Here is a 72,089-nt window from a genome sequence, read left to right as displayed (position 1 = left end):
TCCCTGTGGGTCATGGGACTGGAAACCTGGGAATTAATACGAAGAATTAGAGAGCAGAAACAAAAGCTTATTCATTAAAGCACAGTACGTCAAGTAAAAAGTGTTGATTAAGGTAGAAAAAATCTTGGATTTATTTAACACATTTCTCATCCACTGACATCCCAAATGAGTTAAGAATAGATGGCAATGTAATGGTCCGCACTTTGAACATGCTGAATAGTTGGCTGTCCCCCAGTATAAAGAGCTGGAAAGCCCAAGCTGAGCCTTTTCAATGTTTCAACATTCTTATTTTCAGCATGAGTGATTCGGATGCAGAAATCTATTTCCTCAAGTAAGTAAATGAGATCAGTCCAGAATTCTGATGTGCCTCCCAAATATTTTATAGGGTAATTCACAGGTTATTTTTTGTTAAGGTGAGAGAATAAACTGATGTATTAATAGATTGTTAAAGCATCCGAAACTAATTAAATAATTGAAAAAATCACAAGAAATGGATGTTAAAAATAACATTACAAAAGTAATCATGCAACATTTACAAAAGAAAAGCATGGAATGAGAAAAGGCCACTTGGCCCTCAGATGATAGGTGATCCTTGTTTATAGGAGGAGTCAGTCACAGAGTCCCTTGAACATCTGTTGCTATTTAATAAGATCATGGATGATCTGACTGTAAGTGATCTGACCTCCACTCTCCTGTAATCTGGGGTAAGTTCGGAAGAGACGTGAGGGTAAGTTTTTACTGAGAGAGTGGTGGATGCCTGGAATGCGTTGCCTGATAGGGTGGTGGAGGCAAATTCATTGGGGGCTTTTAAGAGGGCTTGGATGGGCACGTGAATGAGAGGAAAATGGAAGGATATGAACATTCTGTAGGTAGGAGGGATTAGCTACTCTGAGTTTGGCCTCACCAATGTCTTATACAACTCCAACATACCATCCCAACTCCTGTACTCAATGCCCTGATTTATGAAGGCCAATGTGCCAAAAGCTTTCTTTATGACTCTATCTACCTGCGATTACACTTTCAAGGAATTATGGATCTGTATTCCCAGGTCCCTCTGTTCTACCACACACCTCAGTGCCCTACCATTCACTGTGTAAGTCTTACCCTGGTTTGTCCTCCCAAAGTGTAACACCTCACACTTGTCTGTATTAAATTCCATCAGCCATTTTTCAGCCCATTTTCCCAGCTGGTCCAGATCTTTTTACAAGCTTTGATAGCCTTCCTCCCTGTGCACTACACCCCCAATCTTGGTGTCATCTGCAAAATTTTCTGATCCAGTTTACCACATTATCATCTAAATCATTAATATAGATGATAAACAACAACGGACCCAACACCAATCCCTGCGGCAAAACACTAGTCTCAGGCCTCCAATCAGAGAGACAACCATCTACTACCACTCTATGGCTTCTCCTGCTAAGCCAGCATTGAATCCAATTGTCAATCATCCTGATTGCCAAGTGACTTGACCTACTGGAGCAGCCTCCCAGCGGGACTTTGGCAAGGTCCACGTAGACAACGTCCACCGCTGTCCTGGATCAACCTTCCTGATAACCTACTAGAAAAGCTCTATAAGAGTGGTTAGACATGACCTGCCATGCACAAAGCCATGTTGGCTATCTCTGAATAGGCCTGCCTATCCAAAACTTATACATGCTCCTCCATGATGGCATGCTTTCCACAGTCATGGTCAGCAACAGTAACTGTGAGCTTTTTCAAGTCAAATCAGGAGTAAAACAGGGATGCGTGATTGCCCCAACTTTGTTCACCATCTTCATTGCGACAATCATCCACATCATCAAGGACGATCTACCCCCAGGAATCGAAATTCTCTACAGAACAGATGGCAGACTTTTCAATCTTGCGCGTCTCAAGTCCAAAAGCAAGACATCCACGAGTTCCCTCATCGAGTTCCAATATGCAGATGACAACAGTGCTGCTGCTCTCTCAGAAAACCACCTACAACAGATTCTGACTGCCTTCAACCGTACGTACACAAAACTTGGACTTACCATCAATTCCAAGAAGACTCAGATCATCTACCAACCGTCACCAACTGAGACAAATTGGATAGAACCATCAGTTCAACTTGGCGAAACAACCCCGGAAAGTGTGGACCACTTTCCATATCTTGGAAGTTACCTCTCCTCCAATGTTGACCTTAATGACGAGATCCAACATCGTCTTAAATGTGCTGGAACAGCCTTTGGACGTCTCTGAACAAGAGTCTTTCATGATCGTGACATCCGAACAGACACTAAGATGTTAGTGTACAGAGCAGTGGTGATCCCAACACTCCTGTATGCATCAGAAATCTGGACAACATACCAACGACATCTGAAGGTACTTGAAAAGTTCCATCAACGCTATCTTCGAAACTCTTAAATATCAGCTGGGAAGATAGAAGAACTAACATCAACGTGCTAAATGAAGCAAAAACAAGCATTGAAACCTACGATATCAAGCACCAACTAAGGGAGTGGTCAAGTTGTTCGGATGAAAGATGAACGTCTGCCGAAACAAATCTTCTACTCCCAGCTTAAAGTAGGCAAACATAAAAGAGGTGGACAACAGAAGAGATTCAAAGACATCTTAAAAGCCAACATGAAGAAATGTAACATTGACATCAACAATTGGGAAACCAATGCCAAGGACAGGAAACTCTGGCAAACCGTCACCTGAGAAGGAACAGCAACCTTTGAAACCGACAGATGTGCAGAATTAGAGGAAAAGAGAAGAAAATGGAAAGAGAAGCAGCAACACCCAAAGCCCGATCTGCCATCTGGAACTACCTGTCCTGAATGCGGAAAAACTTTCAGAGCCAAGATTGGACTCATAAGCCACTTGAGAGCCCATAAGTAGATCAACGGAACGAAGACCATCATCCTCGACCTCGAGGGATAGCCACGACGACGACATTGTCCCTCAGAATACCTTCCTATAATTTACCCACGACTGACATCAGGCTCACCGGCCTGTAAATTCCCGGCTTATTCTTACAGCCTTTCTTAAACAACGGAACAACATTAGCTATCCTCCAGTCCATCTGTGCAGTTAGCTCTCACACCATGAGTGTATATCTTCTGTGATGATCTTTGATGTTGCACCTAATCAAATGCCTTCTGAAAGCCTTATTAAATCCATTAATTCCCCTTCATCCGCAGCACATTACTTCTTCAAAGTATCCAATAAATTGGTCAAACATGATTTCCCTTTCACAAAATCATGTTGACTTTGCCTGATTACCTTGTTTTTTTTCCCTAAGTGCACTGCAGTAACTTATTCAACAACAGCTTCTAACATTTACCCTTTGACAGATATTAAGCTAACTGGTCTGCAATTTCCTGCAGTCTCCCAAATCTTTTGAATCAAGGAGTTAAAACATCATAAATACTGCTTTGTCACAAGTTTTTAATTACAAGGTTAATACAATAACCAGTCAACTGACTGATCTTGATAAGTGTTTAATCCTGTTTTAATTGTTAACTGGTAATTGCAAGTCACCCGATAGTGTGCTTCAAGATGTGCAAGTGCACAGCTATCAGTTTGGTTGCTGAGTGACAATGTTTTCCAAGCTGCAGCTTCGTTCTGTGAGGCTACAGGATGAGCTAAGTGCAATATGTAAATTGACTAAGTGACAAAGATGCCATTTAACAGTGGCACATTTATTCACAGCTCCAGCGGCCCAGGTTCAGTTCCAACCTAGGATGCTATCTGCGTGGAGTTTGCCTGATCTCCCCATAACAATGTCTGCTTCCCCGGGGTGCTCTGTTTTCCTCCCATATGCCAAAGACATGCTCGTCGGTAGGTTAATTGGCTGCTATCAATTACCTCTGGTGTAGGTGGGGGCAGGTGAATCGAGTGGAGTTGTTGGGAATATGTTACAGGAAAATGTGGGAGAACAGCCTTGATAGAATTGCTCTGAGAGCTGAGATAAATATGATGGGCCAAATAGCCTCCTACTATGGTGTATGAAAACATGAGGAATGCCAGTTGATTTAAAGCGCCACATACTGGAAGACAAGATAGATGGAGTGGTAACTCCATGAATTGTATTGGAATAGGTAAAGATGAAACGAAAGGCGTAGAACTTTTAGTGAATTATGTTAGAACATTTCCAGACAGTGCAAGGTAGCAACACACCAAGCCTATAGGCTTCTAACCCGAATAATATGAATGGCAGGCAACGATCAGATTGTGATGCACTCCGGCCTGCTTGTAAGTGAATGTTCACGTTTAGTACTGGGAGCCAAGAAAAGGCAGAAACATTTGAACACTACTGACAACAGCGAAAGAAGTCACAAAGCTGATCAGCAGTGTCACGAGTCTGAAGCTGAAGGAAAAAGTTGGAAAAGGTTGTGCGTGGAAATGCGCTGCTGGAAACGGTGGTGGAGGCTGAGGTCTTTCAAGAGACTGTTGGATAGGTACATGGAGCTGAGTAAAATAGAGGGCTATGGGTAAGCCTAGTAATTTCTAGGGTAGGGACATGTTCAGCACAGCTTTGTGGGCCGAAGGGCCTGAATTGTGCTGTAATTGTTCTATGTTCCAGCCAGAGACCTCATCATTTGGAGACAGTTCGAATGCAAGGTTATTGAATGATAGGAAATGCTAACCTGGAATATTTCTTCAAATTACTACTGTTATAGAGACAGGGCATTATTAAGCCTTTGTTTTGCTGAAAAGCCTTTATACAAAGTATCAACATATGGAACAAACCTACGTGGAGGCAAGAATTCATGAACAGAACAGCTGCACGATATAGCAAAGGGTCCATGGGATCCCTCTGGATGGATGACTGGGCCAGGATTTAGTGATTTTATGATAAAGGCAATTCCTCAGACAATTCCAGTGAAGGAACAGAAATCATTGGCGGAAAGAACAGCCGTCATGAACTCAATCGGACTTGCCTCCAATGGAAAGTTTCAACAGATAAGCTACTTCACATCTGAAAAATTACTAATGCAGAAAGTGCTGTTTGCTGAGGTTATTAACAATTCGCCACCTTGTCTAAACTTCCTCTGCTTTTATTTTCCAAAGGACATTATCTAGTAAATTATGGTCCAATTATTCACAAATAATTCAATCAAACATGGTAAAACAACAAAGTAGAGGAATTCTGACTCACGTCTAGAGCCATCAAGTAGATAGGGTCACGACCACTGTTGTCATTACAATGTCTCCGCACTTTATTATACAGGTATAGGGAAATGATCACCTTGTTCCATTTTAATTTACTAAGGAATTCCACAAATCAATAGTCCACCAGGCCAAAAAGGCAGTCAGGAGGGAATTAGGCAATTTGGATTGATAAGTGATCACCACATTTAAACATGCAGTTAAAACCTGAGTAAAGTGTGCCTACAATTTATGCTGTATGAGTGATGCTTGGCATAATTGGTCCAATCTCCAAATAAAAAAAGCCCAGTTTATTAGTTTGTCGTCATATACACCAGGGTGCAATGAAATTTGTTTGCATGAAGCTCACAGAGTAAACGATACACATGGTAACAATAAATACAGCGACAAGTACAAAAACAGCAGAATGGTGCAAGGTTGTAGTGCAATTTCCAGGATGGATAGTGTTTCTGTCTGTTCTGATTGGGTGGCTGGTTGCTTAAGTACCAAGGGAAGGTGCTGTGCAAATAATGGTCTTGAACCCCAGAGACCTGGACTTGATCCTGACCTCAGGTATTGTCCATGTGGAGTTTGCATGTTCTCCGTGACTACATGGGTTTCCCTTGGGTGCTCCAGTTCCTTCCACGTACTAAGGACATGCTGGTTGGTTAAAGGTCACATGGTGATGCAGTGGTTATTGATGGTGCCTTACAACTCCAGAAATCTAGCCCTATTCCTGACCTCCAATGCTTCTGTGCAGAGTTTGCATGTTCTCCTGTTACCCAGTGGGTTTTCCCTGGCTGTTGTTTCCTCCCACTGTGACATACCAGTTGGTTAATTGGCCACTAAATTACCACTTCATGCCAGCACCTCACGGGTGGCAGTCAGATGAAGGCCTATTCCACACGGAAGGTGTCCAACCATCATGAATATTGCACAGGAATGTTGTACCACAGTAGTGCAGCGGTTACCATAACACTATTATAGCACCATCGACCCAGGTTCAATTCCGGCCGCTGTCTGTAAGGAGTTTGTGCATTCTCCCTCTGTCTGCAAGGAGTTTGTGCATTCTCCCTCTGTCTGCATGGGTTTCCTCCGGGTGCTCCGGTTTCCTCCCACATTCCAAAGATGTACGGGTTAGGAAGTTATGGGCATGCTATGTTGGCGCCAGAAGCATGGTGACACTTGCGGGCTGCCCCCAGAACACTCTACGCAAAGGATGTGTTCCACTGTGTTTCAACGTACACGTGACTAATAAAGAGATCTTATCTTTCCTTGCCCATCAGTGCTACGTATCTGTAAAAGCTGGTCTAAGCTTTCTGCCTGTTTCAGGCAGGTGAGAACTAACTCACCTCTCAAACACCCTTCCAGTGCCTTCAATTCACCTGTTACTTCAATCCTCATGCTTGATAACGCTTGAATTTTTAACTGCAGCAGCAAGCTCAAGAATGTCAATGGGTTTATCAGGAGATATAGCTACCTTATTTTAGTTCAGTGTGCTCGGTTGCAATTTTCACAAGCCAAATATTTAAAACAAACACTTAAAAACTGATTACAAGGTGCAATGAAAACTAAGTCAAGATAACTTGAAAAGCAATTAAAGGTTACAATCTAAGAGTTAATTCTCATAAATGCAGCCCATCTCGTCAAGACAAAACGAGCACCTTCATGTAAAACAGCGGTGCCTCTCCATTTTGTGATTTAGAACATAAAACAGTTGAACACAGAAACAGGCCCTTCAGCCCACGTTGTCTATGCTGAACATGATGCCAATTTAAACTCATCCCATCTGTCTGCACATGGTGTTTATCCCTCCATTCTCTGCTTGCTCATGTTCCTGTCTAATGCCTTTTAAACGTTGCTACATTTAAGATTCACATAGAACATAGCACAGGAACAGGCCCTTCAGCCCACAATGTGTGCTGAACCAATTACATTAGTAATAAAATGCCCAACTAAACTCATCCCTTCTGTCTACACAATGTCCATATCCTACCATTTCCCTCACATCCATGTGCTTATCTAAGAGCTTCTTGAGCACCCCTATCGTATTTGCCTTCACTACCACCCCAGGCAGCATATTCCAGGCACCCACCACTCTCTGTGTAACAAACTTACCCCCCTCACCTTAAATGCATGCCCTCTGGTATTAAACCTTTCAACCCTGAGGAAAGGATACTGGCTGTCTACTCTATCTATGCCTCTCATAATCTTATAAACCTCTATCAGAACTCCCCTCAGCCTCCGCTGCTCCAGAGAGAACAACCTAAGTTTATCCAACCTCTCCTCATAGCACATGCCCTCTAATCCAGGCAGCATCCCAGTAAACCACTTCTGCACCTTCTCCAAAGCCTCAACATCCTTCCTATAATGGGGCGACCAGAACTGAATGCGATACCCCAGATGCGACCTAACTAAAGTTTTATAAAGCTGCAGCATAACTTCCTGATTCTTGAACTCGATGCCTCGACTAATGAGGGCAAGCATGCCATATGCCTTCTTTACCACCTTATCAACCTGTGTAGCCATTTTCAGGGAGCGATGAACTTGGACCCCAAGATCGCTCTGCTCATCAACACTGATAAGGGTCTTGCCATTAACAGTGTACTGTCTCTTTACATTTGATCTTCCAAGGTGCAACACTTCACATTCGGCCGGGTTGAACTCCATCTGCCATTTCTCTGCCCATATCTGCAATTGATCTATGTCCCAGTGTATCCTTTGCCCTATATCCCAGTCTTCTATGCTATCTACAACACCACCAATCTTCATATCATCTGCAATTTGTTCTCCATTTGATTCAAATATGAAAGCTCATTGTCAGCTTTAAGACTCACTAATGAGAACTTTGCACCCTCACTTCTGAGTTTGGCAGGCGGTCTTTATTGCCAGTCAACTGGTAAATGATGCAGACAAGGCCACAAGGTCTACCTCTGGGTGTCCTCATACATCCACAGAAGAACTTTTAAACTTACAAAGTGAATGTGCTAACATGCACGGAGTATTTTCATTTGACTGTTGTGTTGTTCCAGATCAGAAAATTGACCATTAACACAAGTTAATTAAGAAAATCCAGAGGAATGCCGAGTCAGTTGGCAGGGAGCAGGATATCAGAAATTAGCTTTAGGCTTATTGCAGCAATCCACAGATGAGAATAATTGAATTTACCCCCAACTCTCCTCTTTAACACGTGTAAACTTACCCCACTATATCCATCTTGGTACAAACTCAGTTTTGTAAAAGGCAGGCATTTTACCCGTCCTCCACTCACCTCCAAGTCCCACTCACCTCCAGCAGTTCAGTTCTTGCTCCAGATCTATCTCCTACAGTCTCTTGCGTCCCCACTCACCTTCTGACTTGCATTGATTCTAGGCTACCAACAGCTCAGTTACAATTCCATCTCTCATTCCACTCCTTTCACAATCTGTCCCACCCTTTTCTCTGTTACTAAGTCCCCTCCATAAACTCTCTACATACTTCCATGTTCTTCCAGTCCTGGCCTTACACATTCTATCCTCCCTGTCCTGACCATCAACTTCACTGGCAAGGCCCAAGGTTCTGACTTATCCCCCTCCCATCCCCACCAATTACCTCAAACTTTCCTTAAACTGCACAAACCCACCTCATTATGAGGGCTTGTTATCAATAAGGCAAGAGAATGCAAAATAAACAGTTGGATATTGAATGATCTGAAGGATTAAAAAGATCCTGGGGATGAATGCCCACAGAGATAGGACAGATCAATACGCTGGTTAAAAATACAAATGGGATACTTTCCTTTACTAATGGAGGCATTGAATACATGGCAGAGTGGAATGCTAGATCTGTACACAAGACCAATTAGACTGCAGCTTGAATGCAGCATTTATTATGAAAAATGTGATGGGACAGGAGAGGAGGCAGAGCTATGACTCAAACATCAATAGTATGGGGAAAGATTGGATAGGCTGGCTTAACCAAAGTGCACAGAATTATGCGGGGCGGGGGGGGGGGGGGGGGGGGGGGGGGGGGGGGGGGGGGAGGGGGGGGGGGGGGGGGGGGGGGGGAGGGGGGGGGGGGGGGGGTGGGTGGGGGGGGGGGGGGGGGGGGGGGGGGGGGGGGGGGGGGGGGGGGGGGGGGGGGGGTGGGGGGGGGGGGGGGGGGGGGGGGGGGGGGCATAGAAGAGCCAGTAGGAAAGCCTGGTTTCCCTGAGTCGATACGTCAATAACTAGGGGGTATGGATTTAAAGCAATGAATAGGATGAGACGAAGATGTTTTTCACCCAGAGATTGGTAAAGGTTGGAGTTCAGAGCCTGAATAGGCAATGGAGGCAGAACCTTCGTGATATTAAAGTATTTGGGTGTGCACTCGAAGAGTTGTGTGTTGCAGGGCTGTGGCCCTGGTGCTGGAGGGAGGTGTTGGGTGTCTCTCATGCAGCATAGGCTCTCTGCATCATACATTTTCTACGATCCTGTGATAAACTCATCATATTGCACACTCAAGGCTAAGGGACAATTGCTTGGCAATCTCCAGCTATTTCAATACAATGACACTGTCAGAGCAATGGGGTTTGGCCAAGAGGATGCTTCTTGGTTCTGGAAGAGAATTATGTCAGCCATCAGCAAGGGCAGACGTTGATTGATATGAAAACCCTTTCACAGTCCTCAATGAAACTTTCTTGGACTTTCCATATGTCCATTATCCATAAATATAAAGGCTGGATTCAACTATGCCTGAAATGATAAAGAAAAATAGCAGTGTGTTCAGAATAGTGTTGTTGTGCATCGTGCTATTACAATCTAAATGTTAGAGATAAGCTAAGGATGAACTGGATGGATAACTTTATCTTGTGCATCTACAACTCGTTGTGGTGATCCCTAGTATATCCCCTCCACCCAAAGCTTTCCTCTTCAGAGCTGGACCAATTTCTCTAGACCACATTTAAGTAAAGATGTATTCTGAAAGCTGGCGCCTGCGACTTTTCACACACTGTGTTTGAAGTGCATGCAATGCAAACTTTGCTTTGTAAAGTTTTCTGAAAGTTGGTCAATACTCAAAAGTGCATAAGGAGCAGAGTCAACAATCACATGACGGAAATAGAGTGAACTTAATGTTGAACTACCAATGTGGTGAAACACATTATCAGCCTGTATCTTCTCTTATCTTCACCATATCATTCAGGATAATTTCAAACATTAGTTCCAATGGTTCTCTCAAGTCTGCCAGATAAATTTTCAGTTGTCATATCAAACAGTCCCAGTTAAGCATGTTTTAGGTTGTTCATCTGATAGGGCAGTTGGAATGGCACACCCATGGACTGAGACCTCACACATTGAAACTATACACGTCTGACCATTGCAGGATGCACACACCAGAGCTAGAAATGTAATCAATCCTGGGGAATGTTCACATTAAGCAAATTTGGAACTATATTGGCAATTCACTGGAATTTAAAACAAAAAGCACTGCATCAACACACAATTTTCAAATGTTTTCTTCAGCAGACTCCATGCTCTGGTGGGTGAGAGTGCATCATTAAATCTGATTGCTTTTAATCTCACTAAAGTATAATTGATCATTTTGGGTGCCACAAGTATGCCAGGGATACAGATTCCAGCTCACTTGGCAGTGATAGGAGATGGGAAACTGAAATGATAAAGTACAACCCTTGTCAGACTTAATAAAACATCCATTAATATGCTGCAGTCATCAAAAAGAAACTGGTTTTAAAGTGAAGACAAATACTCTGTACAGTAAATAGCTCTGAAAGGGCTGTTTTGCAAAAGTATGCCACAAAATGAAAGGAGGAAGTTAACTAAACATCACCCAATGATACTGATTTCCAAAATGACAGATGTACACATTACCATGCAACATATACAAAACAAGCTGAAAAATTAACCAGTCACTGGGCAGAAGTTACTGTGCTTTGGGCCACTGGGTCAATTGGGAGCAGTGATTACAAGAGAATGCAGTGGGGAAGTGTGCATAACCGTAACAGTGACCTCCCCTAATTCAAATCATGAATTTGAGAAGACTCAGCAGCTCTCTAAACAGCCAAGAGAATGTTTGGGACCTTTAGTGCTGTAAAAGCCATCAACAGCACCAACACCCACTGAGAGCCTGGAACTGGGGTGAACCCATCAGGGACTGAGATGTAATCAACACTTGCTGGAAGGAACACTTCAAGGACCTCCTCAACTGTAACTCTGACCTCGACACATCATCCTATAAGCACCCCAACCACCACTCCTGACTGACACAAGTCAGGAAGGTCCTATCCCTACTCAAAAATAAGGCCTCGGGAGCAGATGGAATACCTGCTGAAGTACTAAACCTTGGCAGTGAAGAGTTCATTCACAAATGCACAGTCTTCACATCTGGGAAAAGCAGCATGTACCAGTGACCCTTAGAGATGCTGTAATTGTGACCATCTTCAGGAAAGAGACAAGCCTGACTGTGATAACTACAGAGGGATCTTACAGATGCCAAGGAAATTCATGGCCAGGGTCCCACCCAACCAATTCCTACTGAAGGGCTGCTTCCCAAATCACAGGATGGATTACGTCCATCCAGAGGGTTAGTCCACCAAGCAATAACTTCAAGAAAAGTGCAGAGAGCAGCACCTGCCATTTATACATGGCCATTACGGCCTCACATGAGCCTTTGACTCAATCGGTCAGAGCACCTTTCTCAAATTCAGCTGCCCAGAGGAAATCAGTCTCTTTCTTACACTGGCTCCACAACAGCATGCACACACAATACCAAGCAATGGGTCTACAACAGAATCATTCTCAGTGAAGACCGGTGTCAATCAAAGCAGTATCACTGCAACCACATTTTCTGAATAGTTCTTGCCACTTTTCCTCTAACCTACAACAAACCTCCTGCGAGAGTGTTGCTGATCTTTAACCCACAGCGCCCACGCTCCAGAACCAAGGTTACCCAAACCTCCCTGGTCTAACTCCAACATGGAGACGACGTGCTTAGCCCTACTGAGCTCCAAACCAATTCAACTCTTTCCAGGACAGGGTTTACATTCAAAATCTGTAAGACAAATGTCTTCTATCAACCTCCCACTGCTGTGATCTGAGAAACCATGGACCACTGCCTAGTTTTTTGCTCAGCAAAAGTGGACATTGATGATGAAATTCACCACCACCTTCCATGCATCAGTACAGACTTTGGTCAATTGAGAAAGAGTATTTGAACATGAGGACCTCAGATATGGCACAAAACCACGATCTACTGGGCAGCAATGAAGCCCGTCTTTTTATACGCTTCTGAGGATTGGTCTACCTACAGCAGGCATCTCAAGGCAAAGGAAAATATCACCAATACTGTCTCCGCAAATTCTCTAATTTAACTGGAAGGACAAGCCAACCAAAGTCAGTGTCTTCTCCCAGGCTAACATCCTCAGTATTGAGGACGTACATACACTCAGTCAACCACATGAGGCAGGTCACATCATTCACGTGTGGACAACTGACTCCAAGAACAGATTCCCCGAGTTCCGTGATGAGAAGTGGGTACCAGGCAGACGAAGAAAAATTGCTATGAAGTGCTCAAAATTTCTTTGAAGTGCATCGTCCTCATTGACTCCTGGGAGTCTCAGACTCTGGATTGCTTAGTGGAAAAGGAACATTGAAAATCTCAAGTCCATTCATTAGGTGCATGGAGGAGACCTGTACATTCAGCGGAATGAGCAGGCCACCTTACAGACTACCTGCCGTATTGATGCCTTCTACCCCACCCATAGAAGGGTATGCAGTTCCCATATTGGATTCTTTGGTGGCTATGAACACCATAAAGCCGGAGTGGAAGTCAGCCAGCCTAGATCTGAGGGGCTGTCTAAGAATGAATTTTAAACAGACAGAAGATCAAGTCCAGCTCCCTTATGAGTGTGCACTCACCTATTTCAACTTCCACTCTGCCCAGGTGAGTCAGCAGAACCAGCACAGGAAAAGGAAAATCTGCCTCATTAAATTTGGATTAAAATCTAAATGTTACATTCAAAAACTACTGAGGTGAAAAGACAGGATTCACAGTCTGATGGAGAGAACGTCAACATAAATTACAAGCTATATTGAGTGTAGTTGCAGGATTAAGTCATTATCAGCATCCATACATTCACAGTCTAACCATAACTTTATATATTCCACGACACAAACGACAAAGTTGCATGCTATATTTTAGTGGTGGCTGAAATTAAAACACCTTTGAGTTTTAGTAGATTTACATTTGTCTCTGGATATTTATATGAATAGGGGGCTTTTTAATGTTTTCAAAATACAATTTGAGGCCACTCTCCAGTGAGTAAGGAAAATGCTCTCTCTTCCCTCACTAAATATAATAAAACATTCGACTGGAAACAAAGTAGTAGTGAGTAAGGATGCAATAGGCTTTTTTTTTAAAAATTGACAGTACAGCAGATACTTTTCAAAGTATGCTGCAGGCCAAGCAAGAGATGTTTCTGTGGAAAGTGGTCCATTCTGATGCATGGTCAACCAACAGGTTGCTTCAATCAGGAGTAAATCACATCACACGTTTTCTGCAAACCCAGCCCCATGGGCTACAGGGGTAAATACACAATGGGACACCACTTTTAATATGCCCAGCACCACGCTGAAGACATCTGGAGACCATCAAGAGTGTATAAAGCAGTTTGCTGCTTTATAATAAATATGGGCTCAAACAGCAATAATAAAAATCTTTAAAATAAAAATTTTAAGTATATCCCCATTTTTCCCAACCTCCTCCTCTCCCCATCCTCCATGTCATGCATTTTTGACTTTTCTTTGAAAACAATTGTTGTGTAAACTATAATCGGTAGGGATTAGGATATCTTGCACAGTGGCTGAGCAGCACTGCTTGGAACCCATCACGTGAGTTGTGGCAAATGGTTGGAGTCAACTGTCATCAAATGTCTCACTACAGGTTGAAACTCTGGTCCGGTACTCTGTGGTCTAGCTTGTTTTGAATTTGTAGTACAGATTCGTATTACTTAACCAATTCTATGATCTAATGAAGACCTAAAATTAACTGAGATCTGTACAGATCTGTGGCTAATTAACCCTCCAGTGCAACTTTTGTTACCTCAGCTGACATTTCTGACCCACGGAAACTTTGGATTACGGACTGTTCTTGGAACCCTTAGGTAGCCCAGGGAGTGTCTATACTTAAAAAGAACCGTTCTCCTGCTCAGAGGATGATATACTGGGGCAATCTCTGTGACCTGGCACCTGTCAGGTCCCAAGAGTGCCAGAACAGCAAATTTCAACCTGTATTTATCTAAAATTGCTCGTGTTGCAGTTACAACCCTCTTCCAGTGGTGTCGCCGCATTGCCACTATTGGCTAATTGCTCAAAGCAGGGTTCCACACATAACAGCAATTTTTTCTCTGCAATGTTAAGTGAGGAATGAATATTGGCAGGACACATTGGGGGGTGGCGGGTGGGGGGAGTAGGGATATATTCCTTACTTTCTTCAAAACAGATATGAGGTCTAGCTGAGAGGACATGAACCACAGAAAATCAGCCTTGGAATGGATCTGAAAAGAACTCTGGAACAGGAACCTTTTCCCCCCTGGAATAATGGACTCAAGAAATTGGGAATTGCACAGTCTGAGCCTGGCCAGTTTCGGAAGCACCAGTTATGTCACTGGTTACGGATTCATAGAATCCTACCTTTGACAGAGTCAAGGATTAACAGATTCTATTGGGAAGTGCTGGTTTTGAAGCTACCACAGCAACTATCTGCAATTTGATAACATTTTATTTTAAATTAAGGGTGGCGGTGGGAAAGAGGAGACAGCTGCCAAAAGGTAGCTTTCCTGGCTCAAAACATCTTAATCAATGTATACAATTCATTGGTATCCAATACTTTATTCAGTATAACTAGAATTAGTCTCCATCAGGTCTTCGATCAGTCTTCCTGTCAGAAACAACCGGAAGCTTTATTGTTAATTGTGCACACTGGATTGGTCATCGAGATCAGTTGTCCAAATTTCATCCTGTAAAAGGTTTTGAGGTGGGCTGGAGGGAGGGGGAAAATTCTGAAAGCAATGAGCCAGACAGAGATTTGGAAAGCTTCTCAAGGAAATACTGACTGGTTCCTGTAGAAGGCTGCATCACAAAAGCATCTGTTCATGTCAAGTATTTAACCGCCAAGACCATGATGATGCAGGTTACAACCATCCCACCGATCATGATGAACTTGTCCTGGAAGGCCCGTTTCTCAATCAGACGCATCACGGTATTTGACATTCCCAACATATTTGCCACATCTAGGACCTTCTTTTGTGCTCCCTGTAATGAAAGAACACAATTATTAGACGGCTTTTACAATTATTTTAATTCCTTAAATCAATAACTCAGGCGTATCTGGCATAGGGGAATTCTCCTGACATTCTTCTCAATATTTTTCTTCAAAACAGTCACAGATCCAGTTTATTTGTCTACCACAGAGTTATTTGCGGAACCTTCCCAAGAGTAATTGGCTGTCTGTGGCAGCAGTGGCCGAACAGTGCAACCACAACAAGAAGTTTTCATTATAAATGTGGATTTAATAATATATTTATGAAAAAGACCCAAGTCATGAACGTTAAACAGGAACAGGCCAACTTATTTATAGCCTAGTACCAGTTGACAACTATATTTGATCTTGACTTCTGAAATCAACTTCACAAAAGAGAGACTATTAACAAAGTAACACACACACACTGTACTTGCAGGGCTTCATTCTTTGAAAGACCAATCAACACCTAACACAGGAAAATCCACTGTCTGGGAAGATTCAGCTGCCCTGTCAGTCCTCTAGTGAAAAGCTGTTTAAGACAATATGAGGGTACATTAATAGCTAAGTTTGCACTTGTCAACGCACTGAACTGATTGCACTACAAGAATGTCTCTAGTGCAGTAGAGTGGTCCAGATAGTAAAACCCAGAGACCCAGGTTCAATCCTGAGCTCGGGTGCTGTCTGTTGGAGTCTGCATGTTCTCTTTGTGACCACATGGGTTTCCTTTGAGTGCTCTAGTTTCCTCCCACATCCCAAAGGTGAGCAAAATTAACTGGCCACTGCAAATTTCCCCTAGTGTGTAGGTGAATGGTTGAATCTGGGGGGAGTTGATAGAATGTAGGGAGAATGGGATTAATATAAATGGGTGGTTGATGGTTGGCATGGACTCGGTGAGCCAAAGGGTCTGTTTCTATGCCGTATCCATACCTCTATATAACGCAGTCAATAGAAAATCACATTGATGGCTAAAATCAATGAATGGCATTAAGAAATGATGCTGCAGAGATGATTCTGGAATGTGACTGGTTGAAAAGAAAGCTTTGGTATCTGATGGTTAGGGAGGTGATGAGATGGTGGGTTCTGGTGTGACTAGATTAGTCAAATGACATAGACAGGATGGTCTAAGCTTCATGATACCACAAGATGGAATTAAATCATGTTACACACAACTTGAAAAATAGATTTGCAATTATTTTTGAATGGACACCAACAATCAGACTGCCTGTTTAATCATTTCATACATTTGGAGTTTAGATTTGATGGTCATATTTCCTCATGCTACCAAAACAGCATTTAATTTGCTTCTATTAGTTTGTAAAGTCAAGATTCAATTTAGCGTACCAGTACATGAAATGCTTCAGTAATGCGGGTCCTTCACATCTGTTAGATTGCTTCAGTTATCAGCAGAATCACATTATATTATAAGGTCATTAAGTAAATCAATTTGTGGACTTCCTGCTGTTAAAACTAATTTTGGCAAATCTTCATTCGTTCTTGCTGAGGTTCAATTATGGAACTCTACATCCATCAAATAAAGTTATCTCCAAATCTACATTTATTTAAAGCAAACAAAACTGCCAATTTTTCCCACAGCAAAATGTACAATTGTGGGTTGGCATAAACTATAACCTGTAACACTCAGGATTCTATATGTGAATGGATACAATGCTGTACATAAAAGAACAGAAAAGATTATATAGCCAAAATGTGTTCAATGCTGGTCACTGTAGCCAGTGGGTTATCACTTGAAATTAGAAAACTGTTAAATGAATTTGTACTCTAGAATCATATCACACTATACTATGTATGTCCTACTGAAATTACTTACTCTCCTGATTATATCTAGTTGATATAAAGCAGTTGATATAAAGCAATGGCATTTGAAATTCTACATAGATCACAATTTTCCCGGATCCGCAACACCAAATTTTGCAATGCTAAATAGTCTGTATTAGTAAAAATGAACAAGCACAAACACCAAGTGAAACCATCCTTATTCACCAGCATACAAACTCGTATATACTGGGGTGACACAGAGGTGCAGCAAGTAGAGCCTCTGCTTCACAGCACCAGAGACCCAGGTTTAAGTCTGACCTTAGGTGCTATCTGTGTGGAGATAGCATTCTCCACGTGACTGCACGGGTTTCCTCCACGTGACTGCACGGGTTTCCTCCACGTGTTCCAGTTTCCTCCCACACCTCAAAGATAGGTTAAATGGCCACTGTAACTCTACCACTCACTTACACCCCCAGCGTACAGGTGAGTAGGAGGATTTAGAAGTTGAAGGGATTGTGGGTAAAATAAAAAATTGGATTACTGTAGGATTACTATAAATAGGTGGATTACTGTAGGATTACTATAAATAGGTGGATTACTGTAGGATTACTATAAATAGGTGGTTGATGGTCAGTGTGGACTCAGTGGGCAGAAGGGCCTGTTTCCGTGCTGTACCTCTCTACGTCTCTAACTCTTGTTTTGTACAAGAACCTACATAGGAGCCAGCATCCTTTACACAGGCCCCATCGTCACATAGATGTTCTTCTCTGCCCTGTAAAGCCTCCGTTTACAAACACTAGGCACAGTTTTATGCTGCTGTGTTCTCAATATTCTCATCTCTGTGCAACTCTACACAGCAGATGAAAACTGCAGCTACTGGAAATCAGAAATAAAAACAGAAAATGCTGGAAACCCTCAGCAGGTCAGGCAGCGTCTGAAGATAGAGAGACAAAGTTAACATTCAGGTCAATGGCCCTTCATCAGAATAGCGGATATTTAATTCCATTGTCTAAGCACCAATAGATGGCATGACGCACAAGGCACCTTGGGAAAGCATTTGAGTTTTATCAGCATAACTCACCAGGTTTTGAAAACTCTTCCTATTCAGTACATTAAGTCTATAATTATTTCAGTTACCCAATTTAAAGAGGAAGGATACCTCTTTAAATTGGGTAATTGAAATAATAATAAACTCATCTATTTTATAATATTAAATATTATAAAAGGGCAATGACTTATTTTGAAAATCTAAAAATAAGTGCAGATGCCAAGTAATCTGAAATAAACACAGAAAATGCTGGAAACACTTAGCAGGTTAGGCAGCATCTGTGGAAAGAGAAGTGTTAACGTTTCAGGCCCAGGACCTTTCAATAGAGACACAGCCACATTAAGTCATCTGGTCTCACTCATCAGAGATATTCTTTGTTTTGTCCATTCCTCCCCCACCTTCCCTGCTACCTAAATCTAACTTGTTTTCTTTCTTTCTCAGTTCTGATGAAGGGTCCCAGACCTGGAACAGATACTGCCTGACTTGCTGAGCGCTTGCAGCATTTTCCATTTCTATCAGTGACTCGTCACAATGACCTGCAGCTACCACCATCCCATGATTTTATACGACTGATATTTGCCAGGGAGTGGGACTAGCGGAATAATGTTTTGGCACAGACTAGAAGGGTCAAATGGCCTGTTTTCTGTGCTGTAGTGTTCTATGGTTCAATGGGAGGTGATACCATATCTGAAACTTCTTACTGACATCATTCAGGGACATTATGGGCAAGGTTCATTGAGCAGCACAATGTTATATATGGGCATGAACAACGGCTTCTCCCAAATTGTTTCCAACTAATGGTTTAAGATAATAATGAATAAACCCTAAGTTTTACAAACATCAATGAACACTCAAGGGGAAATGCAGTAATATGGGAGAGTACCAGAAGACTGGAAAACAGCCAACGTTACTCCCTTGTTCAAAAAAGGAAGGAATATGGAAGACAGGGAAATATAAGCCAGTTGTTTTAACATCTATTGTTGGCAAGATGCTAGAGTCAATAATAAAGGAGGAAATACCTAATCATTTAGGAAAGCTGATATAATTAAAACTAGTCACATGGAAGGGAAATCACGTTTGACAAGTTTGCTTGAATTGCTTGAGGATGTAACAAGGGGAGTTGATAGGAAGGGGAACCTGTTGATGTAGTGTATTTAGATTTCCAAAAGGCATTTGACAAGGTGCCACATAAGAGGCTGGTGCATAAATTAAGAGCCCAAGGTATTGGAGGAAGTGTGTCAGCAAGGACTGAAAAATGACCGTCACATGGAAAACAAAGCATCGGGACAAATGGATCTTTTTCCAGCTTGAGCAATGTAACCGGTGGATTATCCCCGGGATCGGTTCTTGGTGCTCAGTTGTTTACTATTTACATTAATGACCTGGTGGAGGGAAAGAAATGCAAGGTTTCCAAGTTTGCCGTCATATGAAAGTAGACGGAAGGGCGTGTTGTCAGGAGGGCATTGTAATTCTACAACAGCATGTAGACAGATTGAGTAATTGGGCCAAAACCTGGCAAATGTGGGGAAATGCAAAGTCATTCACTTTGGTAAGAGGAATCAGAAGGCAGATTATCTAACTGGAGAGAGATTGCAAATGACTGAAGTTCAGATGGATCTAGGTGTTCTAGTGTATGTATCTTAAAAAGTTAACAGGCAGGTCCAAGTAGTAGTTAAGAAAGCAAACAGCTTGTTGGTATTTATTGTGAAGGGTTTGGAGCTTAAGAATAGGGAAAATTTGTTACAGCTGTACAGGGTGTAGGTGAGGCCATACCTGGAATCCTGCACACGGCTTTGGTCCCCTTACCTAAAGAAAGGGAGATAGTAACATTGAAGGAAATCCAAAGGAAATTCACCAGGGTAATTCCTGGGATGAGAGGGCTGTCCTCTCAAGAGAGGCTGAACAGTTTGGTATTCCTTGGAGTTTAGAAGAATGAAGGGTAACCTTACTCAAACACACAAGATCCTAAGGGGGCCTGACAGGGGAGATGTTGCAATGTTTTCAGTAGTGGGAGAGTCACGGGCAAGGGAACATAACTGCAAAATAAGAGAGCGGTCATTTAACAATGAGGTATGTAGAGGTTTCTTCTCCCAGTGGGTACTGAATCTCTGGAATTCTCTGCCCTGAGACTGGTGGAGGCCAGATCATTAGATTTATTTAAGGTGGAGGTAGATCTGAAAAATCTAAAATTGACAGTTATGGGGAACTAGCACTGGAGGAGTCAATGCCAGCATAGATCAGCCGTGATCATACTGAATGGCCTGGCAGGCTCGTGGGGCCTGGTGGCCTATTTCTGCTCCTATTTTCTTGTGTTATTGTACCCTGTGTAGTAAATGTTGACAAGTTACCAGAAAGGACACAAGAACTAAAAGCAAGGCTTTGCACAAAAAAAAAGTTTCATAAAAACTAGGAGTAAAGGTTACAGATTCAGCAGTCAAAACAGGGCAAGACAAAGCCAAAGCTTTCTCAGCCCCACAAAGTTAATTAATGTTCATTCCACATAATAGAAGCACCATAAGTTGCATTCAGCAATATGCTTCCTAACAATCTGGTCTCCAAAACAGAGTACAATTCTATAGTGGTGCAAAATCACAATACAAATTAGGAAATGCTGAATTAAATCTAATGGGAATAATCCGTAGTATATAGGTTGTTCTATAAAACTAGAATGGGCGTAAAGAATAGGTAGGTTACTCTGTATCCAAAGGCAATAAATCATCTTCAATGTTTAAGCAGAAATCTGACATCTAGTAGGCTCACATTTCGTTAAAATACAGAAAATTGACATGCTGAACAGACGAAAAAAACTCCAATGATATGGGATTATAAGGCGTCAAAGCCATTACTGAGACAAAACTAGATGGTACATCAAGTAACTTGCCCAAAATCAGTAAATAATACTTTAACTGATATCAGAACCAGCAGCATTACACAGCGAGTGCAATGTATGCTGCACTTGAATTACCTCGGGACCAGGAATGCATCAGGTTTTACATACATGTGGAAAGAGGTTGACAAGATCACTAACACTGATTAGCTGGACAGCTTAGTAACTAGATGGTGCCAAAAAATATGCATCCTCGAGCAATGAAATTCTGAAGACTTTTTGGACCACCTCCAGCATTAAACCCTTCTGCTAGGTGACAAGGCAGACATTTCAGAATTGTCCACGTAACAATCTGCTCTATTCTACATGCTGATAATAGTGCAAACAGTGCTCCAGTTTCCTCCCACATCTCAAAGATATATGGGTTGGTAGGTTACTTGGCCACTGTAAATTGCCAGTAACATGCAGGTAAGTGGTAAAATCTGGTGGGGGGGAGGGGGGGGAAAAGAGTTGATGAGAATGTGGAGAGAATAAAAAATGGGATTAATGTAGCTTTAGTGTAAGTGGGTGGTTGATGGACAGCATGGACTCGGTGCGCTGAAGGGCCTGCTTTACTGCTGTATGTCTGTGATTCTACAATTCACAACTCTACAGCAGAAATGGATTCAGGTCACCTGAACAACACAATAGTCAACTCTGCATTTCAGCTGCCTGGAAATGAGAGCAACTTGATTATTACCCATGTAGCAATTTGCTTTGCAATAACTATTTCCAGTATGAAGTACAAAGCAAACTGCTACATGGGCAACAGTCAGGCTGTGCAGTTTCAGGCAGCTACGATGTAGGGCTGACTGTTGTGTTGTTTGGGTGACCAAATCCATTCCTTTTGTACACTGGCACTTCACCCGACAGGGAATCAATTATAACTGGCACTGGCTAAACAGTCTGTTACTTTACATCAATGTGGCATCAATCCTTAAGCATAGAGAAAGGTGTTTCGCAGAGATTCAGTCGTTGAATGGATTCATCGGAAATAAACAAACAGAACCAAGGTTTCAAGATGGAAGAGACTGTTGCAGCTTCTGTGTGTTTATCTACAATGCTGACAAACATGTCCGTGTGCATACTAATCAAATACTTTCCCCCAAAAAAACTTGGCTTTACTGACAGGCAAGAAAGGAGGTAAAATAAAGGTGGCAAATAATTGTTCGCATTCAGAAAAAAGACCAATTTTCAACTGAACACAAATGGGAATAAACGTCGGGAACACTTTCATGGCAAATACTAACCAACCAAGCAGAATGTAAAATGAACCATTTACATAAATTCAGCAAATATTGCGTCCATCCAATTGTCATTAAATGCTATCTGCTGCGTGTATAGTTCAGAGCTTAGATCATTTCTGAAGCTGTGTACACAGCCCAAGGACACAGATGTTTTCTATCTGGAGGAAGGCACTTCGGAATGGATGCTTAAACCATCGGTGTGAGAACCAAGCTCTGGTGATCAGTAGATAGCCTGGATCTGAACCATCCAATTATAAATTAGCACCAAATCCAAAACATCTTTTTTTGAAGAAGGGTGGGGTGAACACTAAGCATGCATTCTGGTTTTCATACTGTTGAGCTGAATAGTCAGGGCACATAAATTGGCAGGGATATCCTAACCAGCTGTGGAAGTTGCAGTGCAAGTAATTCTGATTTCACTTAATTCTCAATTCCCTGATAGAGGCGAGCAGGGCTTGTATTTCTTGCAGCTCCAGTCACTGCTCTTCAGTTCCCAGGGACCACACCTTAGATAAAGAGACTGACATGTTTTCCACTGGCAGCCAAAGCAGATAGAGAAAAGGGCAATGGCAGACAGGGAAATTAATTGAACTGAACGTTGAACAAACAAAATTTTCACAGAGCCACTTCTACAATTGCAAGGGCTTTTTTTTCCCATATACTTCAATAGAGGGGAAAAGAAAAGCAGACTTCAGGTAATCTATTGTCTTTATAATCTGAAAAATGCCTATAACACTAGTACAGTAATTGAGCAGTACACTGTTAAGAACCAATGGGAATGTCACACTGCTTGATAAGCATTACTGTAATCATTTCTAAATATGCGTAAAATGACCCTTATCACTGAGGTTGATAGAACAGGCGGAGCAGTCTTCTCAAAGTTTGATATTCAAGATTTATGTCAAGTCTGTCAAAACAGGTTCCAAAGTAACCATCACTCAAGTGACAATTTTTTCAGGAACTCTTAACCCTATAAATATTAACCCTTGAAAAACATACACTCAATTTTAAAAAATAATCTTGTTTGGGCATTGCTCCTAACAACAAATTCTGCCATAACATTAGTTCATTATATTGCCTTTAGCAAAGCAAATAATGCGGGTTCTGCTACAGAAAGTTTACTGAATGAACACTACCCCATGCATTGATGGACAGAGCATAATCTGAACTGTTACATATTATTTGTATTTGCTTTACTCAAATGCGCCACTAATTAAGGATTGTTGAGCAACCAACAATCTGCTGGAGGATCTCAGTGGGTCGAGCAGCGTCTGTGGGAGTAAAGGAATTTGACCCAAAACGTCAACAATTCCTTTCCTCCCACAGATGTTGCTCGACCCACTGAGTTCCTCCAGCAGATTGTTGGTTGCTCCAGATTCCAGTATCTGCAGTCTCGTGTCTCCATTAGGGATTGTTGTTGAGCTGACAAAGTCCAGTTAGCAGACAAACCCATTAACCAGACAGCTTGGAAATCATTACTAATTGTGAAGCCTTAACACTTCTCCCATTGTCATTGAGGGCTTCTGTCCCAACTCAATACAAAAAATTGGGGGAAAAGGAATAATGAATGCAACCGGGAACTGAAGGGAAATGGGGATAGCCAAATCAACAGTAGTCATGTAAGGTATAGCATAAATCAGCAATATAGAGATGCATGTAAGAAGTACAATAATCGTGGGGGGAGTCTAATCTACATGCAGATGGCACAGGCAATTTAGCAGTAGTGGTGGCCAGTTATCTGTGAAGTGATGGGGATTCCAAGAAAAGGATTAGCCAGAACATTTGGGAAAACTCTGCTCCTCTTCAAGGTACTGCCATGGAAATTTTTTAATGTCCACCTGAGAGAGCAAACAGTCCCCGAACTTTAACGTCTAAATGAAGGCACCTCCAACAATGCAGCACTCCCTCAGTCACACCCAGCAGCGTCAGCTTAAATTTGTGCGCTCATGGCTGAGTGGGACTTGAAATATACAGCTGGCGATAATCTACCAACCACTGCCACACAAGCCAAAAACTTATCACGCAATTCATTTGTCATCCATAACAGTTTGCAAGAATACATCTTAAGCAACTTCTAGCCATATCGCAGAGACCGTTAAAACAAGTGCCAAGGGTGAACACTGAACATCTTGTACATCTGTGCATCGATCCACTTCCACTGCATCAAATAGTTCACAAGTCTTCAAGTATATATCTAGGGCAGTGAAATTTAATGAGACAATAACTTCAGCTCCCAACTGACACGACACACCTTCGCTCTTGATTTCTAATAAAGAGAGATTGCATCTCAGCACTTTATAGAGCCCCGAGCTAAAACTGTATTCTACGTATTCAATGCATTTAATAACATACAGAAGTCTTGCTTTGTCTCAAGTCTCTCAACTCATATACCTTCCCTATTGTTTGTACGATGGAACAATTTATTAAAAAAAGTCCAGCAAACTCAACGTCCTTTATAATGACTGTGTCCCTCTTGTATCAGATCAGTTGACCTACATCCAAGGCAATTTCCATTTTTTTCCTTCAATTTCATTTTATTCAAGTTTCCTTAATTAGCCGGCTCAGCTTCTGTAGTAGAAATTGGATTGTGTGGCACTGTTTTATTAAGTGCTAAATGATCCAAAACCAATTTTGCCTGGAGTGAATTGTCCTATCTCCGGATGAATTTGTGGCAAGTGCAAAACTGGATCAAAAACACTTCTGACGCTGACATTATTTGTGTAATGTGCACTCCCACCCGCATCAACATAACTGGAGCTCAAAACTCCACATAACGATCATTCAGGAATGGCTTTGGGAGAACTGGGATCACCAAGAACTTGTTTTCTCAGTTTAAAGGGAGATTGGGAAGGCTGACTGGGCAGTTTAAAAGTAGACACAAGACCTTACCATGTTCATTGTGCTACAACCAACAGCAGTAGTGACACTGCTGATAGCATTCCATGTCCGAAAGCCCAGAAGTGGCACAATAGGTCACTCAGGAACCTCAGGCCAGATGATAATGGCATGCCCATTCTCAGAGTCTTCAGAGACATCACATCCTACGAGGACAAGGCCTATCCTCTACTCCTGTGGCTTTTCATACCAAAGGGGACTGCAGCCACAGTTGTGATAATACAGCAGTCATGAGCATCGCAGTGAAAAATGCCACTGCTCTCCTGAAGATAAGACCACATTCATGGCAATATACACCAGCCACATGCAGAGTGTTCATTGTGTGCTGCATGCTCCTCAGACGACAGTTGATGCTGGAGGAAGAGCAGCATGCTAACCTGGAGCCTGGGAACCACAGCCTGAACAACTACATGAGCAAAACAAGGAAGACTAGGCAGGCCATCAACTCAACATCAATGGCCTCATCTCTCGGCTGAGTGGATGAGTCCCTCAGAGAATTGCAAGCCAAGTAGCCCGGTCCACAGTCCAATGATGAACAGTGACACTAAGCACAATTCCCACTACAGTACAGCTCAGATGATGCACAAAATTCCCTCACAGCTTGCTGCACAGCACCGCCTGGATCAACAATAAACACATCAATAAATGAATGAATCCATGATCTGATTATTTAAGTGACTTTGTTACAACATTTCTATTTTCTGATTAATGGAACATTGCTTAAAGCTCTACAAAAAATATTTTACTCAAAGTGGCTTCATTCTGCAGTTTAAATATTGGTCATGATCTTAAACAAATTGGACTGCTGCTCAAGTCAATGGCAGCTAGTCAGTATAGTAGCCAAAGCATAAGAGTAGTGAACGTCATAATATATTTATCAGATCAGTATGTAATAAGTAGGGAGATGTACTGAAAGGGCTAATATTTTAAACCCATGAATTTCATACATTAAATAATGAAAAAACATCACTCACAGAAATCCAAGTGAGCCATTGCACCAATTAACCATTTAAAAGGTATAGAATGGGTGAGAAGCATCAGGGGCAGAAGCCCCATGTTTTAGTTTGCCCACAAAGACCAAATGTGATCACCGTCACGTCATGCTTTCCTGTACAGCAGTCACGTTTGATCCATGATCCCTCACCTATTCCTGCCAAACTTCTGCATAACGGGGAAACTCTTCAGTAATGGTGTTGTGTGAAAAGGTTCTTTTGGAATCTTAAAGATGGAGGGCTCTGGACGCATGCTTTGGATTTTAAAAATAGTTTAATCACAAAGGCAAACGCGGGGACAGAATGGATGGGAACAGATGCACGCTCACACACATACACGCAGGAGACTGTGAACGTGAGGGGGAAATTGCAATGAGGATAAGATACACACACACACACAGACAAACACAATAAACAAGGTACAGCTTATCAAGGGATAAATACTTCAATGCCTGAATACCTTGACCTAGACAAGCTTTGCCTCCAACACTCCCTGGAATCTGACTAAGATACTCCCAAACCACATGGTGGTGCACACTCTAACCAGTGGTCTCTGCAGCGTTGTTTCACTATTCCTGGGGCGGTCGAGAGAGAGAGAGAGGGCCAGGGGATTGCAACACTCTTTATAGTGCTGGGAGGCGGGTGGAGCCTGGCCAGGTGATTTAGACAGGCCAATGGTTTGGAGGTCAAGGACAAAGGTGCCTGCCAAGGCCAATGGCAGGTAGGTTCAGGAACAAAGATGCTCTCCTAGGCTGATCCCTATGCCCACACCTGATGGGTGGGGTGGAGCCATGCCTTGACTGACAGTGGTGTCACTTCCGATCTGAGGAGCCACACTGTCCTCCGACCAGAGGGGTCAGTGTTGTTACTGTCACGTGACAGCCATGTGATTTCCTACTACAAATGGGCATCATAGAGTAGATGTTTTACTTCACCAACTCTCCTTCAATCCCTCCCTCAGAAGTTGCCAGCACAAGTATTGTAAGAGTAGACCAATGATCTGCAAGCCAATTACAAACTCCATTGGGCATCTTCATTTCTATTCTAGGCACCCCCCCCCCCCCACCTACGAGAAGGATGGCCTCCTCGAACCTGGAGGGGTACTGCCATACAGGTGGCCTCCATCATATTCTTGGAGAAGATGAAGGACACTGAGGGATCTTTTCATTATCCTGCTTTAAAGGCTTGACCACTGTGGGCAGGTGGAAGGGGCTGAAGTTCAAAGCTGGGGTGATGTTGGGGAATGTGGATGGAGTAACAGTATTTGTGTGCTCAAGTGTGCTTGCATGGGCATCTGGACAAGAGTAAGAGAGCAGTAAGTAAGTGAGCAAAGAGCACTACTCACTTTGGCACACATAGACTCATTTGACATTGATCCAGTATTCGGGAATTCTCACACCTCAAGCTACCCACTGGCAAACTCTTCTGTTGGTGGCTCGGGTAGGACAGCTGCTGCTCAGCACGTAGGACCTCCGTCCCGATATCGTCATCACTCAGTCCCTCTCACAAAACCATGGAGCTTTCACCCATGGAAGCTACAGTGTGCATTGCTGCTATCAGGCTGTGATGGGGAGTGTGCCTCCAAGGGCTTAAAGGCCTTCCGTAATTCCTGTGCAGCAATGTGTCAGCAGTTGTGTGAATTAACTCTGGTGGTGTGAGGAACCAAGGGACAAGTTTTAAAGCTTCTTTTTGGCTGGAAACCACCTTAACATCATTTTTTTTTAAAACCAGAAATAAAAAACAGACAATGCTGGAGAAACAAAGGACTGCAGATGCTGGGATCTAGATGTAAAAACAACACGATGCTGGAGGAACTCAGCAGGTCAGGCAGCATCTGTGGAGAAAAGCTGATAGTCAACGTTTTGGGTCAGGACCCTTCTTCAAGAGTCCCGAAGGGTCCTGATCTGCAGTCCTTTGTTTCTCCAGTATTACAGCTCCACTGCAGTCTCTTCAAAGATGCCCACTTTGAAAGAGTTTTCTTCCTCTCTTCTACGGGAGCTTCGTGAGTCCCTCCCTCACTGCTCCAGCTCTGATCTCCTCTGCTCTCCGGCTCCTCAACTATGTGCTCACTCAGAGTCTGTTCCACAGCCACGTGACCTTTCTCGCTCTGTGTCTATGCTACCATCTTGTTCCACGTGGCTTCCAGGTCCATTTCCAGGTCTCCCAGTTCAGCTCCAGCCTGGATCCCTGGTACGCTCACTCTACCCATCGCTGCTCCCTCTGGTTCTCCCTCTGTGCCCTCCTCTCTGCTATGTGCCGACACCTTCTGGTCCTCTCTCTCTCTCTCTCCCACAGGTGGGCCTCACGCCCCAAGATTTTCCCGGGACCATTATCCTTCATTGTTCTCCGCCGAATCCACGCTCTCAATGGACTAATCTTCGCCTTCCTTATCGCTGTCAAGGATCGCAAGGTCAACTGTCTCCAGACCCCCACCGCCATGCTGTCCTCCGGCTCCTCCCTCCCCCCCCGCTCGGAGTCGGAAGTCCTCACAGCTGCACGGTCCTCCAGCCCTCGGTCCCTCAGCCGCCTCTGCTCCCGCCCTACACCACTCTCTGCTCCTCTCACCCCCTTCCTTCTCGGGGCCTCCCAGTCTCCAGGCTTTGCCTTCTGGTGCCTCTGTTCTGTTTGTTCCCCTATCTACCGCTAATTCTGCACCCAACCTTAACACCTCCTTCAGTCCCCTCTCAATCCCCCCTTATTCCCCCCCCCACCCTGACCTCTCCTCCTGCTCCCCATCCCACTTGTTGCCCCTGTAGCGCTCCCAACCCCTCTCTCCCCTTTCTCCTCACCACCCCACCCCCAACAAACCTCCTCTGGCCCTGACTCCAACCCCCCCTGACCTCCCCCTCTGAGGCTGAGCGGTCTGTTCTCAGCCTTCATACCTCTACGCCCCCACCTCAACGAATTCCCAGACAATGCTGGAACCACTCAATAGGTCAGGCAGGGAAAGAGATGCAGAGTTAACATTTCAGGTCCAAGATCCTTCACCACAACTGGGAAAAAGTTCTCCTGAAATTCAGTTCTGACAACGGGTCTTCAAACTTGACATTAATTCAGGTTCTCTCTCCACAAATGCTGCCTGACCTGCTGAGTGTTTCCAGTATTGTCTGTTTTTGTTTCAGATTTCCAGCATCAGTTTTTTGATTTTCATTGTTTTTGACTAGTTTTGCTGGGTTTTTTTTTGAGGGGGACATGATTTGACACTAAATTTATGTATCAAAAATGGTTGAAATCCAATTACTAGGCATGTAATTTGTATGGAATCTAACACTGAGATTTGCCACTTTCACACATTCTTCCAATTTTATAAATTCTGTATTTCATTCCCCATCAGTAATTATTTCAGTGATAAGGATTTTCTCAAGGCTAAAAAAAATTATTCGTTCTTTGCTAAAATACAACTATTCTCAGAGCCTTACTTAGGATAATGGCAACTACCTCTGAAAATACCTTCTCTAAATGTTGAAAACTTTATTATGAAGTGTCAGAAGTGCTGACCACACAACATGACACCCACAACAAAACATGGCATTTAACAGAGTAAAACATCCCAAGGCACTTCACAGAAGGAATTATTAAACAAAACTTGACACTGAGCCACACAAGGAGCTATTTGGACAGCCAGACAAAAGATTGATCAAAGAAGTAGGTTTTAAGGAGTGTCTTTAAAAGTGGAGAGTAGCCGCGGTGTTTTGGGAGGGAATTCTTGAGCTTAGGGCTCCAACACCCGACACTGGACTGCTGTCTGTGCAGTACAGAAAATCAGAGCTGTGAAAGGAGCCAATGTCAGTGAAGAGAGGCCTTGAAGCATTTTGCAATTGGTGAAGTTACAAAGAAAGAGTATCATAAAATCATAGAGCATAGAAACAGACCCTTCAACTACTATCAAACACCCATTTTACAACAATCTTGCACTAATCCTACTTTACTCACCCCCCACATTCCCATCAACCTCCCTGGACATTATCACTGACCTACACATACTGTGGGCAATTTACCGACCAACCTTCATGTCTTTGGGAGGGGGAAGGAAACTGGAGCACCCGAAGGGAAATGTGCAAACATCACCGGAGTTCAGGATTAAATCTGGGTTGCAGGAACCATGAGGCAGCCACTCTGCTAGCTGTTCCACTGTACCACACAGCAAGGTGATGGTATTTAACATATCCAAGAGACACGCCCTGATCTGCTGCTTTGACTTAAAAAAAACTGATACCTGGATTTCAATTTCTACAATTTATCAACGTGAAGCTTAATTCCCACATTAACCACAGAACTAATTTCTACATTCGCTCTTTGCTCAATAGCATTTCGCTCTGCTGTGCGTGACTTGAACTAACCAACCCAAGAACATGAGGGGTCTCGACATGGAGTGGATAGTTCCTCTTGTGGGAGAAACCAGAACCAGGGGTCACTATTTAAAAATATGGGGACACCCATTTAAGCAGCAATGAAGTGACACAGTTTCTTCTCAAAAACTTGCAAGCCTTGACCACTCTCTTCCTGCATGGGAGTGGAAACAGAAGGTTTGAGTATTTGCAAGGGTAGAGTCAGAGAGATACAGGACAGAAACATGCCCTTTGACCACTCTATTTACACTAATCCTACCTTATTCCCTTTTATCCCCCCCCAAATTCACCCCACATTCTCATCACACTAGAGGCAGGTTACACTGACCAATTAACCTGCCAGCCCGCAGGTCTTTGGCACATGGGAGGAAACCCATCCGGTCACAGGGAGAACATGCAAACTCCACACAGGCAGCACCTGAGGTTAGGATTGAAGCCGGGTGTCTGGCGCTGAGAGGCAGTGGCTCTCTCAGCTGCACCACTGTGCCAATGAATACTTGATAAACAAGGGGGTGAAATTCATATGTTCTTCTATCTCAAGAACACTAATTCAACTGCTTATAGGCTAAACAACGAGAGAGAAATGGGGACATCTCAGCGTCAAATGAAGGAGATTAGGAGTAGAGGCATGATAACAGTAGAGTGGATTTCACACCATGTCCGAACTGAAAGAAACCACTGTGTAAAAATCATTTTGAATTTGAACAACAGCATCCACTAACAGAGTATTTTCAAAAATGTATTCCCCCTTGCAGATGCAGTTCTATGAGGGTAGCAAACATGTTGTGTGCAAGTTAACTGTGATTTTCTTCATTAAAACAGTGATTAAATTTCAGAAGGACACAACAGGCTGTAAAGTGCTTTGGTACACCCTGGAATACTGGTTATAACTGAAGAGTGAGGGAAGAAGATATCAATAAAGGAGAGAAACAAAGGACCGCAGATGCTGGAGTCTACTTGGAGAGCAAGGTCCGCAGCTGTGGAAGAGAAAGAGGGCCAGAAGATAACAATAAAGGCAGGTTATGGAGAGCAAGAGGAATTCAAAGCTACATACAAAATAAGTGGAATAGTAGAGAAGGTATGTCTATTGTGGTGTATTTACATATAAATACTGGACAGGGTAAAAGAGCAAGTTATTGTGGGATCAACAGGCATACTCCATTCTATCGTGTATCCTCATCCATTTAGTGACCCATTCTCCAGAGTAATCATGTCAATTCGTGAGAATTCAAACAATAATATTGGTTGGTTTAGTCAGTTACTCTTGAGGTATTTAGTCATTTATTTTGTCTAATTCTTTTTGAATGGTTGCTAATTAAAAGGACAGTGGGAAGCCGTGTTAGCTTCAGTGAAGGAAACAGAAGGAGTTGTTCTACCATATTCGTATATCCAAAACAATATACATCAGACGGTGGACCCTCCTCTACAAAAAGCAGTTTTTCAAAGATAGAAAAATTAAAAATAATTGGTAAACCAGATGTGTCTCCTGTAATTTATGACATGCAGTGATGAATTATCACTATATGAATTACTCTCTGGTTAAGTAAATAGAGGATACAATATCTGAGAGAACTCTGCTGAACAATTAGAAGTGCTGGAAGCACATAATGTGCTCAAATATTTTTTATATCAGGCTTCAAAGCATGTGCAGTTTCTCTCCCTTTATTTCCAACTGAATAATTATAGTGAGTGTTTATGGTATTAAGACAGCATCCTAGCTATAATACCGAAGACCTGTGTTCCAGAACTAGTAACACCTCTAAGCCAAACTATTCAAATACAGTCAAAACACTGGCATATATCCAAAGTTGAAAAATTGCATAGATATGTCCTGTCCACAAAAAAAACACAGGACATATCCAATCCAGCTGATTACCATCCAATTAGCCTTTTCTCAATCACCAGTAAAGTGATGTCAAGTGTCATTATGTCAGTGTTTCCTGCTCACTGATGCTCAGTTTGGGTTTAATCAGGACCACTTGGCTCCAGACTTGATTACTGCTTTAGTCCAAACATGGACCCAAAAGCTGAATTCCTGGGGTAAGATGAGAGTGACTGCCTTTGACATCAAAGCAACATTTAAACAAGTGTGTCATCAAAGAACTCTGGCAAAACTGAAGTCATTGGATGTTAAGAAAAGAACACTTGTGATTGAAGGAAGATGGTTGTTGGATCAATCATCCCAGCCCCAGGATCTCTCTGCAGGAATGTCTTGGGCTTAATCATCATCATCCATGTCCTTCCTTCCTTCACGAGATCAGAGTTGGGGATCTTCACTGATGATTGCATAACATTTAATTTCATTTACACCACCTTACAAAATGAAGCAGTCCATCCATGCTGATCAATGGAAAACAATATTAATGTCACACAAGTGCTAGACAATGGCCATTTATATCAAGAGATACTTTAACCACCTGCATCTGACGATCGTGGTATTACCACCACTGAGTTCTTCCACATCAGCGTCCTGAGCAGTCACCATTGACTGGAAACTCAACAAGATCAACCACATTCACATACATCTATTCAGTGGCCGAGCACCTTGTGGCAAGCGACTTACCTTCTGACACCCCAAAGCTTTTCCACTATCTACAAGGCACGAACCAGGAATGTGATAGAATCCATTCTGCTTACCCAAATATGCAGCTCCAACAGCAATCAACACCTCCAGGAAAAAAGCAGCCTGTTTAACTGGCAGCCCATCCACCATCCTAAACATTTATTTGCTGGTATCACCAGCACATGATGGTCAAAATGTGCATCATCTACAAAATGTACTTGAATTACTCTGAAAGCACCCTCAAGTATACAGCCTCCGCCAAGAATGACAAGGGCAGCATGTATACACAAACCTAGCAACAGCAGGTTAATCTCTAAATCACGTCCTCCTGACTTGGAAGAGCATCACTGTACCTTCACTGTCACTGAATCTACATCCCGGAGCTCTCCCCTCAACAACTTTGTCGCAGTAACATCATTAGAAAGACAGCAGCCGCTCAAGGTGGCTCACTGCCACCTCTCCTAGGGCAGCTGGAGATGGGCAATAAACATTGACCTTGCTAGTGATGTTGACATACTTATAATATTAACAAAACGGTGAAGGAATTCAGTTTTGTGAAGAAACTACAATAGTTTTTCCTTAGAGCAGAGAAATTAGTGCCTGTTTAACCTAAGTGTTCAAAACTAGGAAGGTTTTCAAAGAGCAAATGAGGAGAAACTGCTTAACCTTGCAGGAAGGTCGATAACCAGAGGGCACAGATTTAAGATAACTGGTAAAAGAACAAGAGGGGTCAGGTTTAAAAAAAAGGCAAATAGTTTTGATCTTGAATATTTACATAAAAAGTGATGGAAGCAGATTCGACACGACTTTCTAAAGGGAATCAGTTGTACACTAGCAAAGGAAAACATTGTTGGACTCTGAAGAATGAGCAGGGGAGTGGAACTAATTAACTCTTTTGAAGAACCAGCACAGGTATTGTGGGTTGAAATGCTACCATTCCTGCTGTATAATTCTCTATCAGTCACTGTACACTTTGCTAACAATATTTACAGGCTGCTACACTGCTGTGATATATACAGTGGGGGAAACACATCATGACAATTAAGGTAAGGTGTCCGACATTAGTCACGGTCTCTTGGCAAGGCAAAGGAAATAAAAGCATCCTGTTTCAGGATTACATCTGCAGGATCATATCAATGCAATCAACACTTGTTCTATTTTCCATATTTGGAAACTGTTTATCAAATTGCTTCAGATACCCCAACCATGATTTAAATAAAATTAACCACATGAGTCACTGCTTGACGTCTTAGAGAAACAGACTGTTGAGAATGCTGTTAATACTGCCATATGTTTTATTTGAGGTAGAAAGAGCTTTATATCAAATTTTTTTTCTCATAATATATAGTCATCCGTGGTGGAATGTTGGGATTAGTACTGGTGATGCATTGTGTAGGATTGATCGACTATTTATGCAGTTCTGCATTACTAACTGAAATTTATGGAAGCAGTTCTGGGAAATAAATATTAAACATTCCCAACTTTAATTTATTGGCTAAACTGGAAGTTGCCCAGAACAAGTACTTTCCAAATATACAGATGCAAGACTCATTTTATTACCCTGGAAAGGGAAATGAAATGTTTTAATTAAACATCAACATAATGGCTACACAGATTCACTAAGGAGTGATAATGAATCTCACAGATCAAGTACATCTCAAGTTAATTTCTGGCCGGGTTCTTTTGATCATTACTGGCCAGGGCAACAACGAGACCTCCAGTGTGTTGTGATGTAGGTACACTATAAAAGGGGCAGGAGAACAAAAGTAGATGATCAACAAATCCCATTTATTTAGCACCTTTAACAGAGCAAAGATGTCCAAAGAAGTACAACAAAATAATTGATAACAGGCTACAAAAACAGTGGGGAAGATGATGAAAAATCTAGTCAAATTGGGGGTTTCAAAATGCTTCTTGAAAGCAGAGAAAGAAGTTTTTTGGGGGGGGGGGGGGGGGGGGGGGGGGGGAGTTCCAGAAATTAGGGTCTTCTCAGCTGAATCATAGCCACAAGAGCTGGAACAGTGGCAGCCATGGATGAGCAAGAGACCATCATCAGAACAGTGCAAGTATCTCAGAAGATTACAGGAGTGGATGGGAGTGGATACAGAAATGATGGCAAGACTATGGTGGTGTTTGAAAACAAAAATATGAATTTTAAAACTAAGGCATTTCTTAACCAAGAGGCAATGCATGTCAAGAGTCAAGAATAAAAGGGATTTGCTGTTAGTCAGGCAGAAGCTTTGTATGCTCAAGTATTTGGAAGGTAAACAAAGTGCCAACCCTCAACATTGACTCCAGATCCCCTGAAATCTCATGGAATCAGTTCAAAATAGGCAAGGAAATTCTGCTATTACGTCCAACTGCAGTTCCCCAACCAATGAATTAGAATTAGTACTCTTCCATATTGAAAAGCATTAGAAGCACTGAAGTTCCACCCAGAATGCTACACAACGTCCATCACCAAAAGTAGCTCCGCAGCAGTACCACAAACTGAGCTAGCTGAATCAGAGTCCAGAGAGAGATACAGCACGGAGTACAGGCCCTAAGGCCCATTGAGTCTGCGCTGACTCATTTACACTAGTCCTACATTAACCCCATTTTTACTTTCCCCACATTCTCATCAACTCCCCCCCAGATTCTACCACTCACCTACACACTAGGGTAATTTATAATGGGCAATTAGCCTACCAACCCTCAGGTTTTTGTGGTGTGGGAGGAATCAGAGCACCCAGAGGAAACTCATGCATGGAGAGAACGTGCAAACTTCACACAGACACACCTGAAGCCGAGACTGAACCCAGCTCTCTGACGCTGCAAGGCAGCAGCTCTACTCACTGCACCATTGTGCCTCCCGAGTCTTGAAGAACTTATCTGACAGACTGGGTCTGCAGCAAGTATGAAGCAAGCTAATTCAAGGCATAAAGCTGCTTGACCTCATCCACAGATTCATCCATCCATAATTACAATCAGCAGGAGTAAGGAGTGATTAACTGTGGAGCTGCTAGTCACCATTAACCAGAAGTTGAACCGGCCACATATATATTGTTGCTGCAAGAAAAGTGCAATGTATACTTGCTTCGATAAGTGCCACTCCATCAACACTCAGGTGTTTAACACCATCCAGAACAAAGCAGCCCACTCGCCAAGGTTAGGAGCTGTGGGCACGCTATGTTGGGGCCAGATGCGTGGCAACACTTGCAGGCTGCCCTCAGAACACTCTACGCAAAAAGATGCATTTCACTGTGCGTTTCGATGTACATGTGACTAATAAAGATATCTTATCGAATAGCATTCCATCCACTATCCTAAACAATCACTGCCTACATCATTGGTACACACTGCAGCCAGTGTGCCATCTACAGTTACTTGACTACTCTGACAACACCTTCAAAACCCTTGACCTCTACCACCAAGAACAAGGGCAGCAGTCACGTGGAAACACCACCACCCATAGGTTCCCCTCCAAAAGCTATTGCCATTCATTCTAAGTTGTTGGGTCTAAATCCTACAACTCATTATCTAATTGCATTGTGGGAATACCTTCACCAAATGAAGTCCAAGAAGGTGGCTCATTACTACCTTTTCAAGGGCAATTAGAGGGGGCCAATAAACATTGGCCTTGTCTACATCATTCATATTCTACAATTAAATAAGAATAAAAGCACATTTAATCACAATGTCAAGATTCGGCCAGAGAATTTAGAATATTGCAACTGGAGGTGTGACGGAATGGACGTGAGTTTAGATAACCAATATCTTACAGGGAATTCCCAAAGAAAGAGTACAAGTTCAAAGAAGGGGCGTCAAGGTAGACGAAGAGCTGTGCAGAAGGAATAAAGGATTCATTGAACAATTAAGAAAATTTAGAATGATGCAACTTCAGAAAATTAAGACAAAGGAATAAGATCTCTGCAATAAACTAAATGTAAAATTCATTGAGATTATTAAAGGTTAATTCATTCTTTTTCAGAACTAATGCAGCAGAAGAGAGCACTAATCTCAAGTAGCAGCAAGAGTAATGGTTTGGTGAATTGTATCATAGAGATATCTGTAATTATGGAAGGATCGAAAACTTGGAAACCATGTTGAATAAGGCAGAGTTGGAGGTTGTTGCTAAAGAAAGAGATTAAGGTGTCAAAGAGTATTTTGATTGAAAGGGAAAAGAAACAAAACAACAAAGCTGGAAAAAGGGGAAAAGAAATTGAGACCCAGTAAGAGGAAGGCAGCAGAGTTTTGGTTTAGCTTGTTCACAAAGCTAGCAAGGTGAAAGTGATCAGGTCTGGATGACAATTTTAATAGCAGAGAAGCTAGAAACAGGCAACGTTAGAGGTGATGGAAAGGAGAAGAATTTAGAATCACAGCTCGGGAGTCAAAGACCAAGGATTATAGTCAATGAATAACCTGGATTGTGTCCCAGTGATCTGGGCAGTGTTAACTGATCAAAGCTGCAGCAATTAGCCTTATCATTCTACATAGTGGAGGCATAACTAGTGCCAAGGGTTACTGATCAGGTACTGTACTATGTATCTAGGGAGCACACCGAGTCGCTGGGCTCATGTACAAATAAATTATCTTCTTAATAAAGTAATGGAAAGATGCCAGCATCTATGCAACTGCACACCCACATGAGTTAGTCATAAGAGGAAGAGTGGAAATGAACAGATGGAGAGAGGTGTGGGGGAAGTAAACCACATTAAGGCTGTAAGCCTATATGAAACAGGAAGCTATAACACTTCAGAGAGGAAGTGGAACAAGATGCACACATATTCCAGCACATCATGCAGTAGTGTCATATTGCAGTAGATAGCTTTGACTTATTCCAGCAGATCTACTGTGAGCTCCCAAGAGGTACAGAGGATTAGTTAAGGGGTATTGAATAATTATTGAATTCCGAGCTTAACAAAAGGAACCGATGGTTTTCAATAAATGCAAATCTTAATCCCATACTCTCACAAACTACACAGTATTTGAGTTTTTTTATAAAACAGTTACCAGTAACAATCTTTCTCAATCTTCCTTGTGTAGAGCTGAGATTATAAGGTGTGTATTGTTTTACATATCTGTTTAGAGATCACTTAATCATTATTTTAAATTATTCAATGTTGGATCTCTAAAGATATTCAAAAAGGGTGTTATTTTATATTTAAGATGAATCCTTCTCACTTTATTTAAATCTAAAATGACTCAGATATTTGGCCAGTTTACAGCTGCAAAGTTTCAAGGGAATGAGGCATTATTTTAAAGTACAACCTGCAGCCACTGAATAAGAGTTGCAGTTCCAGAGAGTAAGCATTTAATCTGCTGCTTTCAATTCATTTTGATCACCTTTTTTGATATAATACACAAAGGTTACTCTACTACAATCTGCAGTACTGCCACATGCCAAAGCTGTCAGTGTTGCCCTGATCACAATTAATCAATAACTATTTCTTCAAAGGAAATGGGATATAAAACAAGGGTCAGGGTTTGAAATTCCAACTGGATTTCTAGTAATTGCTCACGTGAGATTTCTGCAAGTCTGACTTAAATTTTATTTGATTAAAGAAACATTAATTCAAAAGATCAATTCTTTGTACCCACAAGTTCCCACTGCAAGTAGTACAAATGATATGTAACTGGACAAAAAGGGAAAATGATCATTTGTGGATCGCATCTAGATATTTTATGAATTTTCATTTTTGTACTCGTCTAATATCTATATGATTGTGAATTACATCTTTTTGTTAGCATCATTTGGTATGCGAAATATTTGCTTTTAAAAAGATGGAACATCCTAAAGAAAGCCTAGCATTAAGTCAGTGTATACAGTTAATTATTAAACAGGATAATTCTTAGGAAAGTAGAACGTGAAAGATACAAATTTCAGACTGAAAAGTGTAAGGTCTCATCAATCAAGCTTGAACATTTCAATTAAAGTTAACAGCTATATAAAAAAAAAGCCCCCAAGTCATAGATTAGCTCAAATTGCAGTCAGTTTTCATTCAATTATCAAGGTAGATCTTATCCTTCCAGCTATGGAAATCCAATTATTAATTCTGACCATGATATCTGCAGGCCAGCATGAAAATCTGAGATATTATCTTCCTTTTGCTCATGCATTCAAATAAAATGATTGTGCAGAGTTCACACAGGAAGGAAGGAAGGAAGGTAAGCAATCATTCTGATCCAGACATGTGCACTTTGTCCCATTCTCCTACAAGTGGAACATGCAAAGAGCAGAGGGCATGTGCCCAGCCCACTTACCTGGACAAATTTATGAAGTTATGGAGATAGCGCACATTCACTTACTGGGTGCTTTACTGATTTGATCAAGGACTTGAATATAACAAATATCACATCTTCCTCTACTTTTAAAAAGAAATCGTTTGCAGGATGCGAGATTCATGAGGAAGGTCAACATTTACTGAGCACATATAAATGCCACTGAGAATGATGATGATAAGGCATCTTCTTAAACTGCTGTAATATGCACGGTACAGGTACACCTGGAGTGCAATTAATTAAGGAACTTTCTTATTTTATCTTTTCTACTGGTCAGTTCATGTTCCATCTGGCCAAGGAATGTTTCCATTCTTACATTCCACACTTTCCCATAAGATAACAGTATTAGGCACGGCTAAATAAAACATCTGGATTACAAAAGGTGGGACTCAAATTAAAAGTGCAGCATATGAAGAACTTCACAGGCTGTTAGGGACTTCTCATAGCAAAAAAGAAATGTTGAATCCCGGTCTACTCCATTTCCCTCCACAGATGTTGCCTGATCCACTAAGTTCCTCCAGCAGTTGTTCTTAACCCACTGCTCAGCAGGCAAACAAGGGAAAACATGCAGGCAGCAGTTACTCTCTGAAGATGATAGGCAGAAGACAGGCTCTGGTCACCTGGCCTCTATCAATCTGAAACATTCCTCTGCCAGCTCTAGTGCTTCTATTTGAGATAAGGGCAGGCTATAATGGTGAACATCTACTCCCAGCATGAGGCAGGACTGAGTAGTGTTGCAGCCTCACGGCTCCAGAGATCCCAGTTCAATTCTGATCTTGGGTTGTCTGTGAGGAATTTGTGACTGCATGGGTTTTCTCCCTCACCCCACTCCCCCCTGTGCTCCAGGTTCCCCACCTCCTGCACGCCCAAGGTGTGCTGAATGGTTAATTGGCTTCTGTAAATTGCCCAAGTGTAGGTGGGTGGCAGGAGAATCCAGCAGGAGGAGGAAGAGCTATGGGGATGCAAGAGGCAAAGTGTGATTGGTGTAGATTGGAGTCATTGGGCCAAACATTTTCCTTGTTGGCTCTCAGCACTCTGCAGGCAACAACTTATGGGCAGTTACAATTTAGAAACTACGCACCTACACTGCCTATCTATTGGCACAAATGTAGCAAACGTTTGTAGGTTACAAACAGGCAAAGTTTGAATAACTGGAATGACAGATTGTCCACTCTTTAGTCTTTATACATGTAAGCCCTCTTATTACGGTTTCAGTAGAACAATCAAACAGTAATGGGTAGATTGACAAGGACAAGTGAAACTTACCCCTTACTGTGGATCCTTGTGCCATGGGCAAAGGATAATTACTGAGATGATTTATTTTTAATTGAGAAAGGCCTCGGTGCTGGGGTAACATTATATGTGGATGATATTGTAGTCCTGATAAATGAATAGCATGCTTTGTCAAAGCAAAACTTCAAGAAAACGATCCTTGGTAAAAAAAAAGACTATGGAGCACTTGCCATTTGCGATACCATGCTATACTACTTTTGTATGGAGAGCATTTGGTTTCCCAGACCAATGGAAATTCCTACACTACATCGAGGAATTAAGTCAAAAATAGATTGGGTGGAGCTCTACTAAGGACATTAACATTAAATAAAATTCTCACCATCGAAATAAAGAACAAAATGATAAGTGAAGCACGATATACATTTTTTTTTAAATAAAAACAAAAATTCAATGCAATTGATCTGGTAAAATAAATATAAGTGCTTGAAGCTACAGAGCTTACTTTTAAAAAAGACAGTTTAAAAGTATTTTTGAAAGCAGCTTACGTAGCTGTTTCAAATCACTGCAAGGTTAGGTTTTGCCATTTTCCTCTTTGACAGTGTGACAACGAGTAAACATGTGGGAACATTGAGTAATAAATAACAAGAGTTAAATATTTGTCAAAGTATAATCTGATTCCGTGTTCATAAATGCACAAAGAACAGAGGCAAGAGATTTGGGGGGGGAGGGCATGAAGAGGAAACAGAGATGGATCGGCAATGTAACACTTCTGGATGAAGACGGCTGCAATTGTTTCAGCCCTGTCTTTTGAACTTGTGTGCTGAGCTTCACCACCACAGATGATAAGGATGTCCAGTCACCTTCCACCTCCTGTCAGTTGTTTAACTGTTCACCCTTCCTGACTGGATGACACAGGCCATGGACCTTTGATTTTGTCCACTCATTAGAGGATGTTCAGCTCTATCTATAGCAATGTTAATTACGTTTGTCAGATTCGCATCTCATTCGGAGGCAAGCTTGTTGCCGATCTAGGCATGCTGCTTAATATTACTTGAAGGAAAATCGGTTCCCTGGCTTGAGTGATAATAGAGCGAGGGTTCTACTGGGTCAGGAGGTTACAGACTGTGTTGAGATAAAATGCTACTGCAGCTGGTGGCTCACAGAAGCTGTTAGACTGGTTCAGAATCTATACACTTACCACGGCAGTGGGGCACATATGCACATTGTGCTAGTGGAAGATGCCCTCACTGTGAAGACTGGACAATGCAGAGGTCACTCTTACAAATACTGGCATGAACAGATGCATTGGTAGAAGGTGGACTGAAAAGGACAAGTGGGACTTGCCCCTTGCACTTGTATTCTAACTACCTGTCACAAGCCCCAGGCAGCCAGGCTTCTTGAGGCTTCCATAAGGCATAAGTGTCTTGGTGAAAGACCCTGAAACCACCACCCACCCCCCCCACCTACCTCATCAAAGCAGATTCTCTGCCCTTGCTGCCATGTGATGTGAGTGCTGATTATTGGCCAGCATGGTAAAGGATAACTAATGGTCATTTTTTGCCTGTATTTGAACTGACACCATGAGGCTTCATACGGTCTGGAGACATTGCTGAGGACTCTTGGGGACACACACTCCCAATTAACTAAACCACCCATCCACGTTTTCATCCGTCACTTACGTACATCACAATAGCACAGGTCCCAGCACGGATCCTCGCAGAACACCACTAGTCACAGACCTCCAGCCACAATAAGTCCCATTGACCACTACCTTCTGTCTTCCATGGGCCAAGCCAATTCTGAATCCAAACGCCCAAATCACTATGGATCCCATGCATCTCAATATTATGGATGAGCCTACCATGTGAGAGCTTGTCAAACGCCTTACTAAAATCCATGTAGACAACATCCACAGCTCTACCTTCATCAATCGCCTTCGCTACCTCCTTGAAAAACTCAAATCAAGTTAGTAAGACATGGCGTGCCTTGCACAAAGCCATGCTGACCATCTCTAATTAAGCCATGGGTTTCTAAATGCTCATAAATCCTATCCCTAAGAATCCTCTCCAATAGCTTCCCTACCACTGACGTGTGACTCACTGGTCTATACTTTCCAGGATTAGCTCTATCATCATTTTTAGAGTGCAAGTTTTAAAGAGAGAAGGTCTTACAAGAAAACAAACTATATTCTATTTTGTGGTGAATAATAGAACATAGAACACCACAGCACAGTACAGGCCCTTCAGCCAACAATGATGTGCTGACATTTTATTCTGCTCTACTATCTATCTAACCCTTCCCTCCCACATAGCAGCCAATTTCTCTATCATTTATGTGTCTATCTAAGAGTCTCTTAAATGTCCCTAATGTATCTGCCCCCACAACCTCTACAGGCAGTGCGTTCCATGCACCCACTACACTGTGTGTAAAAAATTTACCCGACATCCCCCGTATACCTTCCTCCAATCACCTTAAAATTATATCCCCTCATGTTAGCCATTGTCGCCCTGGGAAAAAGTCTCTGACTGTCCACTTGATCTATGCCTCTTATCATCTTGTACACCTCTATCAAGTCACCTCTCATCCTCCTCCTCTCCAAAGAGAAAAGCCCTAGCTCACTCAACCTATCATTCTAAGACATGGTCTCCAATCCAGGCAGCATCCTGGTAAATCTCCTCTGCACCCTCTCTAAAGCTTCCACATCCTTCCTACAATGAGGCAACCAGAACTGAACACAATACTCCAAGTGTGGTCTGACCAGAGTTCTATAGAGCTGCAACATCACCTCGTGGCTCTTGAACTCAATACCCCGACTAATGAAGGTCAACACCCCATACGCCTTCTTAACAACCCTATTGACCTGCATGGCAACCTTGAGGGATCTATGGACGTGGACCCCAAGATCCCTCTGTTCCTCCACACTGCTAAGAGTCCTGCCATTAACCTTGTATTTAGATACTTAGATAATGTACTTAAATAATTATGGTTTACATCAGTGAAGTGTCTCCTTTATACAAGTTTCTATATGAATTCCCTGAGCCAACTGTAACTGCTTTTCAAGTATTATTTCACTGTTACATTATTTTGTTAGCATTTAATGGACATAAAGTCGATTTGCTCTTCATGCTTCGATTTGAAATGGAGTTCTGAAGCTGGAAACCACCATGGATTAACGACACAATTGGTACAGGAAGGAACATAATACAAGATAGGAGCATACACGCCCATATGCCGACATTTGACTCACAGTCATGTTAGCAATCTTATTCAATGAAGGGAGACATTAGTTATGAAATAATGAGTTTTAGAAGTCAGCAAAGGGAAATTCAAAACAGAAGGGCTACAGACAGAAGTGTCCTTTTAGAGATTCCACATGCTTTGCAATGTCCCACCTTGAGAGTCATCCGCTGATCCCGTAGTCCAGTGAGAATAGAGGACCCGCTCCCCAGGAGATCATCCATTCCTTTGTGTGCATTGTGTAAAGAAGTGTTAAACTGCAAGGTCTCGTCTATTGCTATTGAGGTGTCAGCATCCTGCACAAAAAATGGGAGGTCCTCATTACCCATTCAGATTCTTCTCTATATCAATATACATTTTTTACTGCTCGGTACTTTTGAAACATTCACTTACTGGGGAATTTTGCTCACAGGCTACTCATCAACCTCTGTTAGGGTTATCACTTAATTGTTTTTTTTAAAATACACCTGACTGGTACAGAAATAAATTATTGTAAACAAAAATGAAATCTCTGGATCAGAACGTTAATCACCTTCAATCATCTGGACCCTTGTGATCGTGTCATTTCTAGTAACACCATTCATCCCCAACCTACAGACCTTCCAATACGTTCTTTTAAAAAAAAGAGTATATTCTCAAGGAAGGGAAATCCGTCTCTACCTCCGTGACCACATGCAGTCAAGCACCCAGGTACAATAGCATTGTGGTTAAGTTACTGGAATAGCAGCCAGACTACTGGACCATTGATTCAGAGACACGAGTTCAAATCCCATTACAGTAAAGTGGAAATTTAAAATCAAGTAATTCAGTAAATCTGGAATTTGGGAGAGAAGAACAAAGCTGGCCACATTAACAGTAAGCAGGAAACGACTGGATTGCCCAGTTCACTAATGTCCTTCAGAGAAGTAAGTCTGCTGTGTTAACCCAGTCTGTCAACTACACAATACAAGATCTACGCGTGGAGCCTAAATGCCTTCTTAGCTTGGGGGCAAATAGGTAGGGATAACAAGTGTTGGTCCTGCCACTGACACCACACTCCATGAATGAATAAATCTTAAAACATTGTGCACTATGTGCATATAGTTACACCACAAGTCCATGTGTTATTTTTAAGGCTGCAGTTACAACTACATCGGAATGAACCGGTTTTGATCTTGGTCAATATATTATTTCTCAACAAATTGCAGGATTTACATTATCACAATTTAGCATTCGCATAAAGTGCAAACAATCTGCACTAATGCTACAACTACAGGGATTTGGATGGTTTTAAAATAAGTCAAAATCTTTCAACCAGTTATGGCAGTCAGTTGGTAATGCAAAATGTTGAGCTTCCATTCTGTGGTGTTAGGTCTCACCCAAGGCAGTGATAAGGATATCAAACCTGGTCATATTACTTAGGATGTGAAGCAGAAGGGTTGAGATTTACGGTTTACTGTCAATAACTGCTGCAGGAAGTATATACTTTTTTTTGCATTGGCCAAGGATAGGACAAGCTTTATGCCTGCTACCCAACACCACCTTCAAGGCTCACATGAGAAGTGTTCACTCAAGCAGCACAAGAGGTCCAAGGAATAAAAGGGTGTGTATTGGTGGGACAATAATTTGAAAAAGAAATTTCTCTGATTTGAAAACCAAATCTAGAGAACCAGTCTGATTCCTTTTTCTGCAAAAATGACTTGAAACTAAAATTTTATAAGGTGGCCCCTTTCAACAATAGAGAGATATTTCAAAAGAGGTACGGCATCAGAAAAAACAAACCTAACAATACTTTCCGACAATTTACATGGGTGATCTTAAAATAAAATGACAGTGAAAGGCAGTATTTTAGTTACACGAGGATAATAACTAGGTAAGCCACATAATAAGGAAAATTGCAAAGCAAAATGGACTCTTAAGATACAGTCGAATGGGAATGCATCCGGGTAGTTATTCTGGTCAGATATGATCAAATAGTCCAAAGCTGGGAATACATCAACTCCCAACCTTCTTCAACAAACCAATTAGGTGATTTTGGTCCACGATGAGTAACTTTGGTGTGTACCTCAGTACTATAGTCTAAATTAACTTCAGAGCCTTCCTTTTAGTTGATGAGCAAGTTCCAGACATTATATCCTTTCCCAAGGGGGCTGCACATCAAAAGGTAACCAGCAACACTATATTACACAATTATTTTACCACCAGGATTATTAAATACCATTCAAATGTGGAGAACACAGGCAAATGAGGTTTTACTAAAATTCTAGCACTGACAGAACAAGCACGTTGAACTTCCTTTTACATTTTGAATTCTCATTGCCCTGTTTTGTCTTTATAAAATGTTTAGCTTGTGAAATGAGTACTAAGATATACAGACAATTATTGTCCTGTAACCTACACAGATAATGCTCAAAATTCACAGCAGGTTACCTCTTCCCTTTATGGAGACAATAACTGGATATTTAAATTTTCTAATTTTAGCTTTCAGGAAAAAGAAAGCAGAGATAATCCAACAACAAAAAAGCAATAATACAGTTGCAACAACTGATGTGACTGCAAATGATTCATGGTCCTGTCACTTTTACAGTGGACGCAGCAGTTTCTGTGCTTGGCTTGAGCTCTGTAGCTGAAAGAAAACTTAAAACTAATGGCCCACGCATTCAAAGGGTAATAAGGACTGTCAAAATATGTCTGAAAACTGAATTAGGTTGGGAAAGGCAGGATAGATGCACCAGTGAAAGAAAGTACACCACCCAAGCGAAAGGGAAGCAGCCCCAGATGTGTTCCTCATAAGATCCTAAGCATCCATGGCTACAATGACCTCACAGTTGTATAGAATTTTCCCTACAGCTATTCTTTTAATCTCTTCCCACTGATCAAGCCTGCAACCATCACTCTCCCAGCTGGCTACACTTGTTATCCATTTCATCCTGTTCTAAACACGTGGACAGCAGTTCAGTAAGCACCTACACCAAGAGTAACAAGAGGTCCTCAATAACAAACAACAGATTTCACAGTAAGGGTGAGATGATGGTCAGCCAAACCAAGTATAACAATCTGGTAAAGGCCCTTTGGACTCAGATTAGCCTATGCACAGCTTCTTTAAATTAAAGAAAGCCCTGTTTCCGTGCTGTATGTCTCTATGACGCTAAAGAAGCTTCTTTAAAATGTACAGCATGGAAACGGATCCTTCAGCCCAGTGTGTCCACACCATCAAGCACACATTTTTTACACATTAATCCTACCTAAACATATTTTTCTTTTGTTCACCCTTATTCCCATCAACTCCCCCAAATACTACCACTCACCTATACGTTAGGGGCAATTTTCAGTGCCAATTAACCTACAAACCCGCATGCCTATGAGATGTAGGAGGAAACCACACCACCCAGAGGAAACCCACACAGATATAGGGAGAACGTACAAATTCCACACAGACAGCACTAAGGGTCAGGATTGACCCCAAGCTGTGAGGCAGCGGCTATACCTGCTGCACCATCATTCCTTGCAGTTTTTAATTTATTGGATGGAAGCTTCATTGGCAAGCTCAGCATTTATTGCCGAAATCCAGTTGCTTTTTAGCAAGTGGTGATGAGCTGCTTTCTTGAACTGCTGCAATTCTTCTAAAGGTACTCCCCACTTATAAAGAATAAGGAGTTCTGGGTTTCAGACCGAATGCAGCAAAGAAATGGATACGTACTTCCAAATTGGGACAGTGTGCAATTGTGCACACAGCCACCATTCAGTAAGAGGCCATATGGCCCATCAAATCTGTGCCAGCTGCCAATTAAGCACCAAATCAGTTCCATTCACACATTCTTTCCTCATTGCTCTGTAAATTCTCCTCTTTCATCTGCTTATCCAATCCCATTTGAAAGGCAATTATTAGTTCTGTTTCCATTAATCTCACAAGCAGTTCAAATCATAATAATGATGAGTGAATTCTTTTTTCCTTTTATCCTCGATCTTTTCCTCAGGATTTTTTTTTATCTGGGCCCTCAGGTCTCTGAACCACCTAACAATGGGAGGAGCTTCCCTCCATCTCCCCTAAGCCAGTCAAGATCTTGTACACTTCTACCAAACATGCTCCCAACTTCCTTGTCCAATCAGAGCCCCTGCTTCTTCAGTCTAACCTTGTGGCTGAAATCTCTCTTCCCAGGAAACATTCATCTAAGTGCTTTCTGCACTCTCTCTTTCTAGGGCTTCTCACCTCCTTCCAAAGTGGTCACCAGATTTGGACAAAATACCCCAGCTATGGCCCAGCCAGTGTTTTGTACAGGTTCAACATGATATCCACACTTTGGTACTCAGTGCATCTATTAATGAATCCCACTTGCCGTACTAACCATTCTCTCAACGTGCTCTGCCATTTTCAAGGATATATGCACATGAACACCCAGGTCCCTCTGTTACTATTAACCCCTTTATACCCATATTATTTGGCCTATATTGTCTCTCTTTATTCTGCCAAAGGACATCACTTCACCCACCGCAGTATTAAATTTCATCTTCCATGTACCTGCCCATTCGCATCTGTGTCTTCCTGTAGTCTATTACCCTTCTTCAGTGTTTACAATTCAAGCTTCGAGCCCTCTGCAGATATGGACATCTAACTGGTACCCATATCTAAACAACAGTGCTCTCAGCACTAATCCCCTAGGGAATACACTGCTTAATACCCTTTTGTCTAAAAAAAAACCTTTTACCACTACTCTCTGCTTTCTATCATTGACTCAATTTCCAGCTGCTATCGACCCATTAATCCATGGGCTTCAATTTTGTTAACCAATTTGTCATTTACGACTTTATCAACTGCCTTCCGAAAACCACTGTAGACAACATCCACAGCATCCCCCTCACCAACCTTGTTTTTTTAACCTCATTAAAAAAATTCATAGGTAAGTCAAACGTTACATTGACTCTGCTTCAATAACAAACTTCCCCGTTCCTATTGTTTCCCCTGATTAATGGTTTTAAGATTCCCCACAACCCAAACAGAAGATGCTGGAAATACTCAGAATGTCAGTCAACAGCCATAGAAAGAAATACAGTAACACTTCAGGTCTGAGACAGAACAGGGAAAGAGAGAAAACAAGTTAGTTTTCAGTAGCAGAGAAGGTGAAGGGTGGGTGGGTAGAAAAAAGGGAAGCATCTCCAATAGAGCGAGACCAAATGAGTTAACGTAGCAGTTAGAGTCAGATTATGCTTCTTTGTCTGTGTAATGTGCTGTTAATAGTGAGGTTGTGGGACAAGCTCAGCAGGCCAGACTATATTAATTGAATCAGAAAAACTGAGCCAAATGATGACAGGAAGAAATTGTAATTCTGATACAGACAGAAAGAGTGAGTTACCTAAAGTTGGAGAATTCGATATAGAGTCCGGAAGGCAGCCACATACCCAGATGGAAGATGAGGTGCTGTTCCGCAAGCTTGCATTGGGCCTCCCTAAAACACTGCAGGCGGCCTCAGGCACAAGATCAGGGTGGGAACGAGAATTAAAGTGACAGGCAACCAGAAGCTCAGGTCACTCCTGTGGACTGAATGCAGGTGCTCCACAAAGTGAGCACCCAATTAGTGTTTGCTTTTTTCAGTGCACAGACCACATTGCGAACACCAAAAGCAGTGCACGAGATTGACAGAGTACAGCGAATTGCTGCTTCACCTGGAAGGATTATGGGTCCCTGGATAGTGGGAAGGGAAGAGGTGACAGGAATATGTTGCATCTCCTGCGCTTGCATGGGAAAGATGAAGTAAAGTTGTAGATGGGGATGGAAGACCAAACCAGGGAATCACAATGGGAGCTATCTGTTCAAAATGCTGAAAGGGGTGGGGAAGGAAATGTGTACCTGGTGATGCAACCTCACAAAGGATGAGCCATTGAATATGGAAGCTAGTACAATGGAAGGTGAGGGCCAAGAGAACTTTGTTCTTGCTCTGCCCAGAAAGCGTGTGGGGGGGGGGGGGGGGGGGGGGTGGTGGTGTAGTGGTGAGAGCAGAGGTGCAAGAAACAGATGAGATGCAGTCAAGGGCTCCGACCACTATGGTAGAGGCGAAGCTACAGTTCAGGAAGGAAGAAGACACTTCAGAGGTACAAGCATCAGCGACTTCCTGAAATAAGCCCCCAGTCAGTGTAAATACCTTCATAATGCAGGATACTAGAAAGGAATTGTTTTACCAAGATTTGCTTATCTTCCTCACAATCCAACGAAGAAAGTATTTGATTTATTAAACTAAAACTTTCTACCTGATGGCAAGCACTCAGCATAACAACATCCTTTGCAAGAAAACTTGCCACAGGTAATAAAGGTTTGCTTTGTTCATACATTCCATTGATTTCACGGGATAATGATCCACTGCACCAGCAGTCTCCTTCCAAAGTTAAACCTACTACAAGATGAATATGAAAAGTTTTGTTTTCTTACGTGTAGATTTTGCTGCTTCTTCTCGTTTACCCACTACCTACTCCAGTACAGATGAGCTGCTGCCACACTTATCCCCAGAGCTAATCATGCCACCACAGATATGGTTAACCAGGCTGGATGTCCCTTCTTCCTTTTAGGACAACACCAGACTCCAGTTCAACATTTAGCCTTACTCTAGCCACTCAGGAACCCAAATCCCACCATCCCACACGGTAAAACACTGTTCTAATGTAGGGAACCACCTAACTTTCCTATGATGAATACTAGCAACCACTTTCAGCAATATAGGCTGAAGTGGCATAAATAAATCCTTACATTGGTTGTGAATGTGCGCGACAACAATTCCTCACGTTCTCGATCCTGTTGTTCTCGTGTATAGCGGCGGTGCTGGAAATTCTTTAAAGCCGTTTGCAAGTGCTGACAGTCATATTTCAGTTGATCCACTCGGCTGGAAGAGAGAAAGGAAGCATTGAAAGCCATTTAAAACCAAGGTTAACAGTCATTATGAAAACGTCAATGCAGAAACTAATGTGGTGAACCCACTGATCACAAGGATTTCTTTGGGGGGGGTTGGGAGGGGTGGGTGTGCGGTGGGGGAGAACAAGTGACCGCAGATGCTGCAACAAACAATCTGCTGGAGGAACTCAGTGGGTTAATTAGCATCGGGGGTGGGGGGGGGGGTAGGAATCATTGACATTTTGGGTCAAAACCCTGCATCAGGACTGAGAGTGGAGAGCCGAGATGGCCAGTATAGAGAGAAGGGGCGTGGTGAGAAAGGAGTCTGAGGCGATTAGTTGACTGAGGAGGGGTGTAAGATGACAGGCAGGTTGTGCCAGGTAGGGGAGGGGAGCAGGGGTGGAGGTGGGAGACAATGGCAGGTGAATGATAGATGGAGGCAGACAGAGAGAGGGCAGAGGAAAGGTGGGGGGGGGGGGGGGAGGAGCAGAGACAGCTGCTGCAAAAGATTTCAGAGAACACTTAGGACACAGAAAATGGTTGGAAGCTACATGTATACAAAATCATTTAATCCCGTCAACTAATTACTTATGTTATGTAGTCACTACTAGAGGTAAAGTTGATTGTTCTGCCAATTATCACATCTAACGCTCACAACAACTTTAGTCTTCCAGTAAAGTAAAGCTGATTTACTTTGGTCCAACTTTGACATGATATTTGAATCTTAATTATGCAACAGAAGCTCAAACAAAATCTTCACATGACTCACCAACTTATTTAGCTTGTTTAGGTCTAGGGATTTTTATTTTTTTGGAAATGTTCAACATTAATCTGAAATTTAAATAAGTAAGCATACACATTAAAACTGAATCACACTTACAGCTTGGCATTCTGCCGTCTGTTTGGTGGCTCCTTGCTGGTCAATATTTCAAGCCGCTCCAAGCTGCTAAATATTTGATCTATCCTGGCTTGGATTTCATTTTCCACCACTGCAGAAGCATCAGAATTGTCAGTTTATTAAAGCAATTAAAGAAATAATGGGAGAATTATACACAAGCTCAAATAATATTATAGACAAGCAACAAGCCAACCCATCTCTGCACTTAAAATGCTCTACTTTTGATGCTAGCAGCTGATCGCTGGTAGTAATCAGATTCGGTTGTGGATACAAGTTACACTCCAAACCACGGGCACAAAATCCAGCCAAGAAGCAAATATTATCAGCACGTTTCCATCCTTAATAATCTATTACCTTCCTTTGTAAAATCTTCTTCGAATGATTCAGAAACGGAGGTACACAAGTTCCAGTAACAAAAGGTTTTCCCTCACAGAGCATGGATATCCGGAACTACTTTCACTGCAGTCCCAATTCCTCTACATGTTACGGGGAGCAAAAACAGCCAATGCAGGAAGCACCCAACCAGTCAACCAGCATCAGTGGGGAAAGAAAGATGTTGTTTCAGGTCATCAGAACTAGAAAAGTGAACAATTAGACAGGTCAAGTTGCAGTGAGAGTGAGGGGTGAAGAGAACTGAGGGGATGTCTGTGATAAGGTGCACACCAAAGATATCAAGGTAACAATCACTTGCAGATGGAGATACAAAAGAAAAAAGAAACAAATTGAGACAGGTACAGCCATATTTGTTGAGTAATTAAAATAAAACTGTGGTTAATGCAAATTGTTGAATTCAGCTTTAAGTCTGAAGGCCTACAACATACCCAGACAGAAGACGAGGAACTGTTCCTCAATGTGTCTTGGGCATCATTGGAGTAATGGAGGAAAAAGAGTTCAGTGGGAGTGGGGCAGAAAATTAATCAGTCATCTTGAGACTGAATGGAGATACTCAGCAAACTGGCCACCTGATCTGTATTTGGTTCTCCAATGTTGGGGAGACCACATAGTGAGCACCCAGTGCAATACACCAAATTGGAAGAAGTGCAAGCGAGTTGTCGTTTTCACCTGAAGGACTGTTTGGAACCCGGATGGTGGGAAGAGAAGAGTTTAAAGGGCAGGTGTTGCATCTTCTGTGGATATGGACAATGTGAAAGTGAGAACTGGGTGAAAATTAGCAGCAAAATTAGTGACATTTTCAAGTTTTATACCAGAAAAAGCAGCAGCACCAATACAGTCATCAATGCAATGGAAGTAGAGTTGAGGGAGTGGGCCTGAATAATACTGAAACAAGGACTGTTAAATGCATCCAACGAAGTGACGGTCAGATTAGACCAATGTGAGCTTCCATAGCTATACCTTCGAGTTGAAGGAGATCTTGCTCAATGCGAGAACAAGTTCAGCCAGGTGAAGAAGAGTGCTGGTGGAAGGGAAGTGGTTAGACCTCAGTTTAAGGAAGAAGTGAAGGACTCTCAGACCATTCTGATGTGGGATAGAGGTACAGATTGGACATCTGTGAAGATGAGCCAGTGAAGCAACAAACAAAAAAAATGGAAACTGAGAAAGTGGCAGAGGGCATCAGAGTTGTCACAGATGTAAGTGGGAAGTGACTGGACATGAGAAGAAAGAATAGAGTCAAGACAGAAAGTAGGTGGTTCTGTGGAGCCAGATAAGGCTGAAACAATGGTGCTACTAGAAGATGATGAGGTAGGGATGAGAGGGTTCTTACAGATGAGGTAGAAGGCTGAGGGACAATGAAGGGATGTTCAGTGGTGGACCAATGGTCCACTGGGAGATGTGATGAGGTTAGAGGAAAGGCGGTGGAAAAATTGAGATTGTCCTGATGCAGGGTTTCAACCTGAAATGTCGACAATTCCTTTCTTTCTACAGATGCTGCTCGACCTAGATTCCTCCAGCAGATTGTTTGTTCCTTAAGACTGTCAAATGTTGTGTTGGCAGTTAGCAGTGAATAGATCCAGAGGGGGTATGAGGCCAGAGGGAGAGGTCCAGTTGGATTTGGAATGCTGGAGGCGGAATGTTTACTAAAAGCAAAAACCATGGTATCCCTGGCTCTCCCCTCAATAGTGTGAGTACTAAAGACACAAACCCAACTCAAAGTCCAACACTTGAACTATCTGCCAGCTGAACATCAAAATTAGCTTCCAGCAAGAAAATACACCAACTCCCTTCCTCTGGGCATATGTCCAACAAAATATATTATTGGGAAAAAAAGGATTCCTGCATTTTGCAAACAATATTAACTTAGTTTTGTTACTCATAAGGGCCAACTTTATAAGACAGTTTTCTTAGATGGGGAATAATGCGTACCCAGGACTAAGGAAACAAGCATAAAATACACCTGCTTATATCTCTACACACAATGTTTTGTGGTGTTTAGAACAGTCCTCACTACTCAACTGCACCCAGGCTGACAATAGGTTGGATGCTGCAAATCAATTACCAAAGTGCTCATCGTACTAAGCAATTAATACCTATAGTACAAACACTTAGTATGAAAAAACCTACTACTTATCATAACAGAAATATATTTTTAATGACTGATTAGAGATTATATTAATACGCCTAGGTTTTATGGTGTCTAGTAACATTTCAAAATCTTTCACAGAAATTACCTCAAGAAAAGCAGGGAAGTCAATGTACCAGACATGACTTACATATATTCAGATGTATATTCAGATGTATATTACATATATTCAGATGTGGATCAGCAGAAATTTTCTCCTAAATATTGGAAAAACTAATTATCTTTGATCTCTGCAATAAACTCCCAATTGGCAGTCACTGGCTTCATTTTTCTTCCTGGCAGTTATATGAAACTAAATCAGACTGTTCACAACCTTAATATCACATTACACTGAGAAGAGTTTTGAATCATGTATCTCAAAAACTGTCTATTTAATCTCCTAACACACTTGATCACGATTCTATTATTGAGTCAAAGAGTTGTACAGCACAGAAACAGGCTCCCTTGGCCCCCCACCTCCATTGCTGACCTTTGTACTTATATCCAGACTCGACTATTTAAACACACGCCTTCATTCTGCTCCCTGCAAACTTGAGGATATGAAAACGCTACTGTCCCAGCCCTAACTCAAGTGTTCTATTTACTCACCATCCCCGACTAAGCTATATCTTAATTTTTTTTGAAATCCTGAAGAGACCCCCTGCTCTAATCGCAAGCTCTACAAATCTGCTCCAATTTTGGCTTCCTGATCATTGTCAAATTTGAATGGTTCCCTACTTATGACTGTGCCATGGTCCTGAGCACAGATTTTCCTTTCCTCTTTTCCTTCCTCCAAGGCACTTAAAACCTGCCCCACATTTACCCAAATATCTCCTTGTGGCCCACTGGCAAACAAAATTTGACCACGCTCCTATGAAGCGCCTTGGGAAATTTTGATACATTAAAGGCGCTATTTAAATACAAGTTATTGCTGTTGGATCTGTCACCTCGTAAAAAGCAACGTAATAAGGCACCCCACTGGGAGGAAAACAATGTCATTATTTCTTTTGGCAAAGGTTTACGCCCACACCACTCCCCGCCCCCTGTCTTGGCACCAGGCAGGCTCTGTTTACATCTCTTAATTACGGATACTTACAGTGGACAGACTGTGCGTCCGCCTTCTCCAGCCGCCCCATGTGGGTTTGCACCTCATGGATCTGCCTGTTGAGGAGAAGCAAAGGAAATGGGTGGATTAGCATCTATCCACAAACTTCTGGGCAAGGCCAGAGAAAGGAAAGACATTTTTTTCTGCAGTGTGCTGTACGAGGACTCCCTATCAGCCCTGGGAAAAACATGACAAAAGCAAAAGGAGTGGTTCCGTTTACACAGCACAACTGATGACAAAGATAGTGGGGGACTGGATACGGGCACTGTAACAACTGAAATGAATGGTCTGAAACAGTGACGGATCTCCGATCCTTCCTGCATAAATTATCCTCGTGCACGTTCTGGGCCCCTGTGAAAACAGACATTAATTGGGAAAGGGAGAAGGCCATCTCACAAGTCGGGTCTGCTGGCAGTTACAGAAAAAGATATAGTCTGTAACTTGCAACTGAACAACCCAAGTTATAGCTGCAAAAATCAAAGCATTTATTTTCAGTGAAGATTAAAACTAACCATACAATCTTGCATTCAAGTTGCACAGCAAAGTAAATAAACGTATCAACCTGTACCTGAAGAGTGGCTAAAATGTGAAACATACTCATAAGGAGCATTTAAAGAATCCTAAATAAATGTAAGGGAGAAAGGAAAAAGTTAGATAAGGAGTGGGAAGGGGTTCTTGTGAGCTATAAATACATGCATTAGATTGGCCAAACACATTGTCACCCATGTTGTAACTTTCATATAACTCAGAGAAAACGTTCCATGCCTTGGGGTGTTTGAGCACAGATCAGGAAGGTTTTAGGATCAATTTTAGATGGATCCTGATTAACGTCATCTCGGTCATCATATTACACTATGTGTCAATGAAGTCAGAACCAAGTCAAGTTCAGCTGGATTGGTCCCAAAGTAGAATGCATACATTTAACCAGCTAGGTTCACTCCTGACAACCAGCCAGTTATTGACAGCACTGGAAGGCCATCACTAATGCATGATGATTACAACTCTCAGAATTCCTGGGCTGGGAGACCAGACTGATGATTTGTAATGGAGGAAGATGGATCATCATTTATCACTGCCACATACTGTTCCAAAGTAGGACATTTCCAAATTGCCCATGTTCAGTGCTAACCTACTTCCTTTTACATTTGCCACACAAAGGTTTGAAAACTTTGAACTTACTTGCTACAACCATTCACATTACATCAACTGAGCAGACATACATCATCTCCACTCACAACCTTGATTATATTCAAACAGTGATAAAGTGGAATTGATGAGAAGCATTGTAATCAAAAGAGACCAACTCACCAAAGCTGATCAAATCAGAGAATTTTTGAGACAATGTTGGGGTAGACAGTAACAAAAGTGCAGGCATTATAAACAGGACAGATTGTCTCTGGGTACTTCTCCTCACTGCATTTAACTTATTGTCATTACCATGTATATTGTTCATTCTGAGAGCTTCACCCAAGCAAGGAATTTCATTGCACCCTGGTGCATATGACAATAAACTGATCTGAATCTAATCAGATCCCTAAATGCTTAAAACGAAATCCAGTTAAGAGGAAACATTTTAAATTGCCCTTTTCAGGCCACTTTCAAGTTTCTTAATGAACAAATGGCCAAAATGATTCAGTCCTGCAGTCAATTCCCAAAGTTTGAATTCTTTGTTGATTCTCGAATTTCAAGGCTGAATTTACCTGTCTCCTCAAAGTAAATGTTACCAATAAATCTAGTAATGAAATTCGGAGAAAGGAGTAAATCTAGAGGAGTGAGATTCCCAGGAGTGGATGGCTTCAGTGTTTCACAAATGACACCAAATGAAGTGTATACCACAGGTCGCAAAGATGCCAGAAGATGGAAATGGATTCTCTTGGATCCATTGGCACATTTAAAACTTACCTGTAATTAACAAGTATTCAGTCACTGCCACTGCTCTAATTATATAATACCTAAATATTAGGACAAGTGTTCCACAGACAAAAACACATAGCACCTGCACAATTCTAATAGGTGTGATCGCTTGAACGCTGTTGAGTGTTCAAGATCATTACAGATCTGAACTATGCAAACTTTACAAAATCAGCCCAAATCTGGCATACTGCATGACCATTTCAGTCTCAAGCTCCTCAACTCCTGGGAATTTAAAATCTTGGATCCCTTACATTCAAAAGTCATCAACAAAATGTTGCTGTCAATTGAGTCTTAATCGGTCACCATCCAGGTTAACAGATGTCCAATGACAGGAACCACCATAAGCAAGCAGACAAACAACAGTTTTACTTGCTGCACTATTGGTAGCCATGCCTTCAAAGGCAAAGCATTTACAATCTAGTTTTTTCCTTTAAAACTCTGTTCCTTTCTACCTTTCGTCCTTAATACACTCCTCAAACCCATGAGTTTGGTCTCCAGACTCAGTGTCAAATGTAGTCTTTTAACATTTTTACTAAGTTAGAACTGCTATGCAAGTACATTGTGCAAATTTCATAGTACCACTTAAAATGTCGCAGAAATTTCTCTTTTTGAAGTATGTATGCAACTTATAGAAGATATAAAATCACTCACCGCAACGGACCAATCAACACCCATGGTGGAAGGTTAACAGCAAATTTGGATATTTTTAAAAAAAATATATGAATGGCTCTGATTGCAGTAAATCTGCTTGAAATGACCCCAGTATAGTGACAACTTGGTGACAGTGCTCTGTAAACCATGACACATCAAATCGATATCATTCACGATAGATTTATATTAGTTCCAGCATGCACGTGAAGTTTTGTTAGAATGCTTAAGGTTGACAACCTTCCCTCCGATTCACCTGGTCTGAACTTTCATTGCAGGAATTGCATTCAGAGCATGGTAGGGGAATTAAAAACAAGAGGGCATAGGTTTAAGATGAGAGGAAGGAGTTTTAAAGGGAATCTGGGGATCTGGGGGGGAATTAAAAACAAGAGGGCATAGGTTTAAGATGAGAGGAAGGAGTTTTAAAGGGAATCTGGGGGATAAGTTCTCTTCCACAGAGTGCTTGATATCTGGAATGTGCTGCCAGAGGTGGTGGTGGAATCAGATACATTTACTATGCTCAAGATGTGCTTAGGCAGACACTTACATAGGCAAGGCAAACCATCCTAATCAGGCAATGGATTAGTGCAGGTGGACAAAAAAAAATCAGCATTGACGTAGTGGGCCGAAGGGCCTGTTTCTGTTCTGTCCCCCCAGCCCCTCACCCATTTCTTTCCCCTTATTCCCCCAACTCCACCTGCTCAGGTGTAAGTCGACATTCCGGGTCAAGACCCTGAATCAGTACGGGGGGGGGGGGGGAGAGAACAGGAAAGATTGCCAGTATATAGCGGTACGTGGTGGGGTGGGACAGAGGCTGGTTGGTGACAGATGGAACCTGATGGGGATGGAGACGATGGGCGGATGGAACCAGGTGGGTGGAGAGGATGGGAGGGGTGAACAAAGGGAGAGGAAACTAGGTGGATTGGCGAGTGTGTGTAGGAGGAAGGGACCAGGGGTCTGGGTTAACGTAAAATGGAAAATTCAATCTTCATACCATTGGATTGTAAGCTACCCAAGCAGAATATGACATGTTGTTCTTCTAATTTGCATTTGGAGAAGGCCGAGGACAGACAGGTCAGTGTGGGAGTGGGAAGCAGAGTTGAAGTGACACGGAACTGGAAGCTCAAGATTGCTGACACAGACAGAGCACAGGTGCACTGCAAGACAGTCGGCACTTTGTTTCACCAATGCAGAGGAGGCCACAGTGCAAGCACCGAATGCAGTAGACCAGGTTGGAAGTGGTGCAGGTGAACCTCTGCCTCACCCGGAAGGGCTGTTTAAGCCACTGGACGGTGGCGAGGGAGGAGGTGCAGGGACAGGTGTTACATCTCCTCGTGGGAGGGGAAAGTGAGAGGTGGGTGCGGAGGGATGAGTGGACCAGAGAGTCCTGAAGGGAATGGTCCCTGCAGAAATCAGAAAGTGGGAGGGTGGGAGAGAGAGGGAGAAGATATGGACTTGTGGTGGCATCATGTTGAAGCTGGTAGAAATGATGAAGGATGATGTGTTGGAATGCCGTCACTGCTGAGGTTATAGGTGAGGACCAAGGGAAATCTATTGCTTTTCTGCCTGGCGATGGGGGAGTGAAGGGGGGGGGGGGAGGGGGGGCGAGTTTGCAGAGCAGACATGCAGGTAATGTAGGAAATATACGCAAGAGCTCATCAACAATGGCAGAGGGGAAGCTACACTTCTGGAAAGAGAACGACATTTCAATGTAATTAGAGCCACAGTGCAAGAGATGTTGGCCCAGGAGAGGATGCCAGACATTTGGTTTGCTTATCCTTCCAGTGCATTTGGAGGATTTTGCAGAGAGAGCATTGGTGGCATCTTTCCAGTGCTTTAAGGTGTCTGCTGCAGGCTCTCAGTCTCAGAAGCATGGAGGAGGGCAAAGACCACTGCTGCCAGGTAAACTATGAGTTCTGTACCAGCCCTGAGCTCATGATCTCAAATATCCTGTTCCTCAAGTCAGCCCAAGTTATCACTAGGATCCTCCTCCACCCTCTGCTGTGAAATCAACATTGTTACCACCAACTAACAGTGGGTTAAAATGGCTGGCATGGTACAAACCAAAGTAACCGTCCTTAAATATCTTGGCAGAACACAGAACTAACCTGAACCTGGCACATAACAGTTGGAGCTGGTCAAGCTGGGATCAGGTAACCAGGCTCAATTCCAAATTAATTTTAATTTCTTACATATATCTGTTTATCTGATGATCATATCTAGGACTGAAAACAGGACCTTTTAGGTGCAACGGAGGCAAGTCAATATTATGTAAGAATGTTTAACTGAACCAATCAATCAGATCCTCAAAGATATTCAAGTGAAGGGAGGTTATGCTCCAACTTTATAAAACATGGGTCAGACCTTAGTTGGGAGTACTGCGTGCAGTTCTGGTCACCACACTACAGGAAAGATGCGACAGCATCTGCGAAGATGCAAAGAAGATTCACCAAGATGTTGCCTGGGATGGAACACTTCAGTTGTGAGGAGTGACTGGAGAGGCCGGGTCTGATCTCCCTAGAGCAGAGGAGGTTAAGGGGAGACATGAATGAGGTACATAAAATTGAAGGGTATAGATAGGGTAGACTGCAGGAAACTTTTCCCCATACCACAGTCAGATAAAACCGGAGAAAGATAGATATAGGGTAAAGGGAAAGAGATTTAAAGGGGATCTGAGGAGAACCTTTTTCACCCAGAGAATGATGGGTACTTGGAAATACACTGCCTGAGGGAGAGGTGGAAGCTGAGTTACTGACAGCATTTAAGTGTCTAGATGAATTACCTTGGCATGGAAGGTTATAGGCCAAATGCTGGAAAAAATGGGATTAATACTGGCTGGCGTGGATGTAGTGGGCTGAATGGCCTGTCTCCATGCTGAATAACCCTCTCTACACTCTGCTTTCACACACCACGTTCAACATTCTCACATCCCAGGCAGCTCTCCTGAGATCATAACCACCCAACTTAAAAATAAACAGTCATAGTCCAAAAATATAAAGAAGCTTGAAAAACAAATGAATGCAGAAATAGTTATTCCCACCTACTTGGTGAGAGAATGCAATTTCCCTTTAAGACTATGTTTACTAAATTAGATTCATAGTTTAAATATAGGTGTGTGCCAATGAATATGTTAAAGACATGACACAAAATGCCTTCTTTCTTAAATTAAGGACCTGCCAATACCTCAGTAGGTTAACCTGAAGAGCATCTTTGCCAAACAGATCAAGGTGGCCGCATACTCCACCTTTGGTTTGTGACATTATTTAATCTCATCGGTGACGCTGTAAAATCAATTCAGACAGTGCCTCTTCCTGATCTCTATCCAAGGTTGCCTGTGGGAAATGCATGAATATCTGACCATCCCCAGTCTTGATGGTCCCTGTTGTCAAATAATTGTACAACTGCTGCAGTATGCTATAATACAATAAAACTCTGATAATTCAGCACCCTTAAGACTTTCATAGCACCAGATTGGCAGATTTTCTGGACTACTGGATGTTACTCTTATTAATATCCTAACTACATTTTATTCCACTTTTTTTTATGTTATGCAGTATAATAGTGTTTTCCAGTGAACCCAGTGACACAAGCACTCTAGACCACAGCTCCGGCTCCAAGCCCACCCACATTCCTGACCCTTGGTGTTCCAAAGCATAACCCCAGTCCTGGCTCTGGTTGCACACCCCACTCACGCTCTGGATCCTCCGCCCACATTCCGCACTCACAAGTGAGCCAGATGCTAAACCATTAAGATTTCTGAACAACCAGATGCCAGGTATTCAGAGCTTTATTCCACAATGCATTACAAAACCACATTAGTGGTGGCACAACCGGCAGAGCTGCTGCTGCACAGCTCCAGTGACCCAGGTTCGATCCTGATCTCGGGCCCTCTTTGTGTGGAGTTTGCGCATTCTCCTGATGGGTTCCCCTGGTGCTCTGGTTTCCTCCCACATCCCAAAGATGTGCAGGTTGGAAGGTTACTTAGCTGCTATAGATTACCTCCTCGTGTGAGAGCAGGAGAATCAGGGGAAAGTTGATGGACCGTGTGAGAGAATACGTTACAGGGAGGTAAGTGGGGAATGGAGCTGATGGGGTTGCTCTGAGAGCTGGCATAGATTCAGGTGGAAAGGCTCTCTTCTATATCATACGGAAACATGAACAATGTGAAAAATGAGAAATATGCCCAGGTTAGACCTTCACAAAGGGGGAAAAAAAGCTAAAATAAGGAAAAATAATCACATGACCTGGGACTAATAAGTCAGTTAACCTTCCTGAACTGTTCTTCACCCATCCTTGCATTTCCTTCAAATGTTGACATGCACCTTTCCTGTCAATGGGCATCATCATTTGGAATTTCTAGGTTTTCCTACATGGAAACAGCTGGGAAAACTGAACACGAGAGATAGTGGAGGAAACATAATGCTGCCAAATTACTAAAACTATCCATTAGTTTTTAAGCAGTTAAAGATAAGACATTGTAAACAAAACTTTGCAGTGATTGGTTTGAGTTTTAGAATCAAGTCAACAAGTGCGTGCCTTAAAGTAGCTTTTCCAATTTCATTGGTATGTTGATTGCCTGAATTTGCCACTCTTTTTATACAAGCAAGTTCTTACTTTTCCAAGTCCAAAGTTCCTCATGTTTTAAATGAGCAGCACACCACAACCTCGGTGTGCTGCTCATTTAAAACATGAGGAACTTTGGACTTCCCCACCCTGGACACACTCTCTTCTTCCCCCTTCCATCGGGCAGAAGATACAAAAGCTTGAAAACACGCACCACCAGGCTCAGGGACAGTTTCTATCCTGCTGTTATAAGATTCTTGAATGGACCTCTTGTACATTAACAATGAACTTTTAACCTCACAATCCACATCGTTACAGCCCTTGCACCTTATTGTCTATCTGCACTATCTCTGCAAGAGTAGCACTATATTCTGCACTCTGTTATTGCTTCTGCACTCTATTATTGCTTCTCACTTGAAATACCTCAATGTACTTACTTTCTGAAATGATCTGTATGGATGGCTTGCAAAACCAAGTTTTTATAAGAACATAAGAAATATGAGCAGGAGCAGGCCATCTGGCCCGTCGAGCCTGCTCCGCCATTCAATAAGATGCATCTGTATCTCTGTATCACTTTTTTTCCCCCCACTGTATCTCAGTACACATGACACTGATAAACCAATTCTAATTCCAGAGAAGTTGGTTATTCAGCTTATCGTCCCGATGTCCACAGTAAGACAGCTATCCAATTCCAAACTCCTCATCCCCAATTACCCTGTGGGTCTATTTCTCCAACTCAGTCATACAGATAAGAAATAGGGGTAGGTAACCCAGCCACTTGTGCCTGGTCCGCCATTGGATAAGATCCTGTACCTCAAGCACTACTTTCCTGCTCTAACTCCCATATTCCTCGATTCCCTTAATATCTAATAATCTCTCTGAAGATTATTATCAAATCTGCTTCTACTGTCCATTCAGACACATCATTCTGGATTGTAACTCAGTGAGTACATTTTTTTATTCATCTCATCTCCCTTCTGAATTCTTTTGCAATCTCCTTAAACCCACAGCCTCTGGTTAATGGCCATCCAGCCACTGGAAACAACTTCTTCTTATCAATCCTTATCAAAGCCCTTCAGAATTTTGTTTTAAAAACTGATATTCAACTTTGCCAAAGTCATCATTGTGGAATTACTACTTCTTAGCAAAACAAAGTACAATTGCTATGTAAACTAGACAAATCAATCCTTTAGCAAACCCTTCAAGAAACATGGGTTCCAAAAGTGCAAGATCCTAAGTATCCCCAAGGAAATATAATCCTCGATAGAGGTCATGGCAGTGAGTTGGGGAGGCAGAGGTACAGATTAGTAAAGCAAAGGATGGAAGAGTGACATGCCCCGTTTTTATTCCTAACGCCATGAATGTGCCAACTTATAAGTATGGAGATATCAAATAAACAACTAACTGGAAATATCAAATAAAACATGGAAAATACTAAACCCAACAAGATAAACCCCTATCAAAACAGAAGGAAACAAATCTGGAACGAGTCATGGGAACAGTGAGCAGAGTTGCATGCAAGTAAGAGTGAAAAAGATGCACGAGTTTTGTGGGGAAATATGAAAAAAGGACAAAAGAGCTTGAACACACCCATCCTGGTCAGGCTGCTCTCGTTCTCTATCTGTAAAAAGGAACAGTACTCAAATGTTCTTTCTTTACTGCATCTGCAGACAGTACTGTTCTGGTTACTACCTCTGACCTAAATTGAGCAAATGGGGAACATCCATTCTTGAAGATCTACAAACCTTACAGGACTAGTGCTTTGTCCAGGATTAAAGTCTGAACTCCCACCCTCAAACCCAGGAAATGTTTCTCTGGGCAGGCACGACTACTGGGCCGGAACGGTAGTGTAGTGGTTAGCGTAACGGTTTACCAGCGCCAGCGAACCCGGGTTCAAATCTGACCACTGTCTGTAAGGAGTTTGTACGTTCTCTCCGTGTCTGCATGGGTTTCCTCCGGCTGCTCCGGTTTCCTCCCACATTCCAAAGACGTACAAGGTTAGGAAGTTGTGGGCATGCTATGTGGTGCCGGAAGCGAGGCGACACTTGCGGGCAGCCCCCCAGACACTATGCAAAAAGATGCATGTGTTGTTTTGATGTACATGTGACCAGTAAAGATATCTTATAACGAAACTAACATGTTAACCACAAGCATACCAGTACAGAGCAGTATAGACATGATCCATGGACTGTGCCAAGTCAGTTTGATCAGCAGTTTGCCCACTGTGTTGGTGAAGGAAACATACAAATCTGGTACGGCTTCAGATCAGAATCACCATCTCAGGACCTCCGCTGTAGTCTGCAAAGAATTATGTGAAAGCAGAACCAGGCTCATCCAAGGTCAAATAACCACAATCTCAGATTGCACACATGGTGGTGGAACCAGCACAGCAAGCTTCACTATCTTTGAGGAACAATGGGAAAACATTTTATCGAGAGTCAGAGTGATACAGCACACGAATAGGCCCTCCAGCCCACACTGACCATTGAGCACCCATTTACATTAAACCTCATCCCATCTTATTCTCCTCACATTCCCAACAACTTCCCCCAGATTCTATCACTCACCCTCACATTAGGGGCAATTTAAAGCAGTCAATTAGCCTACCAAACCCCAAGATTTGGTAGGAGGAAACCAGAGCACCTGGGGGAAACCCACACAGTCACAGAGAGGACATGCAAACTCTATACAGACAGTGAATGCTGCTTGTATGATGCTCTGTGCCTGTGATGCTGCTGCAAGTAAGTTTTTCATTGCACCGTGCATACATGGACTTGCGCACGTGACAATAAACTTGACTTTTGACCAGAGATCAAACCCTGGGTCACTGGCACTAAGAGGTAGCAGCTCTATTAAACATAGCCATCCCCTTAGAAAACTGTATAGCAACATGGTGGCATCGTAGCAGATGCACCAGGTGGGTTTAGTTGGAGGCCTGGGGAGCGAACATTTATGGGAGTGAATATTAACAAAAACAAATATCTGGGCAAGGTTTGTGCTCCAATTCAAAGAGTTCATTCGGGTCCACATGGAACTTTGGGAGGCACAACTTAGTTTATTCCTCTTGAAAGAAAAATGTTACCAAGGAGCACACATTGGTACTAGAAAAGCAAAAGCTTTGTATACGCTTTAAAAGTGCAGGGTCTTGACTTTGAAACATCAACCTTTCCCTTTGCCTCCACAGATGCTGCTTGACCCGCTGAGTTCCTCCAGCAGTTTGTTTTCTGCTGCAAGTGGGATTCATTCACAACATTCCCTGGGAATCACCATCCAGTTGGGCCAGCCGCATAAATACTGTGGCTACTGAAAATCCTGGAACCTACCACAACAGCATTGTAGAACCTATGCTCACCACAGGATGCAGGCAGCAGATGTGGGAAGACAACTCCTCAACCCTTCAGGGGAAATTAGGGATTGTGCCAGCTGATGCACAAGTTGTACCGACTTGCTACAATAAAGCAAGCCAAAGATTTCTTCGGATTAAATTTGAAATATTCTCTTGCAATCACAGAATATTTTTCCAAGTCTTCCAAATGCTAACTTTCCATTCACTTTCAAACTTATTGTCAAAGGGATTTTTAAAATGGCACCAGAAGTCAATAAATTGTTTTGTTCATTTTAGAAGCATCAGATGTGCAACCTTTGGGGTAGAAAATATGCAAGTAGAGGGGATAGGGAGAGGAGAGTTATAATAAAAAAGCACAAAATGTTGAATCAGGTTAGAGACACCAGGAATTTATAGTGTAGAGCAAGCTGCTACTTTTAGAACTCTTAAGTTTCATAGGCATTCTGTTAGCTAATGTTTAAACATTCTTTCATTCTTCAGTAACTGTTATTGTTGAGATGTCCCTCAAGATTGAGTAAGAATTGCTTTGGCTCCAGTTCTATAGGTTTGGAAGCAGCTGACATGGCCAACATGGGACTCGAACACATTGGCAGAGGAGAAAGCTGGAGGTGCCTGATGGGGCAGGCAGATGGGCATCCGTGAGATGGTGTGCTCCTGCATCTGGGCTTTCTGAGCTCCTAATTGCAGGGACTTGAGGTCCCTCTCAATTAGGGCTGTCAATAGCCAGGGATTCCCATGAGTCAGTGAGGATTGCTACACTTTTTCCAAGGAGACTCTGAGAACATCTCCAAATTCTTTTCTCTGCCCACCTAGTAATCACTTGCCATGAAGAGCTCAGTTTAAGTGTCTGTTTTGGGAATCTAGTGTCAGGCATGTGAACAGTATGGCTTGCTCCATTTGGTAACCAAGTCTGATAGGGCCTTAATACTGGGGATGTTGACCAGGGAGGTTATTAGAGACATTGGCTCACACATGCTGTCAAAGGACTTGCAGGTTTTTGCAGAGATTTTTGGTAGCCTCTCTTCAGTGCTTTGAGGTGTCTGCTGTATGTCACGGAAGCATACAGAAGGACACAGATAGGCCAAATGTTTCCAGAGGCATAGAATCTATGATTCTATTATAATGCAATGAAAAGATCAGCATCAATTAGTATTATAGCATCTAGAGCAGAAAGAAATCCCAAAGAATCTCCAGGAGCTTCATCAGGCAGAAAACAAAAGCCACAAATACACAAGGAGAGATGACAAAAAAGCATGGCCAAAAAGGTAAATTTCAAGACCTCAAAGAGAAAAGTTGGGGTGCTTAGATTGTAAATTCCAGGGTTTGGAATGCAGATGCCATTTGTTATTAAAGGAGGAATGAATAATGCCACAGTGAGAGGGTGCAGAATTTTTGGATGTGGTAAAATAGATAGGCATGCACCACGTCAAGGAAGGATTGGAGAAGATGATCAATGAAGGATGTGCTGCTCCTTCAGAGGTTCCAGAGGAGGTTCATAAAAATGATCCCAGGAATCAAAGGCTTAATGTATGAGGTGCGTTTGATGGCTCTGGGCCTGTACGCAATGTCCAGAAGGATGGGGGCAGGATGTCCTTGAATACTGAAAGGCCTAGGTAGTGGACATGGAGAGGATGTTTCCATTAGTAGGAGAGTCTAGGATCCAAGGGCACAGCCTTGGAATAAAGGGGCATGAGATGAGGAGGAATTTCTTCAGCCAAGGGTGGTGAATCTCTGGAACTCATTGCCACAGACGGCTGTAGAGGCCAAGTTATTTGGTGTATTTAAGGTTCTTGATTAGTAAAGGGGTTAAGGGTTACAGGCAGGAGAACGTTGTTGAAAAAAAATAGCCATGATTGTGAATTGTAGAGCAGACTCGATGGGCTGAATGGCCTAACTCTGCTCCTATATCTTGTAGTCTAAATGGTAGACATGTTGAATCAATTTTTTGTATCCATCTTCACCATGAAGGACACTGCAAATATCCCTGTGATAACAGATGGGCTAACAGGGAGGAACTTTTTAAAAAAAAATCCCAATCACAAGGGGTAAAGTATGAGACAAACTTAAGGGGCTAAAGGCAAACAAATTGGCAGGGCACAATGGCCTGGACCCAGGGTATTAAAGTAAGTGGCTGCAGAGATAGTGGACCTGTTGCCTGCAACATTTGAAAACTTGCTAAATTCTGGGAGGGTACCAGAAGACTGGAAAACAGCCAAGTCCCATGTTCAAAACGGAAGGAAAGCAGAAGGTGGGGAACTATTGGCCAGTTAGGATACCAGAATCAATAATCATAGAGGAAATAACTAATCATTTAGTAACAATATAATCAAACCTAGTCAACATGGTTTTATAAAAGGTAAACCACGTTTGACAAACTTGCTCAGATTCTTTGAAGATGTGACAGGGAGAGTTGACAGAGGGGAAACCTGTTGATGTTATGTATTTAGATTTCCTCAAGGCATTTCCTAAAGGTGCCACATAAGAGGCTGGTGCATAAATTAAGAGCCCAAGGTATTGGGGGAACTATGTTAGCATGGATTTTTGGCTGTCACATAGTAAACAGAGAGTTGGAATGAATGGGTCCTTTTCCGGCTGGAAGGGTGTAACTAGTGGAGTACCCCAGGAATCAGTTCTTGACCTTCAATTGTTTACCATTTATATTAACGACCTAAAAAAGGGAACAAAATGCAAGGTTTTCAAGTTTGCTGTGATACAAAAATAGGTCGAAAGGCACATTGTGATGAGCACTTTGCCTCTGCAATGGCATACAGATTGAGTGATTGGGTTAAAACCTAGCAAATGGAGTTTAATGTGGGGAACTGTGAGGTCATGCACTTTGGTAAAAAGAATCAAAATGCACATTATCTAAATGGAGAGTAACTGTAAATGAGTGAAGTTCAGAGGAATCTAGTGCATAAATCACCAATTAGCAGGCAGGTCCAACAAGTAGTTTCGAAGGCAAAGAGCATATCGGCCTTTATTGCAAAAGATTGGAGTTTATGAATAGGGAGGTTTTGTTGCATTTGTACAGAGTGTTGATGAGGCCACACCTGGAGTACTGCACCCAGTTTTAGCCCCCTTACCTAAAGGGAGATACAGTAACATTGGAAGCAGTCCAAAGGAGATTCGCCTAATTCCTGGTGCGAAAGGGTTGTTCTATTGAGAGAGTTTGGGTCTGTATTCCTTGGAGTTCAGAAGAACGAGGGGTGACCTTATTCAAATATATAACATCCTAAGGGGGCTTGACAGCGTACATTTCCACTAGTGGGAGAGAGTCACAAACAACAAGACATAGGTACAAAATAAGGCGCAGGTCATTTAAGACTTCTCCTCTCAGAGGGTAGCGAATCTCTGGAATTCTCTTCCCGAGTGTGGAGGCCAGATCATTAGATATATTTAAGGTGGAGGTAGATAAATATTTGAAAAAGTCAAAAATTGAGGGTTATGGGTTACTTAACGTGGAAACAGACGAATATTGGAAAGATCAAAGGAACTGCCACTGAGGAGGAACTGATGCCAGCAAAGGTCAGATACGATCATACTGAATGGCAGGGCAGGGGCCAAGTAGCCGACTGCTGTTCCTAACTTATGTCGTGTGTTGTTGAAAGTGGAAATTGGGAAAACATGCAAGAAAAAGAGAAAGCAGTCCTTGTGATAAAATTGATAAAGCTGAAGGATGTCAGGGTTGTGAGGTGGGACAGAACTAGTGCCTCAGAACTGTAGAAAGCTCAAGGAATCCCCTTCAGCCTTTCGTAGACGGAAAGCAATGCAAAACCAGTTAAAATAGTTAAACGAAAAGAACTTAACACTCCCATATTTTGATGGTGCCTTTGCCATCAACTACTGACCAGCTAAGTTGGCGCAGCCCAAGAGAGACACAAATTGTACTCCTACTCGCTTAAAAAAGGTAAATAAAACATTAGGAAAATGTATCCCTCAAGACATTGTTGCAGAGCCCAGAAATCTTAAAATCTGGAGAAGGAAGTCATTCGGCCCATCTATTCCGTGCTGTTCACTGACAGCTTTCTAACTGGTCTCAGACCGACAGCCCCAAAACCCTTTCATTGCAATTACTGAGTCTCATTCCCACTGAGCCGGCCCATCCCCAGTGCTGCGCCGAGCCGGCTCCCGGCGCCCTGTCACCGTCCCAACCGCAGCAGGGCCGAGGGGAGCCCCAGTGCCTGGGGGGGAAGAGTCCGCAGGCCCCGGGGAGCGGCCCGTCCCCTGTCCCCTCCCAGCTCCACCACTTACTTATTGGTCTGGTGGTAGAGAGTCTCCATCCTGGGCGGTCCGGGAGCCGGAGGCCGGAGCTGGGGGTCCGGGAGCTGGAGGCTGCAGCGGTCTAGCAACTAGAGGCCGGGGCTGGGGTTGGGGTCCGGGAGCTCGGGGCTGGGGGGGTCCGGGGAACCGGAGGCCGGGGCTAGGGTTGGAGTTCGGGGAGTTCGGGGAGCCGGAGGCCGGGGGGGGGGGGGGGGGGGGGTCCGGGGAGCCGGAGGCCGGGGGGGCGGGGTCCGGGGAGCCGGAGCTCGGGGCTGGGGGGGTCCGGGAGCCGGAGGCCGGGGCTGGGGGGGGGGGGTCCGGGAGCCGGAGGCCGGGGCTGGGGGGGGAGGGGGGGTCCGGGAGCCGGAGGCCGAGGTCCGGGAGCCGGGGCTGGGGTCCGGGAGCCGGAGGCCGAGGTCCGGGAGCCGGGGCTGGGGGGGGGGGGGGTCCGGGAGCCGGAGGCCGAGGTCCGGGAGCCGGAGGCCGAGGTCCAGGAGCCGGAGGCCGGGGCTGGGGTCCGGGAGCCGGAGGCCGGGGCTGGGGCTCGAACCGAGGCCTCTCTCAGCAACACGTCATCACCTCACCCCCTCAGGACCCGCCACAAACAGTCCCTGCCGGAGAATCCCGCACCCTCCCTATCCGCGCCATCTACACTTCTAATTATTTTTTATCACCTGCGCCGGTTTTATTTTAATTATGTGGAACTCTCGGGAACCTGACTCTACTTCCTCACCCCTCTCCCCGGTGCAACGGCAGGAGATAGGGCGTATTCTACCGGCGACCTCAGCGGACACCTCATGGACCTGCAGCCCGAGCGGCTCCGCATCTGCCAACGCGGAGCCTGGTTCCATCAGAGCGGGGCCGCCGCCGCCGCCACCGTTGTTGCAAGGATCAAAGTCAACAAGCTGTACCTCGTTTAATTATACAACCTAAAATAACAGAGGAACAGCAATTTGCTGGGAATGCTGGAGCTTGGGGGAAAACAGGAACAGTGCAGAGAGAAAATGATTTAACTTTTCAGGTCGATCACCTTTCAGCATAACTGGTTGAAAAAGTTCTTTCCAGATGTCATTGACCTGTAACATGAAGTCTATTTTCCTCCAAGAATAAAACAAAATCTATATTAACAGTGGGGCATTGCAGTTAATCTGATCCACACACACGTAACATCATGTAAATAGCCTCTTTAACGTTGTTAACGATGAGTTACTGGAGCATACTTGTGACAAAATCAAACGTCATGCCTCTTACTGATGGCAGCAATGACAATAACGTAAGGGTTGTGAGCACAGAACTATGAGGACAGTGCAGATGAACATAAGATTTCGGGGTCCTGGGACACTGTAGGTAGTCCGAAAAGAAAGGATTGATATAATCATCAGAGGTTGGACCCCAAAAGGTGTGGGACAAATACCTTTGTGAGAAAAGAAAACTTATTGCTGGAGGAGCTCAGCGGGTTGAGAATCATCTGTGGAGGCAAAGGGATGGTCGACATTTTGGGTCGAGACCCCGCATCAGGACAGTGCAGAGGGGAAATAACCTGTATAAAGAGCTGATTGGGAGGGGTGAGGCAGGTGATAGGTGGAACATAGTAGAAGACCAGTAGAAACCACAGAAGGGGAGCAGTGAGAGAGAGTCTGACAGAACTTTCATCGAAGGGAGGAGGGAAATGCCCTCAAGGTGGTCACACCTTGAAGAGACTTTGCAGTGGAGTATTGGTATTGGTTTATTATTGTCAATTGTACTGTAGTACAATGGGGCACAAGAGACTGCAGGTGCTGGAACCTAGAGCAAAAATCAAACTGCTGGAGAAACTCAGCAGGTTGAGTGGCATCTGTGGAGGCAGAGGGATGGTCGACATTTAGGATCAAGACCCTGCATCAGGACTGATAATATAGAGGGGAGAGAGCCAGTATAAAGAGGTGAGAGGGAGGGTGAGGCAGGGGCTGGTGGTAATAGGTGGAACTTCTCTGCTCAGGGAAGATTGCAACTGTTGTTGAGGAGGCCACATGACTTTAAAAGCAGTGCAGAATTTAGAGTCCGCTTGAGTTTAAATACTACACCAGAGACCGAGGCCAGCTGAGTTTAGCAGCAGTGCAGAGACAGGGGTAGTGAAGTTTAAAG

The 72,089-nt window shown here is 42.9% G+C and overlaps 1 protein-coding gene across 2 annotated transcripts; it reads right to left on the bottom strand.

Annotated features, from left to right (window-relative positions):
- Window positions 1-14,520: 14,520 nt before the first annotated feature.
- On the bottom strand, window positions 14,521-70,104 carry gosr2 (golgi SNAP receptor complex member 2). Of its 2 annotated transcripts, XM_052038577.1 has the most exons (6): window positions 69,957-70,104; window positions 55,226-55,290; window positions 51,594-51,702; window positions 50,573-50,705; window positions 44,013-44,153; window positions 14,521-15,401 (listed from the first exon to the last, which is right to left on the bottom strand). In XM_052038577.1, the coding sequence occupies exons 1-6, from the start codon at window positions 69,983-69,985 to the stop codon at window positions 15,240-15,242; spliced, it is 639 nt and encodes a 212-aa protein (XP_051894537.1). In that variant the 5' UTR covers window positions 69,986-70,104; the 3' UTR covers window positions 14,521-15,239. The 2 variants fall into 2 exon arrangements, with proteins under 2 accessions (XP_051894537.1, XP_051894538.1); XM_052038578.1 differs by lacking the exon at window positions 44,013-44,153.
- Window positions 70,105-72,089: the final 1,985 nt, after the last annotated feature.

This window comes from Pristis pectinata, chromosome 25, assembly GCF_009764475.1.
Source record: "Pristis pectinata isolate sPriPec2 chromosome 25, sPriPec2.1.pri, whole genome shotgun sequence".
Classification (NCBI taxonomy): Eukaryota; Metazoa; Chordata; class Chondrichthyes; order Rhinopristiformes; family Pristidae; genus Pristis; species Pristis pectinata.
Note: the sequence above shows the minus strand (reverse complement) of the source record. Positions and strands in the feature narration are given on the sequence as shown.

What these genes read in the sequence shown, in the direction of transcription:
- gosr2 (XM_052038577.1), bottom strand. Translation starts at nt 69,985, where the DNA reads ATGGAGACTCTCTACCACCAGACCAATAA. An exon ending in CTCTACCACCAGACCAATAA is followed by an intron (nt 55,291 to 69,956) that starts GTAAGTGGTGGA and finishes TCTCCTCAACAG; the next exon opens with GCAGATCCATGAGGTGCAAA. An exon ending in ATCAGCGGATGACTCTCAAG is followed by an intron (nt 15,402 to 44,012) that starts GTGGGACATTGC and finishes CTTTCATTACAG; the next exon opens with GGAGCACAAAAGAAGGTCCT.